Source organism: Bombina bombina, chromosome 6 (genome assembly GCF_027579735.1).
Source record: "Bombina bombina isolate aBomBom1 chromosome 6, aBomBom1.pri, whole genome shotgun sequence".
NCBI lineage: Eukaryota > Metazoa > Chordata > Amphibia > Anura > Bombinatoridae > Bombina > Bombina bombina.
The window spans coordinates 190,774,471-190,846,559 of NC_069504.1; the positions used below are offsets into that span (position 1 = coordinate 190,774,471).

The 72,089-nt window shown below is 37.2% G+C and overlaps 1 protein-coding gene across 1 annotated transcript; it reads left to right on the forward strand.

Moving 5' to 3' along the window:
• Window positions 1-30,128: 30,128 nt before the first annotated feature.
• Window positions 30,129-57,396, forward strand: SMIM30 (small integral membrane protein 30). The gene is made up of 3 exons (XM_053719773.1): window positions 30,129-30,159; window positions 30,405-30,519; window positions 56,905-57,396. Exon 3 carries the CDS (start codon window positions 56,968-56,970, stop codon window positions 57,151-57,153), a length of 186 nt encoding a protein of 61 aa, XP_053575748.1. The 5' UTR covers window positions 30,129-30,159; window positions 30,405-30,519; window positions 56,905-56,967; the 3' UTR covers window positions 57,154-57,396.
• Window positions 57,397-72,089: the final 14,693 nt, after the last annotated feature.

Consider the following 72,089-nt stretch of genomic DNA (forward strand, 5'->3'; position numbering starts at 1 on the left):
TGGTGTAGACAAGTGGGAGAGCAATTGTCAATTGCAAAGAATGAAAATTTAAATATAATCATATTCTGATAGAATTAGTTGAAACAAATTCTCCCTATTAATGTTGGAAAATCTTACTAAACAGTATTCCTTATGTATTACTTTTAAATTAAATTAATTAATTAATTAATTAAGCTACACCTATTCTAAATGTAGGACTGTGCTAATAAAACCCTATTACAACAACAAGGATGGTCTCACGCAACTATATTCACCACCTAACAATATGGTGGATAATGCAAAACCAAATCAAGGACTGTGGTTCTAAGGACTATAATAAAAAGGGTCTCACAATCTCACTGTGGCGGTCAGGGACCAAAAATTGCAGGTCTCACACTGTTACACCCAATGGTTAATCAGGTCATACATTGAGTTCAAAAATGAGGGGTACCGTGTTTGCAATGTGAAGATCCAAAAGATCTTGCGTTTGGATAGTTTTTGTCCCTATCCCCTCCTCTTGGCGATTTCAAAATTCTTTCAATGCATGTCCGGAAGGTATCTGAACTTTTCCCATGCATATTAGTGAAATGTTTGACTAAGGGGGTGCTTGCCGTACCCGACCTGATACTCGAGATGTTCTCTAATTCTTGATCTGACCTCGCGGGTCGGGAGACCCACGTACTGTTTTGCACAGGAAGTGCATTTGGCCAGGTAGATGGTGTATGAGGACCTGCAGTTTAGACACATGATTTTAATGAAAACCTGTCCCGTTACCGTGGAGCTAAAGGTGCTCCCTGTCTCTACCTTTTCACAAGCAACACAATCCCTATGGTGACATTTAAACATACCTTTCTGCGAGAGCCAAGATGACTCCTGATTATTTTTGTTGGTAATTTTAGTAGGGGACACTGTATTGCCTATGGTTTTGCTCCACCGATATGTGAAGTGGCATGTTTTGACCGATATGTCTGCTAGGTCCTCATCTGCCTTCAGCATGTCGAAATGTTTTTTTGATAATTTCACAAACCTGTGGGAATTGTTCCGAGTGGTCAGTAACAAAGAAGAGATCATCCTTGGTCTCCCCTGTTTTTTTTGTTTTTAAGTTTAGGGCTCAATAGACTCCTCCAATCTATAGTTCTGACCTCCTCAAGTGCTGTGGCTATCAAATCTTTGCTATAACCCCTGCATAGCAATCTCTGGGATAGTTGACCAGCAGACTCTGAGCAATTTTGTTTTAAGCGGATAAATTGGCCCTTTAAAATACCCTTGAACACACTTCTAGGGTGGCAGCTGTTGGCGTGTAGCAGAGTATTGCACAATATGGGCTTCCTGTACACCGTGGTACATACCCTTTCTCCTGCAACTCCTAGAAGAGTAACATCAAGGTAATTGATGCTTGTATGATTTGATTCCGACCTAAAACTTAACCCCAGGTTGTTAGTGTTGAGAAACACTAAAAAGCGCGATAGCTCGCTTTCACTTCCTCTCCAAATAAACAGGAGGTCATCAATGAACCATAAAAAAATACATTCGAACAGGGGGGGCTCCTACCTCCAAAGATGTGGTCCTGCTCCCACCAACCCATATAAAGGTTGGCATAGGAGGGGGCAAATTTAGCCCCCATTGCAGTCCCACACATCTTGAGGTAGAACACCCCTCAAACTCGAAGTAGTTGGGGGAGAGCAAAAATTCAGCCACTTGGGCTACAAACCCACAGTAATCCAGATCATCACCATAGTATTTTTGCAGAAAGTGTGTTACTGCTTGTAAACCTTTGTTATGGGGTATAGAGGAATACAGAGATTTCACGTCCACCGTGAGCCAAATATATTCCTCTCTCCACTCCAAACCTTCCAGCAACTTTAAGATGTGCATAGTGCCTCTTACATAGCTACAAAGCTTCAGTACCATCCGTTGTAGAATCTTGTCTAGCCACTCCGATGTATGTTCCAGGAGGGAGCCGATGCCGATGACAATGGGTCTGCCAGCTACATTGTCCAGGGACTTATGGACCTTAGGCAGTAGGTTAAAAACTGGCGTGGTCAGATTTGTTACCAATAAATAATTGGGGTCTCCTCATCAATAAATCCTGCCTCAATACCATCATCCACCAGGCTAGTTAGATTTTTCTTAAAAAGCACTGTTGGATCCGAATTCAGAATTCTGTAATCTCTGGTATTGTGGAGTTGTCTGTGGGCTTCATTAATGAAGTCCTCCTTATTCATTACCACCACAGACCCCCCTTTATCAGTGGCCCTAATCACCAGGGCAGAGTTGTTACTTAGTGTGGCTTGGGCCTCTCTTTCCCCCACAGTGAGATTTTGTTTCCTCTTTTTGTCAGCATAATATAGCTTGCTGAGATCCGCCTCTATTCTACTCTGGAATCTTTTCATAATAGACCCCCTATTTTGGATAGGGTAAAACTTAGACGGACACTTGAACCTGGGGGACTTGTACTGGTTCGAGGCTGCTAAGTCAGTATCTATGTTGTTGAGTGCTTGCAGTGTGGAGAGTCCACAAATATCCTGGAATTCCAGGGCATCCACCACATTGTGGCTCCTACTCCTCACCAATTCCTGTTGTGGGTTACTCTCTGCACTGTAAGCAACCTGGTTTTTAGAAAAGTATTTTTTTAGTGTGATTTTTCGTACCAATTTATTTACGTCAATCAAGGTATTAAATAAATTAAAGTTACTTGTTGGTACAAATCTTAAGCCTAAACTCAACACCCTCTGTTCTGTGGAGTTTAAACTGTACGAGGAAAGATTGATCACTGATACCTCGTCTGCCTTTGGGTTCTCCTCAATGCATAACCCCCTTTGTTTGCTCCCCTGATCCCTTCTCCCCCCCTGTCGCCTTGCGGGGGGGGGGGGAGGGAAAAAACCTGACGCAATTCTGCATTCTCTACCCTATTCGGGGCCTCCTGATGGTGTATTGTATCAATTGGTTGTGGAATGTACCTAGAGGATGGCATAGCATTTTTTAATATGGGGAGTGGTAAATGGCTAACCTTGTCTCTAGGTCCTGTGGACTAAAATTTCTGTGACGTGGGGGCAGGCTTACTCTGAGCTTGGTAAACAGATTGAGCAGATCTAGGGTATGCAGAACCTGAATATTGTGATACATCCTCTTCACCTGAGGTTGAGCTATCTCCACCTGAGTCTGCTTCAAAATCTGAAAAACGAATTCTTCTCTGCTGCCTGCCTCTTCCCCTGCCCCTACGTCTGCCCCTGTAACATCTCCCTCTACTAGATGATCCTGAATTTTTATTATATTCCCTGTACTTCTGTGCCCTCTCCCTCTTATTCCAAATATAAACAGTGTTGTTGTTAAAATCAGTTTGATCCCTGATATATTTGGAATGTTTAATTTCAAGTACCAGGGCCTTGGCCTCCGCAACTGCCTCCTGGAACAGTTTATCAAATCTTGCAAAGTCCACATTGTCACAGTGCTTATTCAGTTCATCCTGCACCTGATTGATTTTAATTGTAATATCTTGGACCTGCTTGTTCTTATAGATAATGAGGAGGCGCATCAGATTCCAGGAACATTCTGAGAGGGTCTCGTTCCATTCAATAATAAATGCCCTATCCTCAGTGTAAAAAGTGGGGTATTTATTGATCCGCAGAACCCTAGGTTTGAGCTTAAGCTTTAAATAATTTTCTAAAGTCCAAATGTCCCACTTATATTTGTTTTCTTTATTCATTAAAAATTCCATCTCATCAAATAGAGTGGTCAATTTCTGCTGTGTCCTGTCAAGTGTAAAAAAGTTTTCTGCCAGCACCATACTCTCATCCCTTTCACTCTCATTGTGCAAAGAATAAAAGTTCACATTAGTCCCAGGTGCAACTGCTATATCCACCCTGTTGTCCATGTTCCCTGAAATAAACTGATATCTTCAAATATACCACTGTTGCAAACAGTCACTGAAAGCCAACAAGGATTGCACAGCGGTAGAGAGAGAGAAATGGGAAGTTTTTATTTTACATCAATTGGACTGGTGCTCCGCTATTCCTTTTTTGCTTGTTAATATGTGTATATACACATAGGAACACATAAATATATTGTATATGATATAATAATATACATATATATTTACATTTGCTGCCATCGCTGCACAACTTTCCCCCTTCGTCTGAGAACGAGGCTCCCATTGGAGCCTATAGAAGGGCGCTCTTGTGAGCAGATATTACGAAATTGAGCACAAATATCGCAATCACAATATCACAATATTGTAATCTGGCCCATTGTATTTAACTGCCAATTTATTTTTTTTAAACATACTGTATATCTGCCCTTTACCTACCATGTATCTAGAGAAATCACTGGCTATTTGCTTGTCTTGTCATCAGAAAAGCTGCTAATATTCTTTACATTTGTTCATGGGATTACTAATAATACACCTAACAAGACTAGAGGATTGATTGTTATGGGCTTTTGGTTATCAGTGTCATCTTCTATAGTGTATGCAGTGGTAGTTCCCTGACATATAACCTGTTATATATTTGCTTAAAGGGACAGTCAAGTCCAAAAAAAACTTTAATGTTTCAAATAGGGCATGTAATTTAAAACAACTTTCCAATTTACTTTTATCACCAATTTTGCTGTGTTCTCATGGTATTCTTAGTTGAAAGCTAAACCTAGGAGGTTGTTATGTTAAATTCTTAGACCTTGAGGGCCGCCTCTGATCTATATGCATTTTAATAGTTTTTCACCACTAGAGGGCATTAGTTCACATGTTTCATATAGATAACTTTGAGCTCATGCACGTGAATTTACCATGGAGACAGCTCTGATTGGCTAAAATGCAAGTCTGTCAAAAGAACTGAAATAAGAGGGCAGTCTGCTGAGGCTTATATACAAGGTAATTACAGAGGTAAAACATGTATAATTATAGCTGTGTTGGTTATGCAAAACTGAGGAATTAAGGGATTATCTATCTTTTAAAACAACAAAAATTCTGGTGTTGACTGTCCCTTTAAAAAAATGTAATCAATTGATGCAACAACGATCCTAAAGAGGAAAAAAAAGTGTAATCAATTATAGCTGATACCAATTAAAAAGAGAAAATTTTGCACTAAGATTATTGTTTACCTTACTCAAGATTTAGGGCTAGTTTACAAGTGAAGCGCTAATTACCACTTTCGCTAGAGTAGTAACTGCACTGGAAGTAAACCTGTTTGCGATTGTCGGGCTGCACTGGTATTACGAGTTAAAAGTAAAAAGTTATTGCTCCAACGCTAAACCAACTAGCTAAAAAAAAAAACTAACTTACACTATCGCACGTGCGATAACCTGTTCCCCCATAGAAGTCAATGGAGAAAAAAAAGTGAAAAAAATATACTTAAACGACCAAACAACACAGTAGATTTGCATAATCAACAAATGCAAGATAACAAGACAATGCAATAGCACTTAGTCTGAACTTCACATGAGTAGTAGATTTTTTTTCTGACAATTTTAAAAGTTGTCTTTTTCCACTCCCCCTGTACCATGTGACAGCCATCAGCCAATCACAAATGCATACACATACCATGTGACAGCCATCAGCCATTCACAAATGCATACACACTTATTCTTGCACATGCTCAGTAGGAGCTGGTGACTCAAAAAGTTTAAATATAAAAAGACTGCACATTTTGTTAATGGAAGTAAATAGGAAAGTTGTTTAAAATGGAATGTTCTATCTGAATCATGACAGTTTCATTTTGATTGAGTGTCCCTTTAAAACCCTACTCGTGCGCTAACCCAAATCGCCATAAGCCCCTACTCTAATAACCCCTAAACCACCCCATAGCCCACCGCAAAGTGACCACTACACTATAAACCCCTAAACCACCAGCCCCCAATGCAAAGAAAACCGCTACACTATTAACCCCTAAACCATCAGCCCCAACCCAAAATAACCCACTGACATCTGAACCCCCTAACCTAACACCCCCTAAGTTAAACCAAATTTACCTCTGAAAGTAAAAAAATCTAATCTTACCTTTAAAAAAAACAAAAAACCTACCATTACTATTAAAATAAAAAAACATACCAGTACCAAAAAAAAAAACTTACATTATTTAAAAATCAATAATCAAAAATTCTACAATTACTTAAAAAAACCCTAACATTACTTAAAAAAATTAATATTACAAAAAAATAACAAACCATTTTTTAAAAAAACATTCTAAAATGAGACTGCAAATAGCCCTTAAAACAGCATTTTGTTGGGCATTGCCCTAAAGCTATCAAGCTCTTATTCTAAAGAAAAAAAAACTTACACCATCTAACATTGACCCCACACCTCATAAAAAGAAAATCTAAAAAAAAACTACTCTAAAAAGTGCCAGGAAAAGGGCATTTGGCTGGGCATAAGTTAACCCAAAATAGAAACCCTACCTTTACCAAAGAAAACTAACTACCTTTAAAAAAATAAAAACTTACCTGTGAAAAATCTAATCTTACCTTTAAAAAAACCTACCTTATTATTAAAAAAAAAAACTACCATTACTATTAAAATTAAAAAAACATGCCATTACCAAAAAATAAATTACATTATTTAAAAAAAAAAAACCTAACATTACAAAAAATAACAAATTGCTAAAAATAAAAAAACTCCCTAAAATTAAAACAAAAACTGTTCTAAAATGAAACTGCAAATAGTTCTTAAAAGGGCCTTTTGTAGGGCATTGTCCTAAACTTTAAAAAGCAATCAAGCTCTTATAGAGAAGAAAAAAACTTACACCATCTAACATTAACGTCTGCAACCCTCCAAAAAAAAAAAAAAAACATGCTCTAAAAAGTGCCCTGAAAAGGGCATTTGGCTGAGCATTTAGCTTGTTTGCTGCACAGAGGGAAAAAAATCCCTATTGGCTGATTTTCATGTTGAATTTCCAATTAACCAAAAGAATGAAAGCTTTCATTCTATTGGCTAATTTGAATTTGAACATGAAAATCAGCCAAAAGGAATGCAAGGGCTCCCCAATATAAAAGGGGTATCTCACATTCAAAATTCAGTGTGCTGTTGGTGACCGCATAAAGAGGGCCGCCATGTTGAAGCTCTGAAGATGGATGAAGACCACCGCCATGAAGATAAGAAGGACCACTGCCCGGTATGAAAATGGAGTGCCGCTGCCATCATCTTTGGTGAGTACCATCTTGGGGTTTAGTGTTAGGGGTTCTTTTTTTTTTCTTTTTTTTTTGTGTGTTTTATTTTAAGATTAGGGATTTTAATTGTTTTCTTCTAGGCAGCAAAAGAGCTAAATACCCTTTAACCCCTTAACGATGCAAGTCGTACAGGGTACGTAGCACACAACCTGGTCTTAAAAGACCAGCGACGTACTCTGTACGACATTAGGGGTTTAAAGCGGCTGGAAGCGATCCTGCACGCTTCCAGCCACTTTCTGGTTATTGCAGTGATGCCTCGATATCGAGGCATCCTGCAATAACACCCCTTGGCCATCCGATGCAGAGAGAGCCACTCTGTGGCCCTCTCTGCACCGGACATCGGTGGCCGGTATCGTTGGGGGGTGGGAGCCGACTTGGGAGGCGGGTGGGCGGCCATCGATGGGCCGGGTAATGTAGAGGGGGGCGGGATCGGGGCAGGCCGATGGGAGCGTGCACGGGCACGCGTGCACGGGAGGCGGCGGGCGGGCGGCTACGTGCACGGGGCGGGAGCGGGTGGGATCCGCTTCACTACAGAAAATATATTGTTATAAAAGTGGGGAAAGGGGTGTTATAAGTAAAAAAAAAAAAATCAAAGCTATCTAGGAGGGGGTGGGGGGTTGGTCTTTGGTGGGGGGGCTACACTACAGAAAAGGGGAAAAAATAATAAAAGCAACTATTTTATACTAAACTGGGTACTGGCAGACAGCTGCCAGTACCCAAGATGGCACCCATTAAGGCAGAGGGGGAGGGTTAGAGAGCTGTTTGGTGGGGGATCAGTCAGGTTGGGGTCTAAGGGGGGTCCTACACAGCAGCATATGTAAATATGCTTTTAAAAAAAAACTAAATATACCTTTTATTTTAGTACTGGCAGAGTTGCTGCCAGTACTTAAGATGGCGGGACAATTGTGGGGTGGAGGAGGGAAGAGAGCTGTTTGGGAGTGATCAGGGGGTCTGATGTTTCAGGTGGGAGGCTGAGCTCTACACTAAAGCTAAAATTAACACTGCAAGCTCCCTACAAGCTACCTAATTAACCCCTTCACTGCTAGCCATAATACACGTGTGATGCGCAGCGGCATTTAGCGGCCTTCTAAGTACCAAAAAGCAACGCCAAAGCCATATATGTCTGCTATTTCTGAACAAAGGGGATCCCAGAGAAGCATTTACAACCATTTGTGCCATAATTGCACAAGATGTTTGTAAATGATTTCAGTGAGAAACCTAAAATTGTGAAAAATTTAACGTTTTTTAATTTGATCGCATTTGGCGGTGAAATGGTGACATGAAATATACCAAAATGGGCCTAGATCAATACTTGGGGTTGTCTACTACACTACACTAAAGCTAAAATTACCAGAAAAAAATTACCTTACATGCTCCCTAATTCACCCCTTCACTGCTGTGCATAATACACGTGTGGTGCACAGTGGCATTTAGCGGCCTTCTAATTACCAAAAAGCAACGCCAAAGCCATATATGTCTGCTATTTCTGAACAAAGGAGATCCCAGAGAAAAAATTACAACCATTTATGCCATAATTGCACAAGCTGTTTGTAAATAATTTCAGTGAGAAACCGAAAGTTTGTGAAAAAATTTGTGAAAAAGTGAACTATTTTTTGTATTTGATCGCATTTGGCGGTGAAATGGTGGCATGAAATATACCAAAATGGGCCTAGATCAATACTTTAGGATGTCTACTAAAAAAAAATATATACATGTCAATGGATATTCAGGGATTCCTGAAAGCTATTAGTGTTCTAATGTAACTAGCGCTAATTTTGAAAAAAAAAATGGTTTGGAAATAGCAAAGTGCTACTTGTATTTATGGCCCTATAACTTACAAAAAAAGCAAAGAACATGTAAACATTGGGTATTTCTAAACTCAGGACAAAATTTAGAAACTATTTAGCATGTGTGGTTTTTGGTGGTTATAGATGTGTAACAGATTTTGGGGGTCAAAGTTAGAAAAAGTGTGTTTTTTCCCATTTTTTTCTCATATATATATTTTTTTTATAGTAAATTATAAGATATGATGAAAATAATGGTATCTTTAGAAAGTCCATTTAATGGCGAGAAAAATGGTATATAATATGTGTAGGTACAGAAAAGGAGTAAGAGGAAAATTACAGCTAAACACAAACACCGCAGAAATGTAAAAATAGCCTTGGTCCCAAACGGACAGAAAATGGAAAAGTGCTGTGGTCATTAAGGGGCTAAATGGCAAAGCCCAGCCAAATGCCCTTTTTCAGGAAAATTTTTAGAGTAGGTTTTTTAAGATTTTTTTTGTTGGGGGGGCGGGAGGGGGGTTAATATTAGCAGGTGTAAGTTTTGTTTTGTTTTTTCACAAAAAGAGCATGATCACTTTAGGGCAATGCCCTACAATAGGCCCTTTTAAGGCCCTCCGGCCCTTATTAAAAGCTTACCTAAAAATCAGCTATTGAGGGTAAGAAGAATTGTATCTGATGAAGAGAAGGTAGACACTAGACTTGAGGAAACGGGACAAGCACATTGGTGCTGGACACTCTGGCCTAGATTTGGAGTTTGGCGGTAGATGGGCTGTTAACGCTCCGCGGGCTTTTTTCTGGCCGCACCATAAATTTAACTCTGGTATCGAGAGTTCAAACAAATGCTGCGTTAGGCTCCAAAAAAGGAGCGTAGAGCATTTTTACCGCAAATGCAACTCTCGATACCAGAGTTGCTTACGGACGCGGCCAGCCTCAAAAACGTGCTCGTGCACGATTCTCCCATAGGAAACAATGGGGCTGTTTGAGCTGAAAAAAAACCTAACACCTGCAAAAAAGCAGCGTTCAGCTCCTAACGCAGCCCCATTGTTTCCTATGGGTAAACACTTCCTACGTCTGCACCTAACACTCTAACATGTACCCCGAGTCTAAACACCCCTACCCTTACACTTATTAACCCCTAATCTGCCGCTCCCGCTATCGCTGACCCCTGCATATTTTTTTAACCCCTAATCTGCCGCTCCGTAAACCGCCGCAACCTACGTTATCCCTATGTACCCCTAATCTGCTGCCCTAACATCCCCGACCCCTATATTATATTTATTAACCTCTAATCTGCCCCCCTCAACGTCGCAGACACCTGCCTACACTTATTAACCCCTAATCTGCCGAGCGGACCTGAGCGCAACTATAATAAAGTTATTAACCCCTAATCCGCCTCACTAACCCTATCATAAATAGTATTAACCCCTAATCTGCCCTCCCTAACATCGCCGACACCTACCTTCAATTATTAACCCCTAATCTGCCGAGCGGACCTCACCGCTATTCTAATAAATGTATTAACCCCTAAAGCTAAGTCTAACCCTAACACCCCCCTAACTTAAATATAATTTACATCTAACGAAATAAATTAACTCTTATTAAATAAATTATTCCTATTTAAAGCTAAATACTTACCTGTAAAATAAATCCTAATATAGCTACAATATAAATTATAATTATATTATAGCTATTTTAGGATTAATATTTATTTTACAGGCAACTTTGTAATTATTTTAACCAGGTACAATAGCTATTAAATAGTTAAGAACTATTTAATAGTTACCTAGTTAAAATAATAACAAATTTACCTGTAAAATAAATCCTAACCTAAGATATAATTAAACCTAACACTACCCTATCAATACATTAATTAAATAAACTACCTACAATTACCTACAATTAACCTAACACTACACTATCAATAAATTAATTAAACACAATTCCTACAAATAAATACAATTAAATAAACTAGCTAAAGTACAAAAAATAAAAAAGAACTAAGTTACAAAAAATAAAAAAATATTTACAAACATAAGAAAAATATTACAACAATTTTAAACTAATTACACCTACTCTAAGCCCCCTAATAAAATAACAAAGCCCCCCAAAATAAAAAATTCCTTACCCTATTCTAAATTAAAAAAGTTACAAGCTCTTTTACCTTACCAGCCCTGAACAGGGCCCTTTGTGGGGCATGCCCCAAGAATTTCAGCTCTTTTGCCTGTAAAAAAAAACATACCATACCCCCCCCAACATTACAACCCACCACCCACATACCCCTAATCTAACCCAAACCCCCCTTAAAGAAACCTAACACTAAGCCCCTGAAGATCTTCCTACCTTGTCTTCACCATCCAGGTATCACCGATCCGTCCTGGCTCCAACATCTTCATCCAACCCAAGCGGGGGTTGGCGATCCATCATCCGGTGGCTGAAGAGGTCCAGAAGATGCTCCAAAGTCTTCCTCCTATCCGGCAAGAAGAGGACATCCGGACCGGCAAACATCTTCTCCAAGCGGCATCTTCGATCTTCTTCCATCCGGTGCGGAGCGGGTCCATCTTGAAGCAGGCGACGCGGATCCATCCTCTTCTTCCGTTGTCTCCCGACGAATGACGGTTCCTTTAAGGGACGTCATCCAAGATGGCGTCCCTCGAATTCCGATTGGCTGATAGGATTCTATCAGCCAATCGGAATTAAGGTAGGAATTTTCTGATTGGCTGATGGAATCAGCCAATCAGAATCAAGTTCAATCCGATTGGCTGATCCAATCAGCCAATCAGATTGAGCTCGCATTCTATTGGCTGTTCCGATCAGCCAATAGAATGCAAGCTCAATCTGATTGGCTGATTGGATCAGCCAATCGGATTGAACTTGATTCTGATTGGCTGATTCCATCAGCCAATCAGAAAATTCCTACCTTAATTCCGATTGGCTGATAGAATCCTATCAGCCAATCGGAATTCGAGGGACGCCATCTTGGATGACGTCCCTTAAAGGAACCGTCATTCGTCGGGAGACAACGGAAGAAGAGGATGGATCCGCGTCGCCTGCTTCAAGATGGACCCGCTCCGCACCGGATGGAAGAAGATCGAAGATGCCGCTTGGAGAAGATGTTTGCCGGTCCGGATGTCCTCTTCTTGCCGGATAGGAGGAAGACTTTGGAGCCTCTTCTGGACCTCTTCAGCCACCGGATGATGGATCGCCAACCCCCGCTTGGGTTGGATGAAGATGTTGGAGCCAGGACGGATCGGTGATACCTGGATGGTGAAGACAAGGTAGGAAGATCTTCAGGGGCTTAGTGTTAGGTTTATTTAAGGGGGGTTTGGGTTAGATTAGGGGTATGTGGGTGGTGGGTTGTAATGTTGGGGGGGGGTATGGTATGTTTTTTTTTACAGGCAAAAGAGCTGAAATTCTTGGGGCATGCCCCGCAAAGGGCCCTGTTCAGGGCTGGTAAGGTAAAAGAGCTTGTAACTTTTTTAATTTAGAATAGGGTAGGGAATTTTTTATTTTGGGGGGCTTTGTTATTTTATTAGGGGGCTTAGAGTAGGTGTAATTAGTTTAAAATTGTTGTAATATTTTTCTTATGTTTGTAAATATTTTTTTATTTTTTGTAACTTAGTTCTTTTTTATTTTTTGTACTTTAGCTAGTTTATTTAATTATATTTATTTGTAGGAATTGTGTTTAATTAATTTATTGATAGTGTAGTGTTAGGTTAATTGTAGGTAATTGTAGGTAGTTTATTTAATTAATGTATTGATAGGGTAGTGTTAGGTTTAATTATATCTTAGGTTAGGATTTATTTTACAGGTAAATTTGTTATTATTTTAACTAGGTAACTATTAAATAGTTCTTAACTATTTAATAGCTATTGTACCTGGTTAAAATAATTACAAAGTTGCCTGTAAAATAAATATTAATCCTAAAATAGCTATAATATAATTATAATTTATATTGTAGCTATATTAGGATTTATTTTACAGGTAAGTATTTAGCTTTAAATAGGAATCATTTATTTAATAAGAGTTAATTTATTTCGTTAGATGTAAATTATATTTAAGTTAGGGGGGTGTTAGTGTTAGACTTAGCTTTAGGGGTTAATCCATTTATTATAGTAGCGATGAGCTCCGGTCGTCAGATTAGGGGTTAATAATTGAAGGTAGGTGTCGGCGATGTTAGGGAGGGCAGATTAGGGGTTAATACTATTTATGATAGGGTTAGTGAGGCGGGTTAGGGGTTAATAACTTTATTATAGTAGCGGTGCGGTCCGCTCGGCAGATTAGGGGTTAATAAGTGTAGGCAGGTGTCGGCGACGTTGAGGGGGGCAGATTAGGGGTTAATAAATATAATATAGGGGTCGGCGGTGTTAGGGGCAGCAGATTAGGGGTACATAGGGATAACGTAGGTGGCGGCGCTTTGCGGTCGGAAGATTAGGGGTTAATTATTTTAAGTAGCTGGCGGCGACGTTGTGGGGGGCAGGTTAGGGGTTAATAAATGTAATACAGGGGTCGGCGGGGTTAGGGGCCGCAGATTAGGGGTACATAAGTATAACGTAGGTGGCGGTCGGCAGATTAGGGGTTAAAATATTTTAATCGAGTGGCGGCGATGTGGGGGGAGCTCGGTTTAGGGGTACATAGGTAGTTTATGGGTGTTAGTGTACTTTAGGGTACAGTAGTTAAGAGCTTTATGAACCGGCGTTAGCCCAGAAAGCTCTTAACTCCTGCTATTTTCAGGCGGCTGGAGTTTTGTCGTTAGAGCTCTAACGCTCACTTCAGAAACGACTCTAAATACCGGCGTTAGGAAGATCCCATTGAAAAGATAGGATACGCAAATGGCGTAGGGGGATCTGCGGTATGGAAAAGTCGCGGCTGAAAAGTGAGCGTTAGACCCTTTAATCACTGACTCCAAATACCAGCGGGCGGCCAAAACCAGCGTTAGGAGCCTCTAACGCTGGTTTTGACGGCTACCGCCGAACTCCAAATCTAGGCCTCTGTTTGCTGTGATTTCTACCAGAGTTAGCCAGAGAGCGGGAACATTAACACTCGAATTGTAATCTGGTCCTATGTGTTTTTATGCAAAGGATTTATAATAACTTCTTTTACTGGCTTTTAACATTTCTTAAACTTTAAATCATGAACTTCTGCCCTTGCAACATTGTATCTGCCTAGGAGACCCTTTAAAGAGATTGTGCCTTAGTTACCAGGTTTTTATATTGGACGCGGCTAAGCAAAAACTTGCTTACGAAAGTGTATTTAAAAGTGCCTGCAACTACATTATTGAACTCACAGTCATGAATTACAGTTTAGAAGCTCAATAATGTTGGTGCAAGCATTTTGAAACGCACTCTTGTGGCTGTGTTTGGACTAAGCATGCGCAGAGGTGTGTCCGCTATAAAAATCCAGCCACAAATCCAGGATCTTGTTTAAGGGTCTCCAAGGCAGATGTAATTACAAGGCAGTGGGTTCACAATTTACAGAATAAAAAATGTTAAAATCAAGTAAAATAAGTTATTATATGTCCTATGCAACATTGCATAGAAGCCAGTAGTCACCATTTTGTTATTAGTTTACACCAAAATGAAAACAGTGAGTAGTTTAACAAACAGTAGATGTAAATATTGTCAAAAATAGTACTTGCAAAAGTTAAAAAGTGCCAATATAGTGATAGATAAATGGTGCACAGTCTGTCTATCCTGACAACCTGAAAGATGCATTCAGGTGGTTTAGTAGTGGTGCAGATGGAAACGGATTACAATAGGTTACTATGAAAGTCGTGATTTAGAGATTCTCTTTTAAAACACTATTTTAAATGTGCTAGTACTCTTAATGACAATCATGATAGTGTGTGACTTAATATCAAATATTAACATGCCATTTATAGAGGTTGGGGTCCTGAAGTGACTTTTCCTGCAGATCCCCTTAGCTGTACAGAATATCATATACTCAAGCCATATACATATGTATTTTTACCTATACATATGTAGATGTGTGCCCTGTCCACTGTATACAGGCTTTCCAGAGTGATGAATGGCGCTTTAATGAATTTATATCATGTATGTTAATTACAAAAGGCAAATACTGGTCTTGAAAAGGTGTTGAAAAGTGACTGTATTGTAATTGGCGAAAAACTTTTTGGGCGCATAGGAGAAATAAGGCATTTATTGAGCATCCGAAAACCCATTTGCAATTGTGGGAAAGAGCTGAAAACATGTTTATGCGATAGTGCCGTATTGAAAAGTAGCCTTTTTTGGTACGAAAAAAGAGCTGAAAAAGCTGCAGCCAATAGATTGTGATCAAGGCCTATGAAAACTCTACAGCTTTTCTATAGTACAATCACAAAAAAGAAATATACACCAACATATGGGACTTTTTAATATAACAGCCAATGCCAATACCAGTACATGCAGACATAGGCAAGTACTTGCAGTCATATATTCCTAACCAATTTTATTAGTAGAGCATATAGTATTAACATTTTTTCCAATTTACTTCTATTATCAAATTTGCTTAATCATCTTTATAAAATCCTGCTAAATGTAAGCACTAAGGAGGCAGAAGTAATTTTGATTTAGAATTTAACTAAATGTATTTGTCACTCAACAGTTGCCCTTTCATTTCTTTCTGTGGGTTGGCCACATTTTTAGTGCACACCAGATGCTTAATATTTTGTCAGATGATCTACATCAGAGGTGGCTGCATATATATTTTGCAACGCTAAATTGCAACCCTAATCATATGAATGAATTACATTTTTTTTCCAGATCATCAACCAAGTTAGACTAAGCTGAACCCATTTCCCATCGTCATGCTGTGTATAGACAGAACATAATTGTTCTAAACATACAATAAATAATGTAATGCTTTTATTTATTTAACAAAAACAAGGTTAGATGGGAACAACACTGGAGAATTAATAAACGTGTAGGACATTAATTTGTAATAAAGGAACCTTTGTAGTAGGAGAGGGCATATTTATTCTGCAACCCTGAAAATATTGTATTTAACATAGATTTAGATTTCAGTGTTTGAGTTAAATGGGCTCAGATAAGTTGTGGGAAACTGTAATCTTTTTGTATGAAGTGGTTTTAGGATAAAATCTATTTTTCTGATACTCTACCTGCATTATACCTATATATTGCACAGTCTACTTGAACAATGTTATTGTTTAAAAAGATAAATAATCCCTTTATCACCCATTCCCTAGTTTTGAATAACCAACACAGTTATATTAATATACTTTCTATATCTGTGATTACCTTGTATCTAAGCCGCTGCAGACAGCCCTCTTATCTCAGTTCTTTTTACAGACTTACATCCACAGGAGCGAGCACAATGTTAGCTATATAGCACACACGAGCTAGTGCTTTCTGGCTGGGAAAAGCTAAAATGCACTGAGATAAGAGGCGGCCTGTAGTGGCTTAGAAATAACAGCAATTTAATGGTTATAAAGTTAGCTCAGCTGGTAGAGCAGAGGACTGTAGTGCTAAAGCAGTATCACGTATATTAATATAAAATATTGGTCGTGCAAAGCTGGGAAATGTATATTAAAGGCATTATCTATCTTTTTAAACAATAAAAAATATAAAAAATATATAAACCAATTAGCCTGTCCCAATAAGTACATTGTCAATTTCTGTAGGTTCTTGTTCTGTGCCCTTTAGATGTTTCACATGGTCAGTGACCTTGACTGACTCAAGGGCTAGACTTTTCTGATGACCTTGGTGACTCTTATAATGATTGGTTACTCTGCATGGATACAAAAAAAGTTTAGGTTAACATTGTAATAATTTCTAGCCTGTGCCTATGAAAGGAACCACACTAGAAAGTAACAGTTTTGAAATGTACTTTACTCACCAGTATGCTAGATGGTAATAATATTCTCCATATACTGTATGTCAGGCCCAGAGCCATCCTTTTATATCAACTAATTGTTTGTGAAAATAGCTTGAGTTTATTCCAAGATGATACTGGTGTTACTAATTGCTGACCATTTCTCCTGGCTTTAGCTTGGACTGACTTCTGAATTTTGATTTGTGCCCAACCCCTGCTATGTTTTCTGATTTCTATTCATTCTCTGGTTGCTGACTTTTGGAACTGGGTAGCTGACTACTCTTTTAGATTTCTCCTGTTTGCTATGGCCGGATTACTGACTGATCTTCTGTTTCTTGACCTTGGCTTGTCTTTGACCTGTTCACTCTTTTGCACACCTGAATTCCAAGAAAAACTCGCTTTTAAATGTTATAGTTTCCACTCCATCAGGTAACCCATTTATGAGCATTTAATACAAATAATTTTGGAGCATTTCCCCCCACTTCTGAATATGATTTCAATAGGAATATGTTTATACATTTTTTACTCACAATTAGCTAGATTACGAGTTGTGCGTTCGGGTTTTAACGCTGAAAAAAATGGCCATTTCAGCGTTAAAACAGCACCACAGCCATTACAAGTCTTGTCGATATAGCTATACCACAAGCCTTTTAGCCTGTACCACAACGTCAGTCCTGCACACGTAAAAATTATGTTTTTCATGGGACTTCCATAGCGCTGCCATTATGAGTTTTGCAATCACGCTAAAAAGCTTGCGTTGTAGCCTATACCGACAAGATCCGTTCCGCAATCTGAAAGCAGTAGTTAGGAGTTTTACGCTACAAAACTGTAACATAAAACTCATAACTAAACTGTGATAAGATAAATAGAAAAGCGCCACTGGCGGTAACCCTTGTGCTTTATATGTGAGGCCTCCTAGCTGGCCTCAAATGGAATGTCAAATAGTAAAGAGTGAGTATAAAGCGCCTAGCGGCTGGGTTAGGATGGGCCTAATATACTAACAAGACCACAGAATAAAAAAGTCCTAAGTGTACATTGTAATATAAAATCACATAAAATCACCCAATATAGGGAATGAAATGTAAAATCTTAGTTTATTACAAATAATAATGACATAAAGAATGTAAAACCAAACAAATAAAAAGATCCGGATCTGGTGAGTCTCCTAAAAAGTTCTAAAATAACCAAAGAGGCTGTCCAATGGGTAAAATCCTGAATATACTTTAAAAGTCACACAGTCACAAAGTCTTGACCTCCAAATGTTTGAATAGCAGAATTGAGGTGATGCAGGTGATGAAAAAAACAAAATTGTTATGAAAAAGTGAAAAATGTAAAAAAATGTAAAAAATGTGTGAACGTGGATAAATATGAAAAACAAAAATTAAAACAAAAATTAAAAATCAAGTGGCCATCTATATATATATATATATATATATATATATATATATATATATATATATATATATATATATATATATATATATATATATATATATATATATATATATATATATATATATATATAAACAAAAGAATGAAAAAATATAAAATGAAAAAATGTTTTGAAAATATATATACGTGAATCAAAAAGGTGTGTTATCCAAAGGTGAGGGAAACAGTGAGACAAAAATAACAAAACAAATCCTCCAAAAATGATCCTGATAGTGTTAGTGTCTTTGAATCCTATTTGGTGTAGTATCCCAGTATTGGTCCTATTGGTGTGGTGTCCTAAAAACAATAAAATAACATAGTGTATTCCATATAGATAAAATAACAATAATTAGAATTTTGCTTACCCAGTATCGACGCGTTTCAGCCCCTATGAGGCCTTTTTCAAGACAATTTAAACATTTGGAGGTCAAGACTTTGTGACTGTGTGACTTTTAAAGTATATTCAGGATTTTACCCATTGGACAGCCTCGTTGGTTATTTTAGAACTTTTTAGGAGACTCACGAGATCCGGATCTTTTTATTTGTTTGGTTTTACATTCTTTATGTCATTAATATTTTTAATAAACTAAGATTTTACATTTCATTCCCTATATTGGGTGATTTCATAACTAAACTGTCACAAAGTACACTAAACTACCTATTAACCCATAAAATGAGGCCCTCCCGTATCGCAAATACTATATTAAACTTATTAACCCCTAATCTGCCGCTCCCAACATCGCCGCCACTATTAAAAATTATTAACCCCTATTCCGCCTCTCCCCGACATCGTCACCACTATAACAAAGTTATTAACCCCTAAACCGCCGCCCCCGCATCACAATCACTATTTAAATATTATTAACCCCTAATCTGCCGTCAGCCCACATCACCCCCACTGTACTAAAGTTATTAAGCCCTACACTGCCGCTCCCCGACACCGCCGCCACTATAATAAACTTATTAACCCCTAAACCGCAAGCCCCCCACAACGAAATATACTAAAGTAAACTATTAACCCCTAAACCGAAAGCCCCCCACATCGCAATAAACTAAATTAAACTAGTAACCCCTAAACCTAACCCTAACGTAACCCTTAACCGTAACCCTAAACCTAAGCCTAACACCCCCTTACTTTAACATAATTAAAATAGAGCTTACAATTATTAACTAAATAATACCTATTTAAAAGTAAATACAAACTTAATCTGTCAAATAAAACCTAAGCTAGCTACAATATAACTAATAGTTATATTGTAGCTAGCGTAGGTTTTATTTTTATTTCACAGGTAAGTTTGTATTTATTTTAACTAGGTAGACTAGTTAGTAAATAGTTATTAACTATTTACTTACTACCTAGTTAAAATAAATACAAACTTGCCTGTCAAATACAATTATATAATAACAATAAAAATTATTCCTATTCGTATACCCTTTAAAAAAAAAAACCAAAATGAAAAAAAAACCTAATCTATAATAAACTACCAAGGGCCCTTAAAAGGGTCTTTTGTAGGGCATTGCCCTAAAGTTAACAGCTCTTTTGCTACAAAACAAAACAAACACTCCCTAACAGTATACAAACCCCCACCCCCTAAACCCACACAATAAAAATAAAGTAAAACCTTATCTACCCATTGCCCTGAAAACAGCAAAATAAAAAAAAATATATTACACAAAATAACAAACAAATTACCAAAAATAATAAAAAATATTCCTATTCTAATACCCATTTAAAAAAAAAAAAAAACATCCCAAAATAAAAAACCTAATCTAGAATAAACTACCAATAGCCCTTAAAAGGGCCTTTGTAGGGCATTGCCCTAAGATAAACAGCTCTTTTACCTTTAAAAAAAAATTACAAGGACCCACTAACATTACAAAACCCACCCCCAAACCCACAAAATAACAAAAACTATCTAAAAAATCTAATCTACCCATTGCCCTGAAAGGGCATTTGTATGGGCATTGTCCTTAAAAGGACATTTAGCTCGTTTGCTGCCAAAACCTAATCTTAAAAAAAAACACCCAAAAAACCCTTAAAAAAAACTAACACTAACCCTCGACGATCCACTTACAGTTTTTTAAGTCCCGCTTGAACGATCTTCATCCAGACGGCAAAGAGTCTTCATCCAGAATTTGGGTTACGTTAGGGTTAGGATTAGGTTTAGGGGTTGATATAGTTTAATTTAGGTTGTTGTGATGTGGGGGGCTGGCGGTTTAGGGGTTAATAGGTTTATTTAGTGGTAGTGATGTGGTAGGCCAGAGGTTTAGGGGTTAATACCTTTACTTAGTGGCGGCGATGTCGGGGAGTGGCGTAATAGGGGTTAATAGTTTTAAAATAGTGGCGGCAATGTTGGGGTGTGGCGGAATGGGGTAATAACTTTAATATAATGGCGTCGATATCAGGAGCGGCAAATTAGGTGTTAATAATTTAATTTAGGTGGCGGCGCTATCAGGAGCGGCAGATGTTGGACTTTTTTCTGACCCGCTCTCCCCATTGATGTCTATGGGGGAAGCGTGCACAAACACGTCAAAACAGCCCTTGTATTTTGTGCGGTATGGAGCTTAAAAGCACCATATCGCAAGCACAAGCCGGCTGTTTGAAAACTTGTAATGGCTGGGCTATAGTTGGTTGAAAAACGCAACTTTTGTTGTGTTCGTTAATTCCCCTATAGCGCGCATAACTCGTAATCTAGCTGAATAGTTTTAGTTCTGATCACACTTTATACCAGTTTTTTCATCCTGCCACAACTTTTTCCTTTTTTTGTTCTCACTCAAAAAGAAAGAGGAAGGACAGAAAGAAGAGGAAGAGAAAAGAGAATTAAATAATTTTTTATTGGGTCCAGAATTTTGTCTATTTTCCTTTTTTTTTTTTTTTTTTAATAACTTGTTTGAATTTCACATGCTTTATTTTTAACATTATTTTAAAAGAAAATATTATTTGATATGGTTGATGCTTTTCTTCTGGTAATAAAAGTTACTATGTATATTGTGAAATATGGTATTTACATTGCTTTTACTCTGATATACAGCATATGCCAGTATATTAAGTGTATTTGTTTATAAAAAGTTAACACATTTCTTTGTAATTAAACAGTTAACAGTTTGATATATAAGAGACTATAGCTGCACAAGATGAAGAGCCCTGGAAAATTGCAGAGGTTGAGGCACAAAATGCGTAGGCTTGGATGGAACTGTTTGTTTTCCCTGACTGCTGTTACTATATTTTTTTTTAAAGTGTTTAATAAAAGCTAAGTTTTATTTTTTTTCAAGGACATTTGCTTGGATCTATTTGTTTTGCTTCAAAAGGAGTACCACCACCAATGGGTGGGAGATTGAAGAATTAGTATAATTTATTCTTCTTCACAGCAGCTTTACAATAGTATTAAAAAGCTTTTGGAACAGCTCTTATATCTGTCCAGAAAACATTTTTCTTTGATGGACTAACACATAACTCCAGAGCACCTACCACCATTTTGAAATGTTGAGAACGCCCAATACTCCAATTTAATTATGGTAAATATATGGAAATGAGTGCATGCTATTAAATGAACAGTAATCTAAAATTTTGTATTGCATTATCATTATTTGTTTTGCCCACTCTTTCTAAAATTTTACTCTGAAAACTTTGTTTTGTACACTGTCTCAAGAGAGGCGCTAGCGTATTCTGTACATGCTATACAGTGATTGCTTGATCAGTACAGGAACTTAAAATCTGTATTTGGCCACAGTAGAGTAAATAAGATAAGCATAACAACAATGCAAATGAAAGCTTTAGGTATATATATTTTTTTATTTTTTCTGCAGTGCACCTCTCCCTCTCCCTCTCCTCTCGCTCTCCTCTCCCTCTCTCCCTCTCCTCTCTCTCCTCTCCCTCTCTCTCTAAATAACTTTATTTAAAGGGACACTGAACCCACATTTTTTCTTTTGTGATTCAGATAGAGCATGCATTTTTAAGCAACTTTCTAATTTACTCCTATTATCAATTTTTCTTCGTCCACTTGCCATCTTTATTTGAAAAATAAGGCATCTAAGCTTGTTTTTGTATTCAGTACTCTGGACAGCACTTTTTTATTGGTGGATGAATTTATCCACCAATCAGCAAGAACAACCCAGGTTGTTCACCAAAAATGGGCCTGCATCTAAACTTACATTCTTGCTTTTTAAATAAAGATACCAAGAGAATGAAGAAAACTTGATAATAGGAGTAAATTAGAAAGTTGCTTAAAATGTCATGCTCTATCTGAATCACTAAAGAAAACATTTGGGTCCAGTGTCCCTTTAAAGTACAACATGTTTTAATTTATAAATCTAAGAAGACCAAAAAAACTATGACTTTCTCAAAAAAAAAATATTTACAATCCAAAAGTAAGTCAAATGGATAAAGCCCCTCAATGACTGCAAAATGTTAGGTCTCTATGATACCAGAAAATATTAGTATTTATTAACTAGATCATTCCAGCCATTCACCTCATATTGATAGCTTCCTATACTAAAGACTGCTTTGTGTAAAGCTGAACATCTTTCTGAAAGCAGATGGCGCTATCAGAAATAAGAATGACTAACTACTTCTGCTTAATATAAACACACACAATAATCTAATGTTGTATGATAGGCTGTAATGTAACCATGCACATCATATTAGATACAATTATATGTGAATTATATAATGCCCTGCACTATAGTATAAACATGTAAATTACGATTTCATGTCAAATACCATCAAATCCTGTTTTCCATATGGTTCTGTTTTCAGTTCTAATCTCCTCCTCTGCTACTCTTTTCTTAGATCACTTAAGGTGGAGTTGGAGAGTTGTCAATCAGTGAAAATATATTTTAATTACTTTTTTTTCAATATATGTGAGCAAAATAAAATGACCAATGATTGATTTTGTTTACTAGCCAAGTTGCACTGTGGCCCATAAATTGCTTATAAGTTTAAAGAAGTGAAGAGCACCATATTTAGCAGTAAAAACTTATTTCTTTGTTGAATACATCTGTTAAAAATACATAATACAATTCATGCGAGGTAAAGTGTGCTTGTAGAGGCAAGCTTGAAACGCGGTTTATGTCACGCTTACAGCAGAACTGTCCTGTGGTAGATGAAGCAGGACAGAAAGTGTGAAGTTTATATAAAAAGATAAGAAAACAGTTCCAAATACAGCACTATAAACACGTTTGTACATACAGGGTGACCATCAGCATGTATTCTGAAAAAAAGTTTAATTCACCAAAACTATCAATTATTCTTAACTCAATATTACCCCTTAGTAACAGAACACCTGATATTGTCCATCAGCCACCCAATATTCCCATTGACTAACCACCAAATATTTTCAGTCAACCCCAAACACTGGAGTTCAAAGCTCAATAGCAAATTGGGTCACAGAGTGGGTTCCTTCTTGAAGATCCAGAAGTGATAATTTAGCTGCAGCAGCTTTTCCAGGCTTATCAAAGACTCACTCACCACATGGTTGACAAAAAGAGGTTGGAGTCATTAAGGATGGGATCATCTTTTGTGTGAGAGAAGAGACCCAGGCTAAAGTGTTGCCTTTTATGAGTGAAATAATGAGGTCTTGGCAGATGATGAAGTGAAAACCACTGGATTGCTTCTTTTTTTAAATGAAGAAGGCAATGCTTCAAAAACTCCCTGCATTAATTTTGTTCTTCGTCAAATTTCTCTGGTAGAGGCAACAAGATTTTGTCCGAAGGCACTCTCAGAGGTTGCAGCAGCAGTAGCTGTTGTAATCAGTGAGGTTACGGGTGCAGTAAGGGCTTGGAACAAAGGCAGAACTTGGTCAAGTTTTGCATCCCTGCATGCGCTTAAAACAATTATCCCTGTCACGAGACAGATTTTACCAATTCTGTAATGACCATGTAATAGTCTGTCCAGGTTAGGAACCAGTAGCTGAGAAGTGACTTAACCAACTGTTTTAACGCAGTGGATGAATCCTCTGACATAACCAAACTGTTGATGGATGGTCAAGGCGAAGTTAACAGGAAAATGTCAAAACCTGACAATAAGAAGAGGGACATGAATTGTAAGCCAAAGGAGTAGTCTAGTCAGAAGTAGAAGGTCAGGCAACCAAATGAACAAAACCAAGAACAAAATGAGAAGGAAGAGGATTGGTCAAAAAAACTAGCAAAAGTCCAGAAAAAGCTGCAGTGAAAATGCAAGCAAACCCACAAGACAAAGCCAATACCTGGGCAAAGATAGAGGCTTGGAAGAATATAAAGGCAAAAAGGCACCAAACCACATCAGAAATGGGTGACAAAAAATGAAGCAGAAAATTGCATGACAATCACAGCCATGTAACCAAAAGGTGCAAGAAGTAGACAATGCAAAAAAGAAAACATAAATATATAAATATATAAATATTAGCGCTAAAGTGCATTTACACTGCTTAAAGGGACATGACACCCACATTTTTTCTTTTATGATTTAGAAAGAGAATACAATTTTAAACATCTTTCTAATTTACTTATATTATCTAATTTGTTTTATTCTCTTGATATTCTTTGCTGAAAAGCATATCTAGATATGCTCAGTAGCTGCTGATTGGTTGCTGCACATAGAAGCCTCGCGTGATTGGCTCACCATGTGCATTGCTTTTTCTTCAACTAAGGATATCTAAAAAATGAAGCAAAATAAACAATGGAAGTAAATTGTAATGTTGTTTAAATTTCTATTCTCTATCTGAATCATGAAAGAAAGATTTTGGGTTTAGTGGCCCTTTAAGCGTAATCAATGGTGCTTTTATTTTTATACTCATTTTACAAGGTGAAACTTATTTTTCATTTCTCGAGTCATAACCTAGGGCATTCTAACAACTGAATGTCGGAAAGGGTGGTTACATCAAAATAGACTTCTATGGGGTGTGTGGTAAAATTAATTTTGCAAGCAAGTAGTGGAGGTCTTCATGTAGTCCTGTGTTATACTATTAATAACAATGGTTTATTTTAGGTATCAAAGTGCTCTACATTTTACAGCGGTATTTGGTTTGTGCTCAAGCACAACACTTAAGTCACCAATACCACTAATACCAGTGCTATGAGTGCACTTATAGTCCTCCCTTTGCTATTATTATTATCATCACTTTTTTCTAAAGCACCACAGATTCTTCAATGCTATAAAAGTTGGTATAATATACAAAAGTAGCATTTATAGGAGACAGATTTGTAGGGGGGCCTACCGAGAGTTGAACTGTAGTAAATCAGCTCTCATGAAGGTGATCTAAAAAAAGCACGACTCTTGGTCCTGCCCCAAACTGTCTAACTTTTGGGAGACAGTCATGGGGGAAATGTCAGATAAATTGAACACAACTATACCCAACACTCCCGAACCTCTGCTATTTCTACACCTTCCCAGTATCAAACCCACACATAGTCGTGCCCTCCTCCAACTAATGCTCACAGGAGCAAAGAAACTCATTCCCAGGTTGTGGAAATCCAGGGAGGTACCCACGTTAGCAGACTGGCGCTCTTCTGTTGAAGAGCTATTAATTATGGAGAAATTGCATTACTACAAGTGCAACCAAATGGTCGCATAGGAACTAATGATGACCGTCTGGTCCCCTTCTCCTGTATGAGGCCTACGGGCGTTAACTCCTTTCTGTGAAAATTCCCCAAATGTCCGACGGCCTTCATGACCTTTGCCCCCCTCCCTCTTTCCCCTTTTTTCTTTTTTTTTCTCTCCTTCCTTCCCCCTTCTTACCTCTAGGTTCTTATTTTCCCCCCTCCTTTATGAGTGTCTTGGAAGACACTGAACGTATATTAAGTATTTTTTTTTCTGTCCACAATGACTTGAACAACAAATTTTAAAATATCAAGCTTCACTACTCTTTGCTATGTTACTGCAATGTGGTTTGGCGCTGCGCGCACCCACAATTGTTACCTCTATAATTTCTCACAATGTACAGTGACTCTGTTTATTTTTGACTTTAATGCTTAATAAAGCTTGTTAAAAAAAAAAAAAAAAAAAAAGCATGACTCGTAGGCTTATGTGCTATGAGCGTTCAAAGGATGAGAACTGAAGTAAGATAAAGCTAGCATACATTGCATGCATGCCTAAACAGGATCGCTTGAAATTTTGAAAACTAGGGGAGAATCTTGCGGAGCAAGGCAGATAGTTCCACAAAGACAGGATTTTGAGGTGGTAACGAGAGAAGAGGAGAGAGCAAAGTCATGAACAGAGCTAAGGCTATATAAAGGATAGTATCTTGAGATGAAGTCTAAGGGAAAGTAGTGTTATTGAGAGCCTTGAATCTAAGAGCCAGGATTTTGTGTTTTATTCTGGGGCTAGGGGAAGCCAGTAAAGGGGATGGCAGAAAGATGCAGCAGATGAGGAGTGGCATGTAAGGAAGACCAAAATAGTAGAGACATTATTTTTGGAGTGTAAAGGAGATAGACAGCAGCTAGGGAAACCTGAGAGGATAGAGGTGCAATAGATCTAACCAGAAAAAGATGAGAGAGTGGATTAAAATCTTAGCTGTGTCTTGTGTGAGGAAGTAGTGAATTTTGGAGATGTTTTTAAAGTGGAAACAGCAGGAAATGCCCAAAGACAGAATGTGAGGAGTGAAAGAAAGATCTAGGTGTGACCCCAAGACATTGTGCAAGCGGGTTTGGGAAATTAGGTTATTATCAACAGTTATAGTAAGTTGGGGATAGATATTTTGGAAGAAAGGTGGAAAATTTTTGGCTCAGTTTTGGAGAAATTTAAATTAAAGGGATACTGAATCCAAATTATTTCATGATTCAGCGCTCCCTTAGTTTAGAAAAAATATTCAGTTAATTAAAATTTATAAATGATAATACACATAAAAAAAACCATGTATATATATAAAAACAAATCCTAACTTAAATTCGAATCCCCAAAATTATATATTGGATAGCAGTTCATCAACAGTAGGATATGAATTAATAGTGATTGCTCCTTAAAATATATATATATATATATACATACAAATAAAAAAATCAATGAATAAATAAATAAATAAGTCCAATCCACAAATTAGAGTTAATGTTCAAATTCAAAAACCTTTTCCTCCTTTGGACGGTTGCAGCTTGGTGTGTGATCCGGGTATCTTGGTCCCGGTGATAGAAGCAGCTGAAAAATATAACAAATCAATCAATACCCCTGAAGAAGTTTGCCTGTTGCAAACTTAACGCAAACTTAACGCGTAGGGTACATCAAGGGTTAAATCTAGTGTCAGCGTGTGGTCATACAGTCTATGTTGGGACTATCTTATCACAATCTCATTGTGGAGATAACTGCTAGTGCATGGCTAAAATCCGGCGATACGGGAGAACGATCAGCCCTGGGAGTTACAAGTAGAGACTCAGTTCCAGGATTACGCTGTGATACAAACCGGCTCACAGAGACTATTCCTGAATCATGGAGGACTGTTGCCACATCCATGAAATGCTGTTTTAACACTACCATCTTGTGAGTGTATTTTTATCTTTTTGCACATAATAAATTGTTTTTAAGCTGCTTTGAATCGGTGGGCGCTGTGTGTTTGTTATATATTTCATGATTCAGATAGTGCATGCAATTTTAAGCATCTTTCTAATGTACTCCTATTATCAATTTGTCTTCATTCTCTAGGTATATTTATTTAAAAAAGCAGGCATGTAAGCTTACGAGCCAGCCCATCTTTGGTTCAGAACCTGGGTAGTGCTTGCTGATTGGTGGCTAAAATACCAAGAGAACAAAGAAAATTTGATAATAGGGGTAAATTAGAAAGTTGCTTAAATTGGCATGCTCTATCTGAATCATGAAATAAAAAAAATTGGGTTCAGTGTCCCTTTAAGGTAGTGAGAGGATATTCAGGATGCAATATCATAAAAGACAGTTACTGACACGAGTTAGCAAGGAAGGGGATAGGTATGGTGTGCAGATTTTTTTGCACTATTAATTAAAAGTATAGGCAGTGTGCTCCCAAGGATCAGTTTGATGGACACATGACACGGCTGATTTTACTGTCCACCTGGGTAAAATGTAAGGCAATACTAAGCTTAAATGTGCAAATACTATTTTTTTCAACGTTTGTTACACAGATTATCATTAAATCAATTTATATTATATTATATAATATTGCAGAGTATTACAGTAACCTTATCTGGCTACTTTGTAATGCCACCTGTCAGCACAATATTTTGTGTAGAACACTGTACTTGCTAAAAGTGTTTTGGCCATACTAAGACTCTCTGGTTACATTTTTTTATCATCCACTTGTAATACTTTATTCTTAACATGGGACCAATTGCAAGATAACGCACCATGCACCATCTATTGTCCTACAATTGTAATCTAGCCCATAAAGTGTTAAAAGGAAATTGTTACCAATCATCCAAAAATACTGCACATCAACCTGCAGGACATGCTGGTGCAATAATATAATGTTCTTAAAGCACATTTTATATTTGGTTTGTAACTGAAATCAATTAGTTTAATGCCCCCAACCTGGTCTGGATATATTTTGCAATTGGTGGCGTAGCAGCTTTGCACATGTACTGCTTTGCCCAGCTCAGAAGTGTCATTGCACTGAGGTTCCAACGTGGACTTTCAGTATGTGTTTATTGCCTCTAGTGCACTCAGTATCCCAATATTAAAATGCTATAAGAATAAGAATATTTTATAACTGTCCATTAACACTTACCCACTCCCCACCTACATCCTCACCTAAATATAACTACATAGTAACAAGCCATATTACCACTCACCTTTCTATTCAATATCTTCCACTGCTCATAAAACCCATTTAAATTATTTTGCTCTTGATTCTGTTTAATAGTTAGACAATAAACATTGGGATCACTGGTGTTTCATACTATTAGTACAAGCACAAGCTTGTATTCTATTTTGTATATATTAATGTTAGTCAACAAAGCTTACAATCTTGCAGATGAAAACAGCTTTAAAGGATGATTATCTATGTATGTTTCAGTCACTGCTTGACCTAATAGTGCACTGGAGGGTGAAGACTGAAATATGGATTTAGAAACAGCATGATCTAGGTGTAAACCAGATGCTGCCTGACATATGTTGTGTACTGGTACATGAACAAAACATATAACCAATGATTAAGCTCAGATAGTAATACTGACTTCATACATGTATAGAATGTATTAGTTTTCCCAATCAACTATTTTATAAAATGTATCTGAATATAAGACTGTTGTATATTTCAGTAATAGGGAGAGTACTATGATTCAAACAAGGTATTCTGTCTTTTTTTTATTATACCCCAATAAATATTATGTGTTTCATTCATCAGATTATGTTATTGTGAATGCAAATGGGTAAGTATGTTTGACCCCCTGCATAGAGGTTAAACACATAAACTTACACCCCAAACAGTTAAACCATGTAATAGCATTGTACATTCATGAAATAATAAATCCCTCTAAATTAGATCTTTTTTTTCTTTAAAGTGAGTGGTGATACACTTATTATCATTAAAACAAAATCTATACCTTTGCCTCTATTTAAGAACTTTTTATATGTTTCCCCTTATTTTCTGCTCATAACACACACAAAAGCATCTTTCCGCGTACATGCATTTGAACTATACCAGCTTTACTGCAACGTTTTAAAAGTTGTATTATTACTAATTTACTAATGCTATTTTCATGTAAAAATCTAAAACGAATAATTATGCAGTAACTATGTCAGTCCACCTTAAGAAATAGGTTAGGAGATGCAGATCAATGTCTATTTCTGTGGAGGAGGGGGAGGATGACATGTACTAGTTCTAACACTAAACTCGCATATTTAATCATCCATCTATTTGCTATATTACATGTGATATAAACCAATATATTTCTCTAGCAAATATAACTAAATCCTTATCCCTGCTTTATGTGATGTCTGAGCAGGTATGACGTAATATGATCATGAGGCTTGTAAACTAAGCCTAGAGCATCATGGTATTTGTAGTGCTCAATACTTCCTCTTTCCGTCTCTTCCTGAAATTGCAAGGTAATGTGCTTGCTTTAGGCAGCTGGATGTTTTATGATTAAAAAAAAAAACGACAAGACGCTGTATTTTGTCATTTATCTGTAAAATGCAACTATCTCAGAGGAGTTTCCTTTACATTCAGATCGGTTTGGGAAATTGTTAAGCAAATCACATGGTGCTTTTTACTATAAACGCTAAGCATTTCCTATGTTTTTCTTTCTTTCTTATTCATATATGCTTAGTGTTCTTAATGGTATGTGTTGCAGATCATATAAGAATTATATCCAAAACTGATTTACCAGGGTTTGGATATTTTAAACAATTGAAGAATCTTCATAGAAGAAGTCATCTGTCTGACCTAATCCAAAATTTCACTTACAGGTAAGTGGCATCGCGTTAAATCAAACAGGTAAAAAATGGTTTAATTATTAAGTTACAAACCAAAGAGGGCATCAATATATAATGATAATGTGCTGCAGCCATGTTTGGCAGGCAAGAGGTTAATATTACATGTTTCCACCTGCTCCACAAAAAGTATTTAAAAAAAAATAGCTATATATAACATGTGGTTTATTATTATGTTAAAGTCTTCATTCTTGCTTGGTGTATGTATGTATGTTTGTGTGTGTGTATATATATATATTATTATTATTATTTTTATTGTTGCAGGGAAAATAAATCTGTATTGTGTTCTCTGTAGCAATAACCTTTAACATGCAAGCAGTCCACTGCAGATACAGCTGATTCATCTATAAGGAACATCACAGCTCTTTGTGTCAGTGTTTTTAATACTTTGTTTACGCAGCAGACAGGGGGCAGGTACATAAGACTTATGGCTGTATTCACAGTGAGTTGTGCACGTTAAACCTTATTACTCTAATAATTAATAATGTAGTTTAAATAGCAACTGGATCACCTGTGATATAGCCAAACTAGAAAAAAAAAACAAATGTAGTTCACCAGTGTATCAGGGATAGGCACAGACAAAGGCTGTCGCGGACATTTTCCAAAGTACAGACCCTAGTGAAGGACACCAAGGTACATTTGAAATGAAAAACATTATTATATAGTGCTGGGTGTTATACTGATGCAGATACCACTGACCCTATAACCAGCCCTTGTCTGGCTATATGCATGTGTCACTACTGTGTCATTATATAGTGCTGGGTGTTATTATACTGATGCAGATACCACTGATCCTATAACCAGCCCTCCTCTGGCTATACCCATGTGCCAGTGTCACTACTGTGTCTTTGTATAGTGCTGGGTGTTATTATACTCATGCAGATACCACTGACCCTATAACCAGCCCTTGTCTGGCTATACCCATGAGCCAGTGTCACTACTGTGTCATTATATAGTGCTGGGTGTTATTACACTGATGCAGATACCACTGACCCTATAACCAGCCCTTGTCTGGCTATACCCATGTGCCAGTGCCACTACTGTGTCATTATATAGTGCTGGGTGTTATTATACTGATGCAGATACCACTGATCCTATAACCAGCCCTTGTCTGGCTATATGCATGTGCCAGTGCCACTACTGTGTCATTATATAGTGCTGGGTGTTATTATACTGATGCAGATACCACTGATCCTATAACCAGCCCTTGTCTGGCTATATGCATGTGCCAGTGTCAGTACTGTGTCTTTGTATAGTGCTGGGTGTTATTATACTGATGCAGATATCACTGATCATATAACCAGTCCTCCTCTGGCTATACCCATGTGCCAGTGTCACTACTGTGTCATTATATAGTGCTGGGTGTTATTATACTGATGCAGATACCACTGATCCTATAACCAGCCCTCCTCTGGCTATACCCATGTGCCAGTGTCACTACTGTGTCATTATATAGTGCTGGGTGTTATTATACTGATGCAGATATCACTGATCATATAACCAGTCCTCCTCTGGCTATACCCATGTGCCAGTGTCACTACTGTGTCATTATTTAGTGCTGGGTGTTATTATACTTATTCAGATACCACTGATCCTATAACCAGCCCTCCTCTGGCTATACCCATGTGCCAGTGTCACTACTGTGTCATTATATAGTGCTGGGTGTTATTATACTGATGCAGATATCACTGATCATATAACCAGCCCTCCTCTGGCTATACCCATGAGCCAGTGTCACTACTGTGTCATTATATAGTGCTGGGTGTTATTATACTGATGCAGATACCACTGAGCCTATAACCAGCCCTCCTCTGGCTATACCCATGTGCCAGTGTCACTACTGTGTCATTATATAGTGCTGGGTGTTATTATACTGATGCAGATACCACTGAGCCTATAACCAGCCCTCCTCTGGCTATACCCATGAGCCAGTGTCACTACTGTGTCATTATATAGTGCTCAGTGTTATTATATTGATGCAGATACCACTGATCCTATAACCAACCCTTGTCTGGCTATACGCATGTGCCAGTGTCACTACTGTGTCATTATATAGTGCTGGGTGTTATACTGATGCAGATACCACTGATACTATAACCAGCCCTTGTCTGGCTATACCCATGTGCCAGTGTCACTAATGTGTCATTATATAGTGCTGGGTGTTATTATACTGATGCAGATACCACTGAGCCTATAACCAGCCCTCCTCTGGCTATACCCATGTGCCAGTGTTACTACTGTGTCATTATATAGTGCTGGGTGTTATTATACTGATGCAGATACCACTGATACTATAACCAGCCCTCCTCTGGCTATACCCAGGTGCCAGTGTCACTACTGTGTCATTATATAGTGCTGGGTGTTATTATACTGATGCAGATACCACTGAGCCTATAACCAGCCCTCCTCTGGCTATACCCATGTGCCAGTGTTACTACTGTGTCATTATATAGTGCTGGGTTTTATTATATTGATGCAGATACCACTGATTCTATAACCAGCCCTTCTATGGCTACACCCATGTGTCAGTGTCACTCTGTGTCATTATATAGTGTTGGGTGTTATTATACTGATGCAGATACCACTGACCCTATAACCAGCCCTTGTCTGGCTATACCCATGTGCCAGTGTTACTACTGTGTCATTATATAGCGCTGGGTGTTATTATACTGATGCAGATACCACTGACCCTATAACCAGCCCTCATCTGGCTATACGCATGTGCTAGTGTCACTACAGTGTCTTTTATAGAGCTGTGTGTTATTATACAGATGCAGATACACATCCAGTATTTCACTCAGGCTTTATTTATTCCATAACTTATCACCCAATATCACTAGCAGTCTCTTGACAAGCCACTAACTTTATTCACACTACATATTTTTTTTTTATTCCTATTATTTAATCAGAAAGAAAAGATATTCTAAGGTTGTGGTGGACACTGCAAGGGCTAGTCACGGACACCTTGCCTATCCCTGCAGTGTATGCTTTTGATGGTTGTGAAAAGTACCAGAGACTGTTGCCTTCAGTGTTTATTAAACAGGAGTTTTTTGACATAATTTTTCTATTCCTATTTATACCTTTATTTGCTTTGTTGGCATTATTTTTCTTGTGGGCATTTATCACAGATGGTCACAGGCATTTTAAAAAAATAGTGTAATGTGCATTTATTTGCATATCCAATGATATCAAGGAGAGCTGCATCACGTAAAGTAATCCACTGCAAAATACAAATTCGTTATAAAGCAATATTCTGCGGACTACAAACAAGTCTCTTTGTAGTCCGCAACAAAGGATCAGATTATGAGTGGTGCGTTAATAGTTACGTGTGAGCGATAAGGGGTTTATTGTGGCTGTTTGCGCACGTTAGGTTTTACACTACAAGTTGAAAATAAACACAATTGCTTGAGCGTAATTGAAGTTAGAGCGACCTCTGAGCTCTGGTTAACTTTTCCGCAAAACAAAAAAGTCTCAAAAAACACATAAAAAATACATTGAAAATTACAGTTATACTCATAATAACATTATCTTATACAATTATTTAAAGAAATTGCACAAAAAAGTTATAAGGGCTCAAAGATATGAGGTCTCAGGTGTTAGGGAAAAAAGCAGACAAAGTCCTTTATTATAGAGATACATACATGTCTATATACATCTATATACAGATTTATTTATATGTGTATATATGTATTTACAGATATATATACACATACTAACTGTTGCCCCCGGCTTCACTTACGTGGATTTTTTGTAAAAAAAAATAGCAAAAAAAACAACCACTCGCAACAACATGTGCCCTCATGTGTGTGCTGTTCGGGTTGCACACTCGCTGACATGAACTTGAGCTTTCGTTAATTCTCTGTGTTTCTCATAATCTAAATACCAATTTTCACGTTTGTAACATTGTCGGTTTTTGAGATATAGGTATCCTCATAAATCAGCCCCGCTCTTTTGACCCCCCTGAAGTGGATTTTGGGGAAATGGTAAAACACGTGTTTTTCTGAAGGAGAATCTAAATACCAATTTTCATGTCTAACATCGTTGGTTTATGAAATATAGGTATCCTCATAAAAAAGCTCACCCCCTTTTTTCTCCTCCTTAGGGACTCAATTTCCAAAAATCCTTCCTTAGTGGGTGCCTACGTCATAAAAACAACATCCCTTACAATTTTCACGTTCCTAGGTTAAACGGTTTGAGCTGGACATTGATGAGTCAGTCAGGACTACTATATATATAAGTAGGCAAGGGGAAGGCACTCACCGTTTTTAAAATGTAACTTTTTATTCACAGATAAACGTTTTCGTTGTTGCCCCCGTCCTCAGACCAAACGAACACATAAAAAAACTCACCCTTTTATGAAAGAACCCATCACCAAGTGATTGCCATCAGCTGTTCTCCCTACACGTCCGGCACACACAACTGCGCATGCGAAGACATACTACGGGGCCCAGCAGAGAGCAAAATTAGTCCATTATCACACCCATCACCATAGCAACTTAACACCGCCGTGTCCTACCAGACTAAAATGACAATCAAACTGAGCCACAGTATTTTATAACGATCCTTACTGACAGGCATCAACATAGCAACAATCAGTGCATCGTGTCTTAAGGCCCTTTATATGTATTCTCATTACTGAGCCAAACCACTGCTGCCTAGCAACCATATAACGCTAACTGGGGCCAGCCAGTGACATTTTAGTACACGTCCACATCTTCACTGCGTATTCCTCACATCACCTAACCCACTGTTAAACAACATTCACCCAATCGACAACTAAAGAAATTACAAAAAACCATACAACATCCACTGAACACCTTGAACATACATGTCACTGCAAACACACTACTAGCCATATGCAGCAAAAAAACACACCGACACTCATACTCAATAATCACAAACCCTTCGCACATCCACAAAGAAGTAACAAAATCTCACCTCATTAAACTAAACCGGCTCACTAAGCCACACTCCACTGGTGCAGGAACAATACCAGTTACTTGAAATCGGCACAAGTGCACAAACCTACATCTAATTGTGCTTCCTCCTTTAGAAGCTGCTAAATTACGGTTATTATAACACAAACAAACATACCACCAGTCAAAGCATCACACTCAACCACTATATAAAATAAACATGCATACCCCAGACACGCATTGCCCACACAGACACACACAAACACATCCCATACACAATCACCATCACACACAACAACAACTTAATGCCAAACAATTAAAAAGTTTTGCCTACACAGCTCACTCATAAAATGTCAATTCGCCAAAATTGCTGTCATGCCGATTCTCATCATAATATAAACCCCAGGTTCTAACACACATATATCAATTCATAATAAACATACAATTACTAATATACAAGCTAAAACACTTACATACAATTCCTCTCATCCCCATCCACCCTCCACTCAGTCTCAAATTTCATCCACCACATACCCAAAAACTCCCACACTTAACGCTCACTCAAACAATACCAAACTTCCCTTCAACTCACAGCCTACACTCAATGTTAAAACAGAACCACCATTATATATCCCTACTGTGGGATAACAATCAACTTGCACATCCACATGTCTTTTCTCATCATAAATCAAACCATGAGTTTCAAACCATGGATTATTAACCATATTCATTAACAATACTCACTCTCCACAAAGTATTCAAACACTCAAAGAGCACCCACCGTAAACTCAACCATCAACTACAATGCCACAAACACCCCCAAACATACATATGACCAAAGACCAGCACACCCAAAACTCAGACAATCACTCACACACGCTCTCCACAACTAATTCACCCAACAGTCACTCAAAACCAAACAAATCAACCACCAATACAATGGTAGTCACAAAAAACATTGGTAGTCCATGGTCATATTCAGGTGATGATGGAGTCAGACATATGGTCTTTAGCACCACCTTCGCACCTGAAAGGGTGGGGTTTTCAGCAACATTAAAAGAGAATTGGAATATTGTTAAATCGGATAAAACACTCAAATTTGTTTATATGGAGAGTCCAATGATTGGCTTTAGACGAGGCAGTTCTTTGAAAGACCGACTACTACAACCGAATAATAGAGATAGCTACAACCCACAAACGTGGCTGAGCCTGAAGAAAATGGATTGTTTCCGCTGTAGTGGATGTACCACGTGTAGAGGGATGGTTCAGAGTCCCAGTTTTGTACATCCATGGACCAACAAGAAGTTTTGGATTCGGCATAGAGTGACATGTACCACTACCCACGTAGTATATCTGCTACACTGTCCATGTGGCAGATTCTACGTGGGTAAAACCCAAGATGACCTTCGCACCAGGATGGCCAATCATAGATTGGCCATCTGTAGTGCGAGTAAGAATGGCGACTCAGAACAACCGGTGGTGAGGCATTTTGTGAGGAATGGACATGGTGTGCAGGATTTGCGACATATTATCATTGACCATGTACCGGCATTCCAGAGAGGTGGCGATAGGTCAACACGCCTATTACAAAAAGAGCTACAATGGATTTACAACCTTGACACAATGCATCGGAAGGGCCTGAATATGACCATGGACTACCAATGTTTTTTGTGACTACCATTGTATTGGTTGTTTGGTTTTGAGTGACTGTTGGGTGAATTAGTTGTGGAGAGCGTGTGTGAGTGATTGTCTGAGTTTTGGGTGTGATGGTCTTTGGTCATATGTATGTTTGGGGGTGTTTGTGGCATTGTAGTTGATGGTTGAGTTTACGGTGGGTGCTCTTTGAGTGTTTAAATACTTTGTGGAGAGTGAGTATTGTTAATGAATATGGTTAATAATCCATGGTTTGAAACTCATGGTTTGATTTATGATGAGAAAAGACATGTGGATGTGCAAGTTGATTGTTATCCCACAGTAGGGATATATAATGGTGGTTCTGTTTTAACATTGAGTGCAGGCTGTGAGTTGAAAGGAAGTTTGGTATTGTTTGAGTGAGCGTTAAGTGTGGGAGTTTTTGGGTATGTGGTGGATGAAATTTGAGACTGAGTGGAGGGTGGATGGGGATGAGAGGAATTGTATGTAAGTGTTTTAGTGGATTGGTGCATTGACATTTTATGAGTAAACTGTGTAGGCAAAACTTTTTATTTGTTTGGCATTAAGTTGTTGTTGTGTGTGTGGGATGTGTTTGTGTGTGTCTGTGTGGGCAATGCGTGTCTGGGGTATGCATGTTTATTTTATATAGTGGTTGAGTGTGATGCTTTGACTGGTGATATGTTTGTGTTATAATAACCGTAAATTAGATGTAGACTTGTGCTGATTTCAAGTAACTGGTATTGTTCCTGCACCAGTGGAGTGTGGCTTAGTGAGCCGGTTTAGTTTAATGAGGTGAGATTTTGTTACTTCTTTGTGGATGTGCGAAGGGTTTGTGATTATTGAGTATGAGTGTCTGTGTGGTTTTTTGCTGCATAAGGCTAGTAGTGTATTTGTAGTGACATGTATGTTCAAGGTGTTCAGTGGATGATGTATGTTTTTTTGTGATTTCTTTAGTTGTCGATTGGGTGAATGTTGTTTAACAGTGGGTTAGGTGATGTGAGGAATACACAGTGAAGATGTGGGCGTGTACTAAAATGTCACTGGCTGGCCCCGGTTAGCGTTATGTGGTTGCTAGGCAGCAGTGGTTTGGCTCGGGAATGAGAATACATATAAAGGGCCTTAAGAAACGATGCACTGATTGTTGCTATGTTGATGCCTGTCATTAAGGATTGTTTTGAAATACTGTGGCTCAGTTTGATTGTCATTTTAGTCTGGTAGGACACGGCGGTGTTAAAGGGACAGTCTACACCAGAATTGTTATTGTTTTAAAAGATAGATAATCCCTTTATTACCAATTCCCTAGTTTTGCATAACCAACACAGTTATATTAATATACTTTTAACCTCTGTGATTATCTTGTATCTAAGCCTCTGCAAACTGCCCCTTTATTTTAGTTCTTTTGACAGACTTGCAGTTTAGCCAATCAGTGCCTGCTCCCAGATAACTTCACGAGCACGTTGTTATCTATATGAAATACATGAACTAACACCCTCTAGTGGTGAAAACTGTTAAAATGCATTCTGAAAAGAGGTGGCCTTCAAGGTCTAAGAAATTAGCATTTGAACCTCCTAGGTTAAGCTTTAAACTAAGAATACCAAGAGAACAAAGCAAAATTGGTTATAAAAGTAAATTGGAAAATTGTTTAAAATGACATTCTCTATCTGAATCATGAAAGTTTATTTTGGTCTAGACTGTCCCTTTAAGTTGCTATGGTGATGGGTGTGATAATTGACTAATTTTGCTCTCTGCTGGGCCCCGTAGTATGTCTTCGCATGCGCAGTTGTGTGTGCCGGACGTGTAGGGAGTACAGCTGATAGCAATCATTTGGTGATGGGTTCTTTCATAAAAGGGTGAGTTTTTTTTTTTTATGTGTTCGTTTGGTCTTAGGACGGGGGCAACCCCGAAAACGTTTATCTGTGAATAAAAAGTTACATTTTAAAATGGTGAGTGCCTTCCCCTTGCTTACTTTTGTATATTGTTGTTTTGAAGAGCACCCCGGCTGTTGATACAGTATAAAAAGTGTGCTGAACCCTCCCTGCATTGTATAGATAGATAGATAGATAGATATGCTCAAAAAACAAAGTATTGCAGTATGCAGTGATACCTTTTTTATTGGACTAACATAATATTTAAAAGACAAGCTTTCGAGAGTTTTCCTCTCTTCCTCAGGTCTAAAGCAATACTGATCATTCTGATATAGATACACATCACATACAACAAATGGAAGGGAGGGGGGTAATAAAAGCAGAGAATGTGTCTGAAGGAGAAAATAGCTGAGAATAGCCAGAAAGAATAAATAAACAGAGGAGAGTAAATAGGCCAGATGAGAGGAAAAACAAAAGGAAAAAGAAACCAATATAGAAACATAGAAACATAGATATTGACGGCAGATAAGAGCCATAGGCCCAGCAAGTCTGCCCGACCTTACCTAACAGTATAAACTTATCTAGTTCGTAGGATAGCCCTATGCTTGTCCCATGCATTTTTAAAGTCCCCCACAGTGTTTGTTGCTACTACCTCTTGAGGAAGTTTATTCCATAAATCAATCACTCTTTCTGTAAAGAAGTGCTTCCTCAAATTACTTCTGAATCTACTACCCTTTAGCTTGAGCTCATGACCCCTTGTTCTTGAATTTTCCATTTTATGTAAAAATACCCACAGCCTCAGTTTTACTAAACCCTTTAATGTACTTGAAAGTTGCTATCATATCACCTCTTTCCCTTCTCTCCTCTAAGCTATACATATTTAGGTCATTGAGCCTATCCTGGTAAGTTTTATTTTTTAGACCATGTACCATTTTGGTAGCCCTCCTTTGCACAGATTCAAGTTTGTTAATATCCTTCTGAAGATATGGTCTCCAGAACTGCACACAATACTCAAGATGAGGCCTAACTAATGATCTATAAAGTGGCATAAGAACCTTACTATTTCTGCTGCAAATACCTCTACCAATACATCCAAGCATTCTGCTAGCCTTACTCGCTGCATTACTACATTGTTTACTAAGTTTTAAATCATCTGAAATAATAATTCCCAAGTCCTGTTCCTCGTCTGTAACAGTCAGTAAAGTGTCATTGAGTCTGTAATTGACATTTGGATTTTTCTTCCCTAAATGCATTATTTTACACTTTGCTGTGTTAAACTTTAGACCCCAGTCATTTGTCCAATCCTCCAATTGTTGTATATCACTTCTCATTTTGTCTACCCCCCCTGGAACATCCACTCTGTTGCAAATTTTTGTATCATCTGCAAAGAGACATACTTTCCCCTGTAGCCCTTTGCTGATATCGCAGATAAATATGTTAAACAAAACAGGCCCCAGAACTGACCCCTGAGGAACACCACTAGTAACAGCCCCCTCTGCTGAATGAACTCCATTTACTAAGACACTTTGTTTTCTGTCCTTAAGCCAGCATTCCACCCAGTTCACAATTTTTGAATCTAGACCAAGGAGATATAGTTTGTGAATAAGTTTATTGTGTGGGACGGTGTCAAATGCTTTGCTGAAATCTAGATATGCTACATCAACTGCTCCTCCCTTGTCTAATACTTTTGTTACATAATCAAAGAAGTCAATTAGATTAGTCTGACATGATCTCCCTGAAGTAAAACCATGCTGATTTTGGTCCTCTAAATTGTTTGTCTTTATGTAAGTCATAATTCTTTCTTTTAAGAGGCTTTCCATTAATTTCCCTACTACTGAAGTTAAACTAACTGGCCTGTAGTTGCCAGATTCTTCTCTACTGCCCTTTTTATGAAGGGGTATTACATTTGCTATTCTCCAATCATCTGGGACAGCTCCTGTTAATAGTGACTGATTAAACAGATCAGTTAATGGGACAGTTAGCACTGATCGAAGTTCTTTTAAAACCCTTGGATGAATATTATCAGGACCCACTGCCTTTGTAACATTTATTTTTGATAATGCTAACAAAACCTCATCCTCTGTAAAAAGATTACTGTTAAGCTTGTTTCTATTTTGCGTTGCATCCCTTAATGTAGACATTGTATCTTCACAATCTTTAGTGAAAACAGAACAGAAGTAATCATTGAGACAGTCTGCAATCTGCTTATCTCCTTCTATTATTCTACCATCAACTGATTTCAATTTTACTATTCCTACCTTATTTTTTCTTCTTTCACTGATATATCTAAAGAATGTTTTGTCCCCATGTTTTACTGACTGTGCTATCTTCTCTTCTGCATGAGCTTTAACCTTCCTAATTAACTGCTTAGTCTTTTTTTGTTGGAGTCTCCATATTTTCATATCATCATCTGCTTGTGTGTGTCTGTAATTTTTATAAGCTATCTTTTTTGTCTTTACAGCATGTGCTACTTCTTTGGAAAACCAAATTGGTTTCCGCTTTCTTTTACTTTTACAGACATGTCTAATACAGTGTGCGGTTGCATCTAAAATGGCACCTTTCACAAATTCCCACTGTTCTTGAACCCCTGTAATAAGAGTTTTCCCCTTTAAATAGTTCTTTAGGTATTCTCCCATTAATGAAAAATCTGCCGTCCTAAAGTCTAAAACTTTTGTTTTAGTCTGGGTGGACAGTTCCTGAACATGAATACTAAACCAAACAGATTGATGATCACTGGATCCTAAGTTCTCACCTACAGACACATCTGAAACTGTATCACTGTTTGTAAGTATTAGATCTAATATAGCTTCCTTACGAGTTGGTTCCTTGACTAATTGTTCAAGTGATTCCCCTAGCAGAGATTCAAGAATATACCTGCTTCTAGCCGATCTAGCAGAAGGAATCTTCCAGTCTATATCTGGCAAATTAAAGTCCCCCAGTACTATAACCTTACCCTTCATGGTCATTTTGGTTATTTCATCTAATAACAGATTGTCCAGTTTTTCATCCTGCAATGGAGGCCTATATACAACCCCTATTCTAAAAACATTTTTATCTCCAATTTCCAAAGTCACCCAAATACTTTCCACCTCATCATTTGTTCCTACAATTTCAGTAACCTTTATATTTTCATTTACATACAAAGCAACTCCTCCACCTTTCTTTCCTACTCTGTTCTTTTTAAATAACCTGTATCCAGGTATGACTATGTCCCAGTCATGCAAATCATTGTACCATGTTTCTGTTATAGCTACTAAATCCAAGTTGTCCCTATAGGACAATAAGATGAGAGATTATAGAAAGTTATGGTAGTGTGTGAGAAAGCCAGAGTCTACATTAAGTTCTTCATTTCTGGTATTGAAATGTGTGATCATTTTCATCTCAAACGTGTTTCGTTCATGAGAGTCTTTGAAATTCCCTTTAAGAATTTTAATCCTGAGGTTAAGGATGGAGTGACCAGTCTGGGTGAAGTGATGACCAACAGGGGTACAATATTCATTTTCCTTGTGGTTTTTGATCGAGTGTCTGTGTAGATTCATTCTGAGATGCAGCTTTAGGACAGTTTCTCCAATGTAGCAACCTCTGTCACACGCTGTACACTGTATCATGTACACCACATTAGCAGATGAGCATGAATAGGATCCTTTAATATTGTATGACGCGTTGTTGTGTCTGGCTGTGTTGTTGTCACATATATGTTGACACAGTTTGCAGAGTGATATGTTGCATCATGCAGTGCCATTCTGTGTAAGCTTCTGTTCTGTGGTTAATTTGCTGCGGACCAATCTCTGTCTCAGGTTAGACGGTTGTTTGAATGCTAGTATGGGGGGTTCAGGAAATATTTTTTTTGAGTGTGGGGGCTCTCCTTCCAGAGTAGGGTTGTAAGTGACTACTAGAGGGGTTCTTGTTTTGTTTTCCTTTTCTTTGTATTGTAGGAGTCTTTCCCGTGGTGTTTTTAGGGCAGATTTGATTTTTTTAGATGTTATCCTTTCCTTGTAGCACTTTTGCCTAAATGACTCTGACAGTGTACTCAGGTGCTGATCTCTGTCTTTTGTGTCAGAGCAAATGCATTGATATCTGATAGCTTGGCTGTAGATGATACCTTGTTTGGTGTGATTGGGATGGAAGCTGGAATTGTGGAGGTAGCTGTACCTGTCTGTGGGTTTTCTGTATATAGATGAATGAAGGATGCCATTGGTGACAGTTATTGTGCAGTCCAAGAAGTTCACACTATGATTTGAAAAGTCCATTTTAAGGTTTGACGGGTGAAATGAATTAAATGATTTGTGGAAATCTAAGAGGCTTTCTTCTCCTTCTGTCCATATTATGAAAATATCATCAATGTAACGATAATATGTATAAGGTTTGTGGGGCTGAGTACATAAGAATCTGTATTCTAGGTACGCCATGAAAAGATTGGCGTATTGGGGTGACATTTTTGTGCCCATCGCTGTCCCTGTCATTTGTAGGTAGTAATTGTTAAAACTGAAATAGTTGTGTGTGAGTATGAATTCTATAAGCTGGGCAATAGTTGCACTATCATATTTGTGTGTTGTTTGGTGGGATGAGAGAAATTTACTGCAGGCCTCAATACCATCCTTATGCAGGATGTTGCTGTATAAGGATTCCACATCCATAGTAACTAGTATAGTGTTTTTAGGTAGTTCATTTATCTGGTTAAGTTTATTAAGGACGTCTGTAGTGTCCTGTATAAAGCTATCAGTCTTAATAAGAAGAGGCTTAAGAATGTTTTCTATTAGGCCAGATATTTGTTCAGTGAGTGTTCCCATACCTGTTATAATGGGGCGTCCTGGGTTTCCTGGCTTGTGGATTTTGGATAGCACGTAGAAGGTACCCATCTGAGAATTGGAAGGTACCAGATTTTCTAATTCTTGCTGTATGTGTTTAGGAAATGTTTTGTGAGTTTAGCTGAATATTCCTTGGTGGGGTCTCTGTCCAGTTTTTTGTAGTAGTTTACATCAGACAACTGTCTATAACCTTCTGTAGTGTAGTCCTGGGTATTCATGATAACTACTGATCCACCCTTGTCCGCCGACTTGATGATGATGTTATTATTATTCATCAAGTTTTTCAAGGCATTTCTTTCCATATGTGAGAGGTTGTAAGCGATTTTTTTTCTCTTGTGTGGTGACTAGGGATGCCACTCTCAGGCGAAAACTTTCAATGTAACTGTCCAATTTGATGTTACGTCCTGCTGTAGGTGTAAAATCTTTGTTATTTTTCCTACCATTATTATCCTGTTTGAGAGTCGTGTTTTTTTTGGCATAAAAGAATTCCTTAAGTCTCAATCTTCTGAAAAAGTCTTCCAAGTCTGAATATAACTGGATGTGATCAAGATTTGTGTTAGGACAGAATGTTAGCCCCTTGGATAAGACTGATTTTTCAGGTATTGAAAGGTGATGATTAGAGAGGTTTACAATCCCAGGATTGTCCGTGAATTGTTTTTGGTAGTTAGCAGGCTCAGTTTGATTTGGGTCATTGGTAGTTCTGGTTGGAGTAAGCTGTTTTTCAATGGGGCAATCAGTTGATCTTTCATTAGGGCTTTCTTTGTGCTGTTTGAGCTCAGCCAGTTTCTTATTCTTTTTCCTGATGAGATTATGTTGTTGTTTCCTGTAGAAGTAATCCAATTACTACCTACAAATGACAGGGACAGCAATGGGCACATAAATGTCACCCCAATACGCCAATCTTTTCATGGCGTACCTAGAATACAGATTCTTATGTACTCAGCCCCACAAACCTTATACATATTATCGTTACATCAATGATATTTTCATAATATGGACAGAAGGAGAAGAAAGCCTCTTAGATTTCCACAAATCATTTAATTCATTTCACCCGTCAATAAACCTTAAAATAGACTTTTAAAATCATAGTGTGAACTTCTTGGACTGCACAATAACTGTCACCAATGGCATCCTTCATTCATCTATATACAGAAAACCCACAGACAGGTACAGCTACCTCCACAATTCCAGCTTCCATCCCAATCACACCAAACAAGGTATCATCTACAGCCAAGCTATCAGATATCACCTCATTTGCTCTGACACAAAAGAGATCAGCACCTGAGTACACTGTCAGAGTCATTTAGGCAAAAGGGCTACAAGGAAAGGACAACATCTAAAAAAATCAAATCTGCCCTAAAAACACCACGGGAAAGACTCCTACAATACAAAGAAAAGGAAAACAAAACAAGAACCCCTCTAGTAGTCACTTACAACCCTACTCTGGAAGGAGTGCCCCCACACTCAAAAAAATATTTCCTGAACCCCCCATACTAGCATTCAAACAACCCCCTAACCTGAGACAGAGATTGGTCCGCAGCAAATTAACCACAGAACAGAAGCTTACACAGAATGGCACTGCACAATGCAACAAATCACTCTGCAAACTGTGTCAACATATATGTGACAACAACACAGCCAGACACAAAACGCGTCATACAATATTAAAGGATACTATTCGTGCTCATCTGCTAATGTGGTGTACATGATACAGTGTACAGCGTGTGACAGAGGTTGCTACATTGGAGAAACTGGCCTAAAGCTGCATCTCAGAATGAATCTACACAGACACTCGATCAAAAACCACAAGAATATTGTACCCCTGTTGGTCATCACTTCACCCAGACTGGTCACTCCATCCTTAACCTCAGGATTAAAATTCTTAAAGGGAATTTTAAAGACTCTCTCATGAACGAAAGACGTTTGAGATGAAAATGATCACACATTTCAATACCAGAAATGAAGGACTTAATGTAGACTCTGGCTTTCTCACACACTATAATAACTTTCTATAATCTCTCATCTTATTGTCCTATATTGGTTTCTTTTTCCTTTTGTTTTTCCTCTCATCTGGCCTATTTACTCTCTGTTTATTTATTCTTTCTGGCTATTCTCAGCTATTTTCTCCTTCAGACACATTCTCTGCTTTTATGACCCCCCTCTCACCCCCTCCCTCCCTTCCATTTGTTGTATGTGATGGGTATCTATATCAGAATGATCAGTATTGCTTTAGACCTGAGGAAGAGAGGGAAACTCTTGCAGTTAAGTAGATGAACACATGTAAAAACATATTTATGCAATATTCTTATTTAATAAAGTGTTATACTGTCTATTTACTGTAAATATTTCACATTCCAATGTTCTGCACATAGAAAATGTTTTCAGTATAGATACATGTGTGTGTGTGTGTGTGTGTGTATAGAGAGAGAGATTTTACCAAAAAAAACATCATATGTATTTATGAATAAATATAACATTCTGCTATGTGAAGAACATTGGAATGTAAAATATCAGTGACTGCAACACTTAAAGGGACAGTAAAGTCAAAATTAAACTTTCATGATTCAGAAAGGGCATTCAGTTTTAAACTTTGCAATTTTCTTTGTTGGTATTTTTTGTTGAAAGCTAAACCTAGGTAGGCTCATATGCTAATTTCTAAGCCCTTTAAAGGGATACTGAACACACATTGTTTCTTTTGTGGTTCAGATAGAACATGCAATTTTCAGCAACTTTCTAATTTACTCCTATTATCATTTTTTCTCCGTTCTCTTGCTATCTTTATTTGAAAAAGAAAGTCCAGAACCCTGGACAGCACTTGTTTATTGGTGGATGAATTTATCCACCAATCAGCAAAGACAACCCAGGTTGTTCACCAAAAATGGGCCGGCATGTAAACTTACATTCTTGCTTTTCAAATAAAGACACCAAGAGAATGAAGAACATTTGATAATAGTAGTAAATTAGAAAGTTGCTTAAAATTGCATGCTCTACCTAAATCACAAAAGAAAAAAATTGAGTTCAGTGTCCCTTAAAGACCATCTCTTATCTCAGTGCATTTCATTAGGTTTTCACAGCTAGACAGTTCTAGTTCATGTGCCGTATTGATAAGTGTGCTCAAGTCCGTGGAGTTATTTATGATCAGCACTAATTGGCTAAAATGCAAGTTTGTAAAAAGCATCTTGATAAGGGGGCAGTCTGCAGAGGCTTAGATACAAGGTAATCACAATATTGATTATGCAAAACTGGTGAATGGGTACTAAAAGGGCTTATCTATCTTTTTAAACAATAAAACATTTCAAGTAGACTGTCCATTTAAAATGAGTAACTATTTTTAGTTCTTGTTTCCCTATCAGCGCATATACAATTTAGTTAAACCCTTCTTTAATTTATAGGTGAATGATATCTTAATAGAAGACTATTTCTTTCTACTCTGTTGTAATGTGTCAGGTCAATATAAAGTGTTTTAGCCATAACCCCAGAGTATAGTCACATTATATATAATAAACTTACTGCTATAATGTGAAGTTGTTGATGGATATTTAAGAGAAACGTGGTGTGTATGTGACCTGCTGCTAATAATTCTCAAACTACAGGCTTACATATGTCATGTACACATGCACAGAATACTGATGCTATCACACAATACATCTCATGTGGCACTCAATGCATACAAAGCATGCAGATTCATGTGTATTTAACCTATCACTAGATCATCACATGAAAATTGATTACTCAAGCATTAACCTTTTAAAAGAAGAATTTTTGGAAATGCATTCAAAATGCAAAAATGCCTCTAATGTAGTTTGAGATGTACTGCAGTGCATTTGAACACTATATGTCTTTTTAAAAACTCTAAGTTATGCTGTATATGTCCTCTAATTGTATGCAGGGTTTTTTTTACACTTCCTAGCTACTGTTAGTAGTTTGTTGAAATGGCATCTAGCTTTTCAAGATGGGTACATTTATTCCTTATTGTAATTCATGTTAGCTGCTGAAATATTGTATCTCTTTGGTATCCCAGATCGTCTGTTTTACAACTTAAAGGGCCATAATAGTCGTAAAATAAAATTTTCTAATTTGTTGCAGCATGTCATTTTAAGACAATCGATCCTGCACTACTGTGTGTTTAACCCCCGCAAAGAGGTTAAAGGGACACTAAACACAATTTTTTCTCTTTAATGATTCAGTTAGAGCATGCAATTTTGAGCAACTTTCTAATTTACTCCTATTATCAATTTTTCTTTGTTCTCTTGCTATCTTTATTTAAACGCAGGAATGTGATGCATAGGAGCCGGCCCATTTTTGGTTGAGAACCTGGGTTATGCTTGCTTATTGGTGGGTAAATGTCAGTCTCCAATAAGCAAGCACTATCCATGGTGCTGAACCTAAAATGGGCTGGTTGCTAAGATTTACATTAATGATTTTCAAATAAAGATGGCAAGAGAACGAAGACAAATTGATAATATGAGTAAATTAGAGTATGCAATTTTAAGCAACTTTCTATCTGAATCATGAACAAAAAAAAATTGGGTTCAGTGTCCCTTTAAGCACACAGTAGAAGTTCCGCTCAGGACCAGCAGAGCACTGCTTCCTTCAAGCGGAAAACTGACGCTGATCCAATTAGCAGGGATAGTTGCACATCTGACTTGTGTGACTGCCATAGCTGATTGGATCAGTGGTGAGGTCAGCTCGGGGCCAGCAGTGCTCTGCAGGTCCTGAGCAACATTTCTGATATGTGTTTAGCTTCTTTGCAGAGGTTAAACACACAGCAGTGTAAAGTCAATAGTCGTAAAATGTAATTCTTTAATGAATTAGAGCTTTACTTTTTCGACTATTATTGCCCTTTAATTATGCAGAAAGATGAACATTTTCTGGACACCTAAAAAGCAAAACTTTTGAAAAACAAATGGCAAAGCAACTAAAATGTGGTACCTATTAAAAATTTTCCCTGATGCCGGTCATAGGTTAAAGCTAATGTCCACCCCATCAATGTGCTATGCACCATTACTGCTGTTCGTTAGTTTTTCTATACATAGCTACTGCTAGCATTTTCTTTCCTCCCCCTGATGAAAGTACAGGCCTTGCTTTAGTATTACACTTAGCCCTTCCTACACTAGGGGTGTAGTTCTGACCCGTTGCACCACTGTTTGCTCAATATTGGCATCAATGTAATTGCCAGTTGTAATAGCAACTAAAAGGTTAATCACTCCTGTTTTGTGTTACTGGCGTCTAGGTGGTTAAATAATAATAATTAAAGTTAAAGGGACAGTCTAGTCAAAATGATACATTTATGATTCAGATATACAATTTTAAACAACTTTCCAATTTACTTTTATCATCAAATTTGCTTTGTTCTTTTGGTATTCTTTATTGAAAGCTAAACCTATGTATGTTTATATGCTAATTTCTAAGACCTTGAAGGCTGCATTTTGACAGTTTTTCACAGCTAGACTGCACTAGTTCATGTGTGCCATATAGAAAAGATTATGCCCACTCGCATTAAGTAATTTATTAGTCAGCATTGATTGGCTAAATTGCAAGTCTGTCAAAAGAACTGAGATAAGGGTGCAGTCTGCAGAGGCTTAGATACAAGGTAATCACATAAGTAAAAAGTGTATTAATATAACTGTGTTGGTTATGCAAAACTGGGGAATGGGTAATAAAGGGATTAGCTATCTTTTTAAACAATACAAGTTCTCAGTCAAACAAGAAATCGTTTCACTTCGGGTAAAAACGCCTTAATTTTGTATCAATTGAAAGTAGTGCAGCTTATCTGTAAAAAGCTGATTAAAAAAATATCATCTTTGTAAAAAAAAATAATATATACTTCAAAGTTTTCTCAGTAGCCACATTGTAAAGGGAGCAAGCTTTATGTAATACATCCTTGTCAATTGATTTAGCGTATGAATATTATATCCCTTTAATAGAAATTTGAAACTTGAATTCTGTACTTCCCCACAATATAGTGCACACCAAATGAACAAGGAAAATGACTGTCACCTTAATTTAATAGTAGAATGTTCAAAAATGTTTTGGCATCTATTGGAGGTGCAGCATTTAAAGGGATATTATACACTAAATTTTTCTTTGCATAAATGTTTTGTAGATGATCCATTTATGTAGCCCATACAGGTTATTTAAAAAAAAATGTTATATATAGTTTTACTTATTTTTAAATAACATTGCTCTGATTTTCAGACTCTTAACCAAGCCCCAAAGTTTTAGGAGAATACAGAGGTATACCTACTCTTGCTTGCTTCTGTTTGTGTAAAGAGTCTTTTCATATGCAGAGGAAAGGGGAGGGGGAGTGTCTGTTATTTCCCACTTGCAGTGTGTGTTCCAGCTAACCTTTTTAACAGAGCTAAACTGGGAGCTTTTAAGTAAATTTTTATACTGGATTTCTATATCAGTATCTATACATATTATTCTTTATAGTAGTGTCCATTACATGCAGTTATATGAAAATTGGTGTATACTGTCCCTTTAAGTTTCACATTTCTATTAACCCTTTTACACAGTTAGGACGTTCCATGCACTGGTCTAAGGTGGTGGTGGTTTTTTTTTTTTTTTTATGTTTGTGATGGCTGTATTTCCTGCCAATCAGATGCCATACTACCAGCCTTTCGTTTGAGATAGAGGCTGTGATTTTTCTTAGGGATGCATGCTCCATTCTGGTAGTTTTGATTGTGTACTTCCCAGTGCACACATTATTTAAGGGGACATTAAACACTTTGAGATGGTAATCTAAAATAATCAATTGTGTGTATATATGTATATGTGTATATATATATACATACAAAACTTCAAAAATAGCGACAGCACGGTTTCAGTAAAAAGATCCTTATTTTATTGAAGCAGCATTAGAATAAAACGGCAACATTTCGAGTCACGTGGACCCTTAGTCATGAGCATGACTAAGGGTCCACGTGACTCGAAACGTTGCCGTTTTATTCTAATGTTGCTTCAATAAAATAAGGATTTTTTTACTGAAACCGTGCTGTCGCTATTTTTGAAGTTTTGTGTATCTATAATCTGAGTGTTTGGCAGGCCTCTCCAACGTACGTGCACTTTGTTACTTGGAAAATATTTGTTTTTGCACTTGGAAGTGTAAAAATTAAGGTGCCGGACTTACCTTGTTTGTTGGATATGGATATAGATATTTTTATATACTTTATTTATGTTGTCCCCTTTTCCTGTAATTCCATTCTGAAAATGTGAGCTTTTCAGTTCCTGTTAGAAATGAAAGTGCAGAACACTGTTATGTTCCACACAGCCATTGGCTGCACACTCTAGTTACCTATTTATAACCGTCCCTAATTGGCCACAGCAGAGAAGGTAACCTAAGTTATAACATGGCAACTCCCATTGTTTTATAGACACTTAAACTATACACTTATGTTGTCACTATTTAAACAGCTAATGAAACTTTAAAAAAATACATCTATGTGTTGTTCACAGACATTTATTTTCTTTGAAATCATCATTCTATCTAGCATTTATTTAGTGTCCCTTTAATTACAATGCAAACATTAGTTATATACTTTGCTGTTCTCTTTGCTGCTGTTTGGTATTCTTGGTTCTCAGATTTTCAGTCCGTTCTTTCTTGTGTGTTTTGTTTTGTTTTTTTAACCTGAACATCACAACTGATGCTTCGGCAGATGACCAAATATATAATTTTGATCACCTTGTTAGTGACATTTAGACACCCAGTACATTACATTAACTATACAAAAGCAGGACAGGGGTCAGGACAGTCAAAATGTAAACGTTCATAATTCAGAACATACAACTGTAAACAACTTTCCATTTTATTTCTGTTATAAAATTTTGCTGCTTTCTCTTGTTATCCTTTGTTGAAACACATGCATATATATGCTCAGGAGCAGCAGTGCATTACTGGTTGATTTAATATATATGCCTCTTGTGTTGCTGCTCCTTAGGAAAGTCTTTCCTTAAAGTGAAAGTAAATCCTAGCGTTTTACAAACGCTAGGATTTACTATTGAAACAAACAAAGGGCACTTTCATTCAGGAAGTATAAGATACTTCATGTAGAAAGCTCCTTTATTTGATTCAATCGATCGCTGCTCTTACAGCAGCCCCTGGCAAAAAAAAAAATGGCTAAGAGGTGACGTTTTCACGAAAAACGTCACCTCTTAGCCAAAAAAATGTTTTGCCGTGCGCTGCTGTAAGAGCTAAGAGTGGCGAACGATTGAATCAAATAAAGGAGCTTTCTACATGAAGTATCTTATACTTCATGAATGAAAGTGCCCTTTATTTGTTTCAATTGTAAATCCTAGCGTTTGTAAAACGCTAGGATTTACTTTCACTTTAATACCAAGAGAAAGAAGCAAATTTGATAATACCAGTAAATTGGAAATTTGTTTAAAATGGCATGCTCCTATTTGAATCATGAAATTTGAAATGCACCTTCATACGTTTTATTTAAAAAAAAAAGTCCTATCTGTAGTCACAATGTACAAAAACATGAAGGTAATATTATACTGTCATTATTTATTTTGCCTGTTATTACTGTAATTTAACTCTGACAATTGTACTGTATCCCTGCCCCTTAGAGAGGTTGGAGTGGATTCTGTGGAATGCAGAACCCTGACACTCCTACATTCTGGTGATTGGTCGATATGTGCAGGAGCTTGTTTATATCACTCTAATTGGCCACTGCAGAGAAAGGGAGAGAAACAACATTTAAGGGATGTGTCCTGAGCCTGCAAAACAATGTACAATCTTGTAACAAAATGACAGGTTTCAATACCTTTTTAAAGCATTTATTTTGCATGCATATTTTTTAAATTGCATTGAATAGTTTTTGATGTGTATATTAAAAAAATGATGGTTATGTCCCTTTTAAGTAAGCAATTTGAGCAATTAACAGCTAAGTGGTAAAGCTTCTTAGAAGACACAAGTCATTTGGGCTTTGTGTCTACCCCAAATATAAAATTAACTATGAAATCACTTTGAAGAAACGATTGCCAGTAAAGCTAGAGAAATACAACAGCTGAAATCTTAAATGTTGATGTAATTGTTTAGGATTAGCAGCTTAACATTTTATATCGACCACTAATTATTAGAAGCTTTTGTGATTGGGACTTTTAATGTTTCTCATTAGTCTTTTAAACAGCAGCTAAAACAAAACATTAATCTGCAAGTAAACATTAAGTGCATGGCAGTCGGGCATTACATGATTGCAGAATCTGTAACTTTGTATAAAACAAGCCAGGAATGAATGTGAAATTTGAACGATATATACCTAGATTTGTGATTTTTTTTATTTTTTTAAAAACAGGACAGAAAAAAATATACATATTAATTAAATCCAAAAAAGAAGAGGAAAATTAAATTTAATAACGATTCGGTATTTATAATTGAGGGCATTTACAAAAAAGGCCTACATAGAATGCTCCTTACAATATAATCTATTATCACCATATATACCATCATTTATTATTATTTTTTGGTACCTTAACATCTTGTTTAAATCAAATTGGAACCGAAAAATACATTTGACTATCCGTCACACTACTACATTGGGCCTTCAACATGCAGTGTGTGTTTCCAAAACTCCGAAAATAATATTTTGTATCTCTGAAAGTCAAAATTAAAGGGACAGTCTAGTCCAAAATAAACTTTCATGATTCAGATAGGGCATGTAATTTTAAACAATTTTCCAATTTACTTTTATCACTAATTTTGCTTTGTTCTCTTGGTATTCTTAGTTGAAAGCTTAACCTAGGAGGTTCATATGCTAATTTCTTAGACCTTGAAGGCCGCCTCTTAAGAATGCATTTTAACAGGTTTTTCATCATTAGAGGGTGTTAGTTCATGAATTTCACATAGATAACACTGTGCTCATGCACGTGAAGTTACCTGGGAGCTTTCACTGATTGGCTAAACTGCAAGTCTGTCAAAAGAACTGAAAAAAGGGGCATTTTTCAGAAGCTCAGATACAAGATAATCACAGAGGTAAAAAATATATAAATATAACTGTGTTGGTTATGCAAAACTGGGGTAGGGTAAAAAAGGGATTATTTATCTTTTAAAACAATAACAATTCTGGTGTAGACTGTCCCTTTAAACCTGAGGTTTAGATAGAAAATTCAGTTTTGTGAGACTGTTCAAATGAAACAAATTTGTTTGTGCACGTTTATTATCTAAACAAATATATTTCCCAACTTTTTTTCAATCTTGATGCAAAATTTGTGGTTTAATAATCTTTTTTGACAAATCTAATGTGTTTATCTCAAATCAAAGGCTAAGGAAGGGTTTCAGTTTGTAAACTGTTAATAGACATGGGCATGCGGAAGTAGGCATTTCCTCATTGATTCCGGCTCTTTTAAAAGCCAGATTAATGCTTGTGAAAGATCACCACACTATGATCTATGCAAATCCCTTTATTACCCATTCCCCAGTTTTGCATAACCAACAGGGTTATAGTAAAACACTTTTTACCTCTGTGATTACCTTGTATCTGAGCCTCTGCAGAATGCCCCCTTATTTCAGATTTTTTGAAAGAATTGCATTTTAGCCAGTCAGTGCTGACTCAATGTCTAGTTGTGGAAAAACTGTCAAAATGCATTCAGATAACAGGCGGCATGCAAGGGCTTAGAAATTAGCATATGATCCTACCTAGGTTTAGCTTTCAACAAAAAATACAAAAAGAGCAACGCAATAATGATAAAAGTAAATTGCAAAGTTGTTTAAGCTTGCATGCCCTATCTGAATCATGAAAGTTTTATTTTCACTAGACTGCCCCTTTTAAAGTTTTGCCTCATCCAAACATTGCATTTTGTAAAGGACGTGATTACTGTGTTAGTGATGGTAAACTGCTTTGAAGCTGAACTGCTGATAATTGTAATAATGACGAATAGTGGTGTGGACCGTGGCCGGACTGTTATCCAACAAACATTTGTGTGACGGAAAATATTCCGACAGACAAATGGCCGTCGGATAACAGTCTGGCCACGAGATGGAACGATGGATAAGGATAGATACAGATCGAAAAATAGATAGTTAAAAGCACGTCGCTGGGAGATAGGAACCAAGAGAACAAAGTAAATTTGATTATAGAAGTAAATTGGAAATCATTTAACAATGATATGCTCTATAATCAGGGTTCTTCAAACTACGGGTCAGGACCCATTACTGAGTCGCAACACCCTGTTTACTGTGTCGCGACTTGTGTGGGTGGGGTGTGTGTGTGTGGTGTGAGTGTTATATGAGAGTGTGTGTGGTGTGAGTGTTATATGAGAGTATGTGTGTGGTGTGAGTGTTATATGAGAGTATGTGTGTGGTGTGAGTGTTATATGAGAGTATGTGTGTGGTGTGAGTGTTATATGAGAGTATGTGTGTGGTGTGAGTGTTATATGAGAGTATGTGTGTGGTGTGAGTGTTATATGAGAGTATGTGTGTGGTGTGAGTGTTATATGAGAGTATGTGTGTGGTGTGAGTGTTATATGAGAGTATGTGTGTGGTGTGAGTGTTATATGAGAGTATGTGTGTGGTGTGAGTGTTATATGAGAGTATGTGTGTGGTGTGAGTGTTATATGAGAGTATGTGTGTGGTGTGAGTGTTATATGAGAGTATGTGTGTGGTGTGAGTGTTATATGAGAGTATGTGTGTGGTGTGAGTGTTATATGAGAGTATGTGTGTGGTGTGAGTGTTATATGAGAGTATGTGTGTGGTGTGAGTGTTATATGAGAGTATGTGTGTGGTGTGAGTGTTATATGAGAGTATGTGTGTGGTGTGAGTGTTATATGAGAGTATGTGTGTGGTGTGAGTGTTATATGAGAGTATGTGTGTGGTGTGAGTATTATATGAGAGTATGTGTGTGGTGTGTGTTATATGAGAGTATATGTTGCGAGTGTGTGTGTGTGTGTTATGAGAGTATGTATAGTGTGTGGTGTGAGTGTTATATGAGAGTATGTGTGTTGTATGAGAGGATGTTTGGTGTGTGTGTGTGTGTTGTATGAGAGTGTTTTATTACCTTTTTACAACACTTTCAAATTTGATTAGTCAGACCAAACATAAAAATAGGGTCGCAAAAGCATGTGGTATCTTGGCACTGGGTCTTGGGGGGGGAAAAAAGTTTGAAGAACCTTGTTCTATATGAATGATGAAATAAAAAAATGTGGGTTCTTTAAACGAATACCTGAGTATGTTTGCACTTAAACATGAGGTTTTCTGGCTTTAAACCATGCACTCCATAGATGCTACATTCCAAGAGATTTGAAAATGCCTACCCCTTCTTTCGAAAGACCTATTTGTTTAATAACAGGCTCAAACTGTTATGATGGGAGTCAACTTATATAAGTGAACAAGAAAGTTTAAAAATGTAAAAAAATAAAATTCCAGATCTATTATCAAATGTGCTGCTTTATCTTGGTATCCTTTGCTAAAGCTTAGCTCCTTTCTAAAATAGCATACTGAAGTACTCTACATGTGTCTTTAGCGCTTTATGATACCAGTGTTTGTAAGGATAAAAAAACTATGTACATGGTTTTGAGATCACCTTGTTATGTTGTAACATAAAGCAAATCAATGTCAATAAAGAGTACCAAGAAAAAAAAAAGGGTACATTTTGATTATTTAAGTAAACTAGAAATATTTTTTTCCTCAAATGTATGCCCTGTCCGAATCATTTATTTCCATGTCCCCTTTATGTTCTCACTAAAACGATACAATCCAATAATGCTCTGGTTTAATGGGATTAAAATCTGTACTTTCCCATCCTTGATATTACTGGAAAACATGAAATAAATACTGGACTCCTTTCTTTAGCAGCAGCAAGTTCAGAATTTTAAAAAGTTTATATGGGCAGATTTTCATTAAACGAGAACATAAAAGTATTTTTGGCTTTTTTAGATCTATTTTGAAAACCCTGGCATTAACAAGAATACACTTATCAATGCATACACGTGTATTTTTTACGTAGGAATTAATTTAATGAACAGAGCTAAAAAAAATGGAATACAGCTAAAACAAATGTATATATGTGGCCTATTTTTCCAAACTAATACCAATAAGTTTAATGTTCTAGCTTTTATGTTCCAATCATTTTGTTTTATTTACTTGCTCACTGTAAAATACTTATTTTCTCTTTGCAGAGGGCGAAGAAGTCTTCTTAATTACCATACAACCTCAAGGCCAAAGCCTCTTCTCAGTACAACATGACTTTCTGCAAAGAGCTTTCCAGACTGTCGGCAGCACTCGTCTCCCTGTGTTTCATGCTTCCTGTGGTGAAAGCAATGGATGAAGGCGACGCAATAGCTGTTCTGCTTGGGGTGGTCATTACTGTAATAGGCTTTTGTGCGTGCTTAGGTTTCTATGCAAGAAAGAGAGAACGACAGCTATGAAAAAAAATTTATTATTTTATTTTGCATTTAGAAATGTTACTGAGCGTGGGGTCAAAAAAATATATAACTTTTTTACAATTTTTATTATTTCTTTTTTTCAAGTAAAACAATGGAAGTTTAAAATGAAATAAAATAGTATGCTAAACATTAAGAAGTTAATGATTAATTTTAGTCTATTTTGATTGTTGAAGATTGTATTTGTTTTTCTGTAGTAACCTATAAATATATAATATATAATATAAATGTTGTTGTTGTTTTTTTTTTCTCCAAGTATACGGCACAGTTTATTAATAGTTCAGATATTTTAGTTTAGAATTAAGAACACTTTAAATGAAAACCAAATATGATTTTTGCTTTCTTATTTTGGCTATAAATTTTGATCCAATTTGTATTTTTTTTCACCAAATACTGAATATATCCTTCTCTGTAAACTATTAGTAATTGTATGTGTTACTTAACAGACATTGGTGCTCCTAAGCTTACCTAGGCATGCTTTTCAACAAAGAATACCAAAAGAAAGAAGCAAATTTAAAATCTGAAGAACAGGTGAAACTCGAAAAATTAGAATATCGTACAAAAGTTAATTTATTTCACTAATGCAACTTAAAAGTTGAAATTAATATATGAGATAGACTAATTACATGCAAAGCAAGATAGTTCAAGCCGTGATTTGTCATAATTGTGATGATTATGGCTTACAGCTCATGAAAACCCCAAATCCACAATCTCAGAAAATTAGAATATTACATGCAATCAATAAAACAAGGATTGTACATAGAACAATATCGGACCTCTGAAAAGTATAAGCATGCATACTGTATGTACTCAGTACTTGGTTTGGGCCCCTTTTGCAGCAATTACTGCCTCAATGCGGCGTGGCATGGAAGCTATCAGCCTGTGGCACTGTTGAGGTGTTATGGAAGACCAGGATGCTTCAATAGCGGCCTTTAGCTCTTCTGCATTGTTCGGTCTCATGTCTCTCATCTTTCTCTTGGCAATGCCCCATAGATTTTCTATGGGGTTCAGGTCAGGCGAGTTTGCTGGCCAATCAAGCACAGTAATCCCACGGTCATTGAACCAGGTTTTGGTGCTTTTGGCAGTGTGGGCAGGTGCCAAGTCCTGCTGGAAAATGAAGTCAACATCCCCATAGAGCTTGTCTGCGGAAGGAAGCATGAAGTGCTCCAAAATCTCCTGGTAGACGGCTGCGTTGACCCTGGACTTAATGAAGCACAGTGGACCAACACCAGCAGATGACATGGCTCCCCAAATCAACACAGACTGTGGAAACTTCACACTGGACTTCAAGCATCTTGCAGTGTGTGCCTCTCCATTCTTCCTCCATACTCTGGGTCCTTGGTTTCCAAATGAGATGCAAAATTTGCTCTCAGCAGAAAAGAGGACTTTGGACCACTGAGCAACAGACCAGGTCTGTTTTTCTTTAGCCCAGGTAAGACTCTTCTGACGTTGTTTGTTGTTCAGGAGTGGCTTAGCAAGAGGAATACAACATTTGAAGCCCATGTCCAGGATCCGTCTGTGTGTGGTGGCTCTTGATGCACTGTCTTCAGCCTCAGTCCACTCCTTGTGAAAGTACCCAACACTTTTGAATGGCCTTTTGCTGACAATCCTCTCCAGGCTGCGGTCATCCCTGCTGCTTGTGCACCTTTTTCTTCCACACTTTTCCCTTCCACGTAACTTTCTATTAATGTGCTTTGATACAGCACTTTTGGAACATCCAATATCTTTTGCAATTACCTTTTGAGGCTTTCCCTCCTTATGGAGGGTGTCAATGATGGTTTTCTGCACAACTGTCAGGTCAGCAATCTTTCCCATGATTGTGATTCCTACTGAACCAGACCGAGAGACCATTTAAAGGCTCAGGAACCCTTTGCAGGTGTTATGGCTTAATTAGCTGATTAGAGTGGGACACTTGGAGCCTAGAATATTGCACCTTTTCACAATATTCTAATTTTCTGAGTTTGTGGATTTGGGGTTTTCATGAGCCATAATCATGTAAGCCATAATCATCACAATTATGACAAATCACATCTTGACCTATCTTGCTTTGCATGTAATGAGTCCATCTCCTATATTAATCTCCCCTTTTAAGTTGCATTAGTGAAATAAATTAACTTTTGCACGATATTCTAATTTTTTTCACCTGTAAATTGGAAAGATAATTGTACAATCCTGATTCACGAAAGAAGAATTTGGGGTTTCATGTCCCTTTAACACTGCTATCCATACAATCATTGGTTGAAGGTAAAAAAAAAAAAAAATCTGTTGATTTAAAACTTAGGAGCACATTGTAAATGGTACATTATCACGTTTATGTCTAAAGTTATTATGGTTAAAGTTGTTCAAGGACTTTATAACCAACCTGTATTTATCTATTCATGTATCTATAATTGGCGTTGTACAAAATACTGTATATGATGTCTAATATCACAAAACAGGAATACATGTTTATATACGTATTATAAAATGTACTGCAAAGTAATTTATCTGCAAAGCTCAAACAATGAGTTTCAATGCATCATTTGAGAAGCTATTGTACAACTACTAAAGAGCTATAAGTTACATGACTGACATAGGATATTTGTTACTTGAAGTTTTTATTGTAAATCATTTTCTCTTATGGAAACTTATTGGTCATTAATTGTTGCCATAATATAAGAAATCCTATTCATATTTTTCATGTGAACTGTTACACTGTATAAGTCATTTCTCTTACCACACACACACACACACACCTTTTTCTCTCGAAAGAGAATATGGTGGAAGGAGAGAGAAAAATAAGGGAGGTGTGTGTGTGATATCTGACCATTTTGACCATAATGAACTTCAGCACCTGTTCATCAGGGGAGATTTATCAAGGACAATGTTGGTGGCTTAGGGTAAATCTGCTTGAAAAAAGGGCAGTAAGTCAGCTCAAGTCACTTAAAATTTCTTGACATCATACAAGAACATTGTACATCCCTCAATGGGAAAACTCAAGCCACCCTGATGTTTAGTAAGCTTCTTTGCATGAAACTCTACTCCCTTTTTCCACAACCAGCTACAGAGCCAAGCAGAGGCTACAGACAAACCAATATGTAAACTGAAGCCGCGGTTGGTCCGTGTATAGTCATATCAGATGCATGCCCACTGGGCGACAGCAGCAAGTCATAAGATCCTTAGGCCTATATTATAGTTAGACTATTCTAATGTCTTGTCACCAAGTGGCAAACTGACCAATCTGACAAGAATTTATCCCAGGAATCCGGATATTATTTTTTTTTTAGCAGAACTACAGATGAAATAGGGACATTTTGTCTGGCATGACATGACATTTGGTAATGAGTAAAAGCTTTCCTACCTCGGGACTAGGTCCTACAATCACCAGATAATCTGTAGATATTGTACAGCACTAGTGGGAGTGGAAAGGGGAGGAGGATAGATTCATTCTATTAGAGAAGTGTACCCTGAGTGTGATGGAGAAACCTTAAACTTCCTGATTGGTGACAATAACCCAAACTACTGAGGGATTGCAGTGATAGAAATGCCAGGAATAGACAAAACAACATATTTCCACACAGCAGAACCTGCAGAAATCTGATAAGGTCACTTGATTTTGCAAATAATTATATGTTGCCTGGACCTGTTTAAGCCTACTGGTGAGGAAATTCTATTTTGAAAATGCTTTATTCTTTTTCTTGTCTAATGTATTGCTTCCCTCTTGTTGAAGAAGGGGAGAAGGTTTGGTTTCTAGCATAAATTGCAGCCTCTGGATACCATCAGAAACTTTCTTGGAGTCCTTGTAGCAGCAATGCTGGTGTCTTAGTTGTTAACCTTTTTGAAAATGTCCATTTGTCAGCAATAAGTGGTAGTTACTGTAGAGTTCATGTGATCATGCTATTGTCATGAAATGCCCTTCCCTCTGTAGTACAATGAAGAGGTTACACTGATAAAAGTGTTGCAATGCTTCAGCAGGCAGACATAGGGAAAAAAGTACAGCAATCAAAGTGGGATCACACTGAATCTGTATGTGTGTGTATATATATATATATAATATAACAATTTAATACAGTATAGCTTGAGAATATACTCCTTAAACTGATAATATAAAATATCCCAAACTCATTTTTTCATTCTGAAGTCTACATGCACACTAGTATAGTAAAACTAGTTATTCTACAGTATTGCAGTTTTTTTGTACTTAGTAATTAATTACATACGTATTATTACCCCATGCTACGGGGGGGGGGGGGGGGGGAGAAATGAGCATGTGGAAATCCATAATCTATAAATCCCTTATGTACAAGTGGTCAATTAAGATAACCTATTTTTTTTTTATTATTATTTGATAACCTGCATAAAGATAATGACTAGAGGTGCATTTGTCTAATTTGTGAGGAAATGAATGCCAAAGATGGTGCTGGCCAGTGGCATTCGGCTATTTTCAGAGCCAAATTTCTTCTGGTGAAAGTGCAACACACTAGGATCTGTGCAAATCCGCAAATGCACATGTGTAATAATGACATATTCATCTTGCTTATTAAACAAAGGAAAAACACTAATGGCACTACTAGTGGTGTAGTTAGGAATTCGCCAGTAGCCTAAATTTTGGGTTGCGGTGCTGTGTACTGGGTAGCGAAAACTTTATTTAATCAGTCCTGGACTGATGGTATGTACACTTAGGGAGCACTCACATTCCTTATAGGCTATATTAAGTATAGGGCAATGAGATTGTGACAGAGATATGTTGTTTAAAATATAACCTTTATTAAGATGATTAAACAATGTAAAACACACACACTTAAAAACACAAATGAGTTAAAGCTGGTAAGTAAATCATGTGTTAATCATCAGTAAGCTTAACTGGGGTGATTTTGAAAGATACACAAATCAATAAAGACCTAGGCTGTGAATTTTAAACCATGGCCTGTAAATAAATGTAGTTGTAAGCAAGTCTGCTCGTTAGTGAAATACACGAGTGCAAGAATTATGTTGTTAAATGGAGGTAGAATATCTCATATCCCAGAACAGCAGAGTTAAGTAATAACCTTATTGTATCAGCGCTGCGGAATCTGTTGGCGCTCTACAAATACCTGATAATAATAATAATTGGTTGCTAAGCTTATCTTATTTTAAGCAGCTAGTCTCATGAGCAGTATTTCAATGAGAGAAGTTACGCAGGGAGCCAGCGAATGCAGCAGATACTATTCTAATGATTACATTTGTCTCTTCAATGGTAGCAGTGAATATAACCTAATGTATTTACAGTTGGCATTTAAAGAGCCTAATTTTGATATTGCAGACAGATAAGCTTTGCAAACAATACAATAAGGTTATTACTTAAAGGGATACTACACCCAATTTTTTTTCTTTCATGATTCAGATAGAGCATGCCGTTTTAATGGTTCCTTTTCCCAACTGCTGTTTTGAGATCTCTTCACATGTGCTCTGTGGGATTAAAATCTGGACTCATTGCTTGCCAGTTCAGTACTCTCCAGCAATTTGTCTTAAGCCATTTCTGGGTGTTTTTTTATGTGTGCTTTGGGTCATTGTCCTTCTGTAAGACCTATGACTTCTGATGGAGACCCAGCTTTCTGATACTGGGCCCTACATTGCATCACAGAATTCTTTGGTAGTCTCTAGATTTCATAATGCCATGTACACAGTTAAGACATCCAGTGTCTGAAGCAGCAAAGCAACCCCAAAACATCAGTGAACCTCCATCATGTTTGACTGTATTCTTTTCTGTAAAACCCTTATTTATTTTTCTGAAAACAGTAGACTGATGGGCTTTACCAAAAAGCTGTAATTTTGTTTCGTCTGTCCACATCACATTCTCCCAAAATAATTTTGGCTTCCTCAGGTAAGTTTTGGCAAACTCCAATCTGGCTTTTTTATGTTTCTGTGTCAGCAGTGGGGTCCTCCTGGGTCTCCTACCATAGCATCCCTTTTTATTCACATTGTTACATATAGTGCAAGATATATAGTGCAACATTTGTACCCTGTGCCTGAAGGTCAGCTTGAATTTGTCTGGAAGTTGATTGAGGTTCTTTATCCACCATTCGAACAATCCTTCGTTGCATTCTTTGATAATTTTTTTCTTTTGTCCACATCCAGGGAGATAAGCTACATTGCCTTGGGCTGTAAACTTCTTGACAATGTTGTGCACAGTAGACAAAGGAACATTAAAGGGACACTGTACCCAAAACATTTCTTTCGTGATTCAGATTGAGCATGACATTTTAAGGAACTTTCTAATTTACTCCTATTATCAAATTTTCTTCATTCTCTTGGTATCTTTATTTGAAATGCAAGAATGTAAGTTTAGATGCCGGCCCATTTTTGGTGAACAACCTGGGTTGTCCTTGCTGATTGGTGGATAAATTCATCCACCAATAAAAAAGTGCTGTCCAGAGTTTGAAACAAAAAAAAAGCTTAGATGCCTTCTTTTTCAAATAATGATAGCAAGAGAACGAAGAAAAATTGATAATAGGAGTAAATTAGAAAGTTGCTTAAAATGGCATGCTCTATCTGAATTACAAAAGAAAAAATTTGGGTTCAGTGTCTCTGGAGATGGACATGTAACCTTGAGATTGTCCATGATTTTCCACAATTTCTGTTCAATTCTGTGCTGCTCTTTCTCTTCTCCATGCTTAGTTTGGCACACAGAGACACACAACAGAAAGGTTGAGTCAATTTTTCACCATTTTAACTGGTTGCTGGTGTGATTTCTATATTGTCAGCACCTGTTAATTGATACAGGTGAGTTTAATTACAAATTACAGGAGCATCAAAAACTTGGAATGCAATTATGTCTTACAATTTTGAGAAGGTGCCAATAATGTTGTCCAGTCCATTTTTTGAGTTTTGTGTGGAATGTGTCAGATTTGGCTTTTTTTTTCTCCACTTTTTTGTGTCATACCAATATAAACAAAATAAATAAACATGAGAATGCCTAAACATTTGTAATTGCAACAATTTTCTGGGCGAAGTGGTGCAATATCTGACAGAAATGTAGGGATGCCAATATTTTTAGCCATGACTGTAAATATATAGATATATTTTCAGATATATGGGAATATCTATTTAAAAATACTAAAAACATATTCCCTTATGTAAAGAATATTGTAATGTGAAATATTTACAGTAAATACACAGTTGAACATGTTATTTAAATATGAATATTGCATAAATATGTTTTCAGCTACTTGACTGCAAAGGGCTCCAATGCACTTATGTATATATCTATATATTTATACATATGTATTTATGTGTGTATATATGTCTGTAAATACACATATACATAAATACATGTGTACAGACACACATAAACATATATACAGTATCTCACAAAAGTAAGTACACCCCTCACATTTTTGTAAATATTTTATTATATCTTTTCATGTAACAACACTGAAGAAATTATACTTTGCTACAATGTAAAGTAGTGAGTGTACAGCCTGTATAACAGTGTAACCTTGCTGACCCCTCAAAATAACTCAAAACACAGCCATTAATGTCTAAACCATTGGCAACAAAAGTGAGTAGACCCCTAAGTGGAAATGTCCAAATTGGGCCCAAAGTGTCAATATTTTGTATGGCCACCATTATTTTCCAGCACTGCCTTAACCCTCTTGGGCATTGAGTTCACCAGAGCTTCACATTTTTCCCCTGGAGTCCTCTTCCACTCCTCCATGACCACATCACAGAGCTGGTGGATGTTAGAGACCTTGCTCTCCCCCAACTTCCGTTTGAGGATGGCCAAGCATGTCTGGAGACATGCTTGGCCAGTCCATCACATTTACCCTCAGCTTCATTAGCAAGGCAGTGGTCGCCTCGGAGGTGTGTTTGGGGTCGTTATCATGTTGGAATACTGTCCTGCGGCCCAGTCTCCAAAGGGAGGGGATCATACTCTGCTTCAGTATGTCACAGTACATGTTGGCATTCATGGTTCTCTCAATGAACTGTAGTTCCTCAGTGCCGGCAGCACTCATGCAGGCCCAGACCATGACACTCAAACCTCCATGCTTGACTGTAGGCAAGACACACTTGTCTTTGTACTCCTCACCTGGTTGCTGCCGCACACGCTTGACACCATCTGAACCAAATAAGTTTATCTTATTCTCATCATGATTCCAGTAATCCATGTCCTTAGTCTGCTTGTCTTCAGCAAACTGTTTGCAGGCTTTCTTGTGCATCATCTTTAGAAGAGACTTCCTTCTGGGACGACAGCCATGCAGACCAATTTGATGCAGTGTGCGGCATATGGTCTGAGCTCTGACAGGCTAACCCCCACCCTTTCAACCTCTGCAGCAATGCTGGCAGCACCCATACATCTATTTCCCAAAGACACCCTCTGGATATGACGCTGAGCACATGCACTCAACTTCTTTGGTCGACCATGGCGAGGCCTGTTCTGAGTGGAACCTGTCCTGTGAAACCGCTGTATGGTATTGCCCACCGTGCTGCAGCTCAGTTTCAGGGTCTTGGCAATCTTCTTATAGCCTAGGCAATCTTTATGTAGAGCAACAATTCTTTTTTTCAGATCCTCAGAGAGTTCTTTGCCATGAGGTGCCATGTTGAACTTCCAGTAACCAGTAAGAGAGTGTGAGAGCGATAACACCAAATTTAACACACCTGCTCCCATTCACACCAGAGACCTTGTAACACTAACGAGTCACATGACACCGGGGAGGAAAAATGGCTAATTGGGCCCAATTTGGACATTTCCACTTAGGGGTGTACTCACTTTTGTTGCCAACGGTTTAGACATTAATGGCTGTGTGTTGAGTTATTTTGAGGGGATAGCTAATTTACACTGTTATACAGGCTGTATACTCACTACTTTACATTGTAGAAAACTGTCATTTCTTCAGTATTGTCACATGAAAAGATATAATAAAATATTTACAAAAATGTGAGGGGTGTATTCATTTTTTGAGATACTGTATGTATTTATATATATATATATATATATATATATATATATATATATATATATATATATATATATATATATACACTGTATATATATATATATATATATACATACATACATATTTATGCATGCAAGTGGAGCATTATTTTAACGTGTGACTGTAAAGGGACAAATTTGCCTGTTTATGGGAGCACGTTAAATAACTATTACAAGTCGCTGGTTAATGTGACCAGGAGCTTGCGGTTTCACTTTGCGATAAGCGCAATTAACCAGAGGTCAGACCTACAATATTGCACTCCACTCGTAATCTAGCCTTTTGTTTTATAATAATTTGTGTTTGACAGTGTTGTTATGAGTGTAACTGTACTTTTAAAAGTATTTTTGATGTTTTATATGGAGCTTTTTTGTCTTGCCTAGACAACAAACTTTTTCACAATCTGATATCTATGTGCAAGAACTTCAGTTAGTGCTGCAACACATCCATACGCAGCATTTGGCTCTTATGTAATATCACTTGCTTTTGTTTTTCATAAAGTAAATTAATAATTGTTGATTCAGAATGTGATGTGATCATAAATTATCTTTTTTTTATTGTTTCCTGAGGATAAAAAGAAAATGTAGTACGATTTTCATGTGTCGCTATCCCACAGAGTCCATTAATCTACACTAAGGAGAACAGCTGATGCAAATATGTTCTAAATATTGTATTTATTAGAGTGTTAGTCATTTCCCATTTGTTATTGCACTTGCAATCTTAGGGCTATATTACAAGTGGTGCACTAACTTTTGCATGCAAGCGATATCGGAAATAGCACACGTATTACAAGTTGAAAGTAGACACGCAATTGTATTTTGTGCTCATCAGGTTAGCGGACACTGAATCCCTCTCGTAAAAGGTTGTGCGTTAAAAAAGTTGCACTAAACAGAACATAAATACATAGAAAATTATAGTTACGCTCACATAAACACGCTTTTGATAATAAATTGTGATGTAAGTTTTTTTTAAAAAAAAGTTAGAAGGGTTAAAAGCTATGTGATATATGTGTTTGACTGCAAAGGATTATATTGTGTATATACATACATGTCTACATATAGATATATAGATGTGTGTACAGGTGTATTTAAGTATTTATGTGTTTTACTGTATATATACTGTACATATTTCACATTCTAATGATCTTCACTTACAGGATAATCTAATTTGTATTGTAAATACATATTTAAAAAGATATCTATAAATAGCTATACATGTATATCTTTTCCGATAGATATATAGGTATAGATAGCTTTTTACATTTACATCAGATATATAAAGAAATATATATTTAATAATACAATTTAAATTTTTTGTATGTAAAATATACGTAACACGCTTCACGATTTGCGTTTTGTTTAGTTCGAACGAGGTTTTGGGTTAGCGCACATGAAGATTTTCTAAGCTCAATGCACGTTATTGAAATATTATATAATAAATATTAATAAAAATGATTTAACCTACTGTAAACAATTTTTATATCCATAAAGAATATATATATAGTAATAGCGTTATCAAGGGAGGTAAAATCTTACATCCATATACAGGTAGAAAGTTCCTTATTCAGGGATATTTTACATGCAATTCGACTTTTATTATTATTATTATCAGTTTTTTGTAGAGCGCCAACAGATTCCGCAGCGCTGTAAACAGAGGGTAGCACAACAAAACAATTAAAGGGATCAGATGGGTAGAAGGCCCTGCCAAGAGTTGCACTGTTGTAATTAGCTCTTAAGAAGGTGATATACAAACAGCTGGACTTAAGGGGGTTCAGGGGATAGCAGTGGAGTGGAACTGGTATAAAGTAAGGTTAGTGTAGGTTGTATGCATCCCTGAACAGTAGAGTCTTTAGGGAGCGCTTCAAGCTGTTAAAACTAGGGGAGAGTCGTTTGGGGCGAGGCAGAGAGTTCCAATAGATGGGAGCCAGTCTGGAGAAGTCCTGTAAACGGGAGTGCGATGAGGTAACCAGAGAGGAGGAGAGTAGGAGGTCATGAGCAGAGCGAAGGGGACGGGAGGGAGAGTTTCTGGAGACAAGGTCTGAGATATAGGGGGGAGCAGTGCAGTTGAGGGCTTTGTACGTCAGAGTGAGAATTTTGTGTTTGATCCTAGAGGCAAGAGGAAGCCAGTGAAGGGATTGGCAGAGAGGAGCAGCAGATGAAGAGCGATGTGTAAGGAAGATGAGTCTGGCAGAGGCATTCATTATGGATTGTAAAGGAGCTAGGCGGCAGGTGAGGAGACCAGAGAGAACAAAGTGCAGTAAGCAAGGCGGGAAAGAATGAGAGAGTGGATTAAAATCTTAGTTGTGTCTTGTGTAAGGAAGTGTCTAATTTTGGAGATGTTTTTAAGGTGGAAGCGGCAGGCTTTAGCCAAGGACTGAATGTGAGGAGTGAAGGAAAAATCTGAGTCAAATGTGACCCCGAGACATCGGGCATGTGGGGTAGGGGTAATGATGGAGTTGTCGAGAGTTATAAAGATATTGGGGGTGGAGATTTTGGAAGAAGGGGGGAAAATGAGGAGCTCAGTTTTGAAGAGATTTAGCTTGAGGTAGAGAGAGGACATCCAGGAAGAGATGTGAGAAAGACACTTAGTGACACGGGTTAGCAAGGAATGAGATAGGTCTGGTGCAGAGAAGTAGATTTGGGTGTCATCGGCATACAAATGATATTGGAAACCGTGGGACTTAATTAGGGAACCTAGTGATGACATATAGATTGAGAAGAGAAGGGGACCAAGGACAGAGCCTTGCGGTACTCCGACAGAAAGTGGTGACGGGGCAGAGGAAGCCCCCAGAGAAGGCTACACTGAAGGTACGGTTTGATAGGTAGGAAGAGAGCCACAAAAGGGCTGTGTCACAGATGCCGAAGGATTGGAGGGTATATGCACTTAAATGCCCCTGTGGGCTTTTATATGTGGGCGAGATGACCCAAAAGATCAAGTACCGCATATGCCAACATAAGTCAACAAGTAGAAATCAAAAGACTGCACACCTCCTAGTTCCTGTACATTTTTTAGAAAAGCAAGCTAACTTAGATTCATTGTCATTGACCACACTCCCAGATGAATAAGAGGGGGTGATAGGGCCAAAGATCTTTTAAATAGGGAGGCCAGGTGGATTTGGTGTCTAGACACTATGTACCCCAAGGGTTTAAACTGAGAATTTGACTTGCTTCCATTTGTATTAATAGGGGAAAGAATGAATTTATACTAGTAGATTTATGATTACATTTATTGAAGCATTAAGATAGCATAGGTTATTGTATCCCCCCCCCCCTTGTATGTAGAGCAACTTGCTGCAATTGTTTTTAATGAGGTGATACTTTCTGAACTAGGATGGAGAGGGTTAAAAGTGAATAGGAATTAACTTTGGATGATGTCAGTTGTGAAATCATCATAGGTTAACCCCTCCCATTACCATTTGATTGATTACCTCTGTCATGTCTTGTCTTTAAATGTTTGATATGCACATGAATTTAGCTTGAGAAAGGGTCAGGAGTCCTGAAACGTTGCTTACTTTAATAAAAGGTAAAGTTACCTGACTGAGTGTCACCTTTGTGTTTCTTTGATTTATACCTTAAGACCCAGGGAAGGGGGGTCTGACTGGTGCTGCACCAGGACACTCTACATTTGAAATCCCTATGAATGGAATAGTGTTTGTGCTGATCCTTTGTGTTTACACATTATCGGATTAGAATACACTTTTTCAGTTTAAAAGGAAATCCATTATGTGTGTTAATATCCCTAATCCGCAAATTAAAATATTAACCCTTAAACCGCCAAACCCCCACAACACAAACTACCTAATTACACTATTAACCCCTAAACCACAAAAAACTCCACATCGCCAACTACCTAATTACATTATTAACAAATAAATCAATCTAATCACTAAGCCCCTTACCCTAAAACTACATAAATTAACTCCAATTATTTTACAAGATTTAAGATAAAATTTTAAAAAAAAACATTATAAAAATTAAAAAAATCTAACATTACAAAAAACTAAAAACTAAAATTACAAAAAATAAAAAATTCTAAAATTACAGAAAAAAGAAACGTAATTATCCAAAATAAAATGTTTTAAACCTAAACTAATACCCCTATAAAAAAGCCCCCCAAATAAAAACACCCCCTAATCTAACACTAAACTATCTTAAAAGGGCCTTTTGTAGGGCATTACCCTAAGTTAAACAGCTCTTTTACCTAAAAAAATTACAAAGTACCCCCTAACAGTTAAACCCCCCACCCAACCAACCCCCCCAAAATAAAAAAAACTAAATCTAAGAAAAACTAAGCTACCCATTGCCCCTAAAGGTATGTGCGTTAATTTGTCAATTCCTCTAAGCTGCTATCCTCTGAAAAATATACTTGATACCACTAACAAGTAAAAGGAAAAGATGGGTGTGATAGAAAGGATTAGAGAAAGCGCTATTGGAATACAGAATAAATAAAGTATAAAAAGGTTGTTAAACCTTAAAGTACACAGATACAAAAATGAGGTGTATCTGAAACGTCCACTATGATGGTAATAATATAAAATGGTACATATTAGTAAGGTTCAAATACTCAATAGCTCAAAATAAATATTGTTAAGAGGTTGAAGATCTGTAGAACTCTACAGCACTGGCCGAGATCAATATTTAGAAAATGGCATAAGTGGTTCGAGTGCAATAATTTAAATAATTTAAAAGAATAAATTTAATAGTATTAATTAAAACTCTAAAAAATACATCAGTGACAAAATAGTTTACTATTGGTCTGAGATGACTGACAGATCTAACTTGTAGAAAATATGAAAAGTCAGATCTCAGACCAAGGTAGTGTCAAATAAAAATGCGCCTTAAATAGAGAGCTGCTAAGAAAAAATATCAAATGGTAAAAACACAAAACTCGAATCAAAAAGCTAAAAACCTGAAAACCGGTTATGGAACCAAAAATGCAAATAACGGATGAAACACAGCACAGTGTAAAAAATCGATAAAAACATATCTGATGTCCAGATGTACTGGTTCCATCATAGTGGACGTTTCAGATACACCTAATTTTTGTATCTGTGTACTTTAAGGTTTAACAACCATTTTATACATTATTTATTCTCTATTCCAATAGGGCTTTCTCTAATCCTATCACACAAATATACTGTATATATATATATATATATATATATATATGTACACACACATATAAACACATATATACACACGTATACATACATATATATATATATATATATATATATATATATATATATATATATATATACACACACACACACTTTGGAGCCCTTTTGACTCATAAACTTAAAACTTGTAAAATCATTTTAAATCATTAATATTTAAAAATGTTTTTTACTGTGTTTTTAGTGAAAATATTTTACATTACAAAGTTCTTCGCATAGTCAAAATGTTCTTTCTATTTTTAAATATAGAAACATAGAAACATAGATATTGACAGTAGATAAAAGCCATAGTCCCAGCAAGTCTGCCCGATATTCCCGAACAGTATAAACTTATCTAGTTTGTAGGATAGCCTTATGTTTGTCCCAGGCATTCTTAAAGTCCCCCACAGTGTTTGTCATTACTACCTCTTGAAGAAGTTTATTCTATAAATCAATCACTCTTTCTGTTAAGAAGTGCTTCCTCAAATTACTCCTGAATCTACTACCCTTCAGCTTGAGATCATGACCCCTTGTTCGTGAATTTGACATAAAATGGAAAATACCCACAGCCTCAGTTTTACTAAGCCAGTTAACATACTTGAAAGTTGCTATCATATCACCTCTTTCCTTTCTCTCCTCTAAGCTATACATATTTAGGTCATTGACCCTATCCTGGTAAGTTTTATTTTTTAGACCAGGTACCATTTTGATAGCCCTCCTTTGCACAGATTCAAGTTTGTTAATATCCTTTTGAAGATATGGCCTCCAGAACTGCACACAATACTCAAGATGCGGCCTAACTAATGATCTATAAA

Bases quoted from the DNA above. Each gene is read 5' to 3' on its own strand.
- SMIM30 (XM_053719773.1), top strand. From the start codon at position 56,968: ATGACTTTCTGCAAAGAGCTTTCCAGACTGTCGGCAGCACTCGTCTCC.